At 40.1% G+C, this 72089-nt stretch overlaps 2 protein-coding genes across 2 annotated transcripts; both read right to left on the bottom strand.

Moving 5' to 3' along the window:
- Positions 1 to 11905: 11905 nt before the first annotated feature.
- pid1 (phosphotyrosine interaction domain containing 1) lies at positions 11906 to 32716 on the bottom strand. Its single transcript, XM_072695518.1, has 3 exons — positions 32467 to 32716; positions 20419 to 20565; positions 11906 to 16676 (listed from the first exon to the last, which is right to left on the bottom strand). The coding sequence occupies exons 1-3, from the start codon at positions 32494 to 32496 to the stop codon at positions 16188 to 16190; spliced, it is 666 nt and encodes a 221-aa protein (XP_072551619.1). The 5' UTR covers positions 32497 to 32716; the 3' UTR covers positions 11906 to 16187.
- A 3191-nt stretch (positions 32717 to 35907) lies between these two features.
- Positions 35908 to 69542, bottom strand: dner (delta/notch-like EGF repeat containing). The gene is made up of 13 exons (XM_072695030.1): positions 69130 to 69542; positions 49509 to 49835; positions 49318 to 49412; positions 48279 to 48442; positions 45816 to 45964; positions 44170 to 44323; positions 43380 to 43493; positions 40973 to 41203; positions 40195 to 40317; positions 39923 to 40036; positions 39657 to 39788; positions 39269 to 39515; positions 35908 to 38649 (listed from the first exon to the last, which is right to left on the bottom strand). The coding sequence occupies exons 1-13, from the start codon at positions 69355 to 69357 to the stop codon at positions 38538 to 38540; spliced, it is 2190 nt and encodes a 729-aa protein (XP_072551131.1). The 5' UTR covers positions 69358 to 69542; the 3' UTR covers positions 35908 to 38537.
- Between the last annotated feature and the right edge of the window lie 2547 nt (positions 69543 to 72089).

Below are 72089 nucleotides of genomic sequence, written 5' to 3'. Positions count from 1 at the left end.
ACATTCCTGCTGAGGTTCAATAAAAGAACAGATATGAAAGGATACTTTCCAGGATCCAGTGCGCAAAAGTGTTTTCAAGCGCAGGTGTTTACAGATGTGGTTCTTAATATGTCCTCTCTGCAGATTTCCACACATGGGAGAGATCATGGTCCTGTCCTCCTGTAAATACAACAAACTCTCAACCTCACCAACAGAAATTAGCATTAATAATTCCCCTAGTCTCAGTTTATCTATACTGAGGGAAAAGCCACTGAATTAAATTTGTACTTTAGCTCTGCGTGTTTTGTTGTTCAGGCCGATTGCGCAGCGTTTTTACTTCCATGCACCTTTCCCGGTGTGAAGGCGCCATCTGCAGGCGACAGAGTATAACTGCAGCGCCATTTAAGGCGGCACGGGGAATCTGATAAAGACGCCGGTGTCTTCTCATCTTATCATAGACTTCTTATAGACCTGTAGCGGCATCATCATCTTTTTGCTGAATACAAGGACAAAAGAAAGCATATAACTCAAAACAAGTATTCTGTTCAGCTGAGCTTTGTTTAGAATAATTTGATAAGAAAATATATAAAAATATTTAAATACAGTAGTTTTCCTTTGTTTCTTTCCTTTTGTCCCTTGCTGAAACTCAACTCTAGTGCAGCACATACTTTACGTGCATTTTGCTGCCAGAGTATACATTTAACTATTACTTATGTGAAGAACACACTATGTATGCTAATGAATAATGCATTTAGTTAATCAAACAAAACACTGCTGTTAGTTTTTTATCATACTAAATATGCTTTACTGTCAATTCCGTCCGCCAAAAAGTAGTCCCACAACAAATGAGACATTGCTCTTCAATGATAATAATAACCAGGACCAACTAAGTGGAGGTTCGTTAAGGCAGCTAGCTAGCTATCCAACATAACTGCCGATACTGTAAGGCTCACCAATTGTGGTGCAAATAGAGCCATATTACTGTCCACGTATCAAGTTCAGGAGACCAGTGGTTGAAATATGAATATAAGCTAGCTACCATAATACTCAACATGGCTTCTGTTCAGATAAAGTCCTGCCCCTCAAAGAGAAGAGCTGTTTGCACCTCCAGCGGAGGAGGGTCGACATGCTACTGTGGAAAACACCCGTCGATGTGGAGATCTGTTCCAAAGTAAATAATGAAAAACAATAAACGGATGATCCTAAGCCCAACTATTTTAAATCAACCAATCAATCAAGCACTCAGAAGGGTGACAAACGATCAATGGTTCGTATGGCACTTTTCTGTGTGAAAGCAAAGCAGTGACAGTGAACCCCATCTCACAAATCCTTACCATTTAAACGTAGAATTGAGCCGTGACGTAGTTCCAATTTCCATTTCCTGTGAACTGAGTAGGCTAGCTCATGTTTGTTTTAAACAATTAAGATGTGTCTGGTAAAACCTGAAAGCTATGCTTTAAGAAAGGTTTTCTCTGTGTGTAGTTTCAGCTAGTTAGCACATGGCTATGTCGAAGGACCTCTGCAGTCTCTCAGTGCAACTCCTGCGAGCTCTCAGGCTGGAGTGTGTGAGCTTAACCGAGTAAATAACAGGCAGTCAGATAATTACAACGGTAAAGAAAAGGTGTTCCTGGAATTAAACGATTGAAATAAGCCTTAAGGCACTTTCACTCCAAGTCTGATTTTTACAGACGAAATAAGGAGCTCAGCAGTGAACGCGTTCAGCGTAGAAAGCAGCGTTCAGACGACGCAGAGTAGGAATTCGCCTGTGACGAGTTTTGCTCAACAGAAATTGAGCACAGCGTGTGTTTATGTTAACCTCACATCACATCTCTGAGTTAAAACTTTGGAGAACAGAAAATGACACTAAGACTGACAATTTTGCAAATACAAAAAAAAGTTTTAGTTTTTCTGCAGTTGTCCAAAATATGAAAAATGCAAAAAATTAACTAGTCTGACGTTTTATCAGATTATCTCAGTTGTGGTCTAGAAACAATCTGTGGAGTCCAAAAGTAAATCGTTATTAAAAATGTTGCATGTTAAGCACAGTATAGCTGCAGCACATGAAGTAGGACATGTCAGGTCATTCAGAACAATGTTCTGTAAGGTTATCAGAAATTGTAGAATTGTTACCAAATTTAAGAGTATATCTGCAAAATAGTACACTGATAAAGTGTGCCAAAGGAATGTCAAAGTTTAGAACTAGTTGTCCAAATGGCACCTGGTTCCTTTTTGACCCTACATTTATAATTTCTCAAGATTTACTGTGTTCCCATGTATCACTTGTTTCTCAGCCATAAAATGCTTGTGTGTGTGTGTGTGTGTGTGTGTTTGTGTTTGATCCCCACCTATGTTGCCATCTTGGGACATCTAGCTTGCTTGGTTGTTTGCTCTATTTCAGTCTATTTAAGTTTATCAGAGACTGTAGTATAGCTGTTACCAAATTTGGAGCATATCTGCAAAATAATATACTGATAAGGTAAGGTCAATACATTTGTGTAAAAAAAAAAAAAAAACGTAAAACCATAAAACACTTGCCTTCGGAAATGAGGCATAAGATATGAAGTGTGTGGGTTTGATCCCCACCTCTGCTGTCATGGTTACTGTGGGGCATCTCTGCAAAAGACTCCTATGTGTAAACCTTAGTTTACATTATTATTTTACATTATTAAGTGTCATTTTAATTTTAATTTCATTTGGATTTTTACATTTATTTTAATTTTATTTGGATTTTCATGGTCTGGTTCAGTTGCTTTCTGATTACTTGGGTGATAACGCATCAATTGCACGAACTGTGCTTGGTCCACTGTTTCCAAATGTTTTTTTGCACGTGAGCTCTTGTGGCCTTGTGGTAGAGTAGCTGTCTGTAACGTTAGAGGTTGGACGTTCAAATCCCAAGTGTCCCACACAAAACATTAAGGTTTTCTGCTCAAAAGTGGCTCATGTATTTCATAAGGTCTTTTTTTTTTAAATCACCACAGAGTTTACTATGATTCCTGATTTCACCCAGTTTTACCGAATTGCGTTTGAACCCTGTAAATCACTGCTTGTGGCTATATGTATTATTTGAGTTATTGGAGTAAAATCCAAATCCTAATAGCCGTGGGCAAAGAAAGTAAACTTTGTGACTGTTGTGTGAGAGGGTGCTGTGTTTATGGCATGTGTCAGTCAGCTGATGAGCAAAACGTTATATTACAGATGGTTTAGATTAAGATATAGATTTAGATTATGAAGACACTTTACAGCCATTGTACAGCAGTACAACACATTTCCGCGTTTAACCTGTCCATGTCAGTAAACACACATAGACACACACACACACACACACACACACACACAGATTAGTGAATAGGACAGTGAACATACACACAAACGCTCGTGCCTGCGGAGCGGTGAATAGCCACCTCTGCTGTAAGTGAGTCGGTTCGCTGTGTTCACAGAATCGGCACGTTAGCAGCCGCACCAACTGCTCAGCAAATCTGAAGTGGACCATTCAGAAAAGCTACACTGGACCAGCTGACCAACTGGCTAATCTGCATTCTTCAATGAGTTTTGACTGCAATCACTGCTCTGTCTCTGTTGGCAACTCTTGGAATGCTCCTCTTTTTGACCATCCTTGCTCACAGTAAAGCATAACTTAACAAGGGAGTCTGAGAGTCAACAGGGAAATGAATGGTGTCTCCCAGTGAAGTGGGAAAAGTAATTCCCAGTGGTACAAGGTGTAATTGTATAATCAGTAATAACGAACCTACAGCTTGAACCGCTCTCAGTCTCCTCTCTCCTTGATTTCCATGTTACAACAAAACACCCTGTAACACCCCTTTTTTCTGTTTGACTCTTTATTTGCTTTCTCTTTCAGAAAAAGAATGACCTCCTGTTCTTGTCCCTCTGCTGGTACCCACTGACCTACAGAGTTCTAATTGACTTCTCAAAAACATATAAAAAACCTCCACAAAAAGACTTCCAAACTGTTAAAATTGGGACACTGAATGTGAGAATATGATGTCCATAAGCTCCAGTACAAATGCACCCAAAAAAAGATCTTACCAGTGCTCAGAATGTGGAAAGTGTTTTACTAAACCGTGTATTCTTAGACACACCAGCGTATTTACACAGGGGAGAAACCGTATCAGTGCTCAAAGAGTGTGGGAAGAGTTTCAGAGGGCGTGGTGCCTTCAAAACACACCAGCGCATTCACACTGGAGAGAAACCATATCATTGCTCAGATTGTGGAGTGTGTTTTAGTCAACAGAGTATTCTTTAAAAACACCAGTGCATTCACACAGGACTTAAACCATATCAGTGCTCAGAGTGTAGGAGGAGTTTCAGTCAACGGTGTAATCTCCAAACATACCAGCGTGTTCACACACATGATTACTGTCTCAGTGGAACACTAAAAGGACACCAGCGTATTCACACAGGAGTGAAACCGTATCATTGTTTAAAGTGTGGAAAGACTTTTAGAGGGACTGGCGCCCTCAAAACACCCCAGCACATTCACACTGGAGAGAAACCGTATCACTGCTCAGAGTGTGGACAGAGTTTTAGAATTAGTGGCACACTCAAAATACACCAGCGCATTCACACAAAATAGAAGCCATACCAGTGTCCAGAGTGTGAGAAGAGTTTTAAAGATAGCAGTGACCTCAAAAGGCACTGGCGTATTCACACTGGAGAGAAACCATATCACTGCTTAGAGTGTGGAAAAAGTTTTACAGTCGTGAATTTAAAAAACATTAGCGCATTCACACTGGAGAGAAACCGTATTACTGCTCAGAATGTGGCAAGACTTTTAATAACAGCAGTAATGTCCGGACACACGCATTCACACAGGAGAGAAGCCATATCAGTGCTCAGACTGTAAGAATGGTTTAGAACGAGTGGTAACCTCAGAACACACCAGCGCATTCAGACTGGAGAGAAACCATATCAGTGTTCACAGTATGGGCAGAGTTTTAGTTGACAGGGTAATCTGCAAACACACCAGTGCATTCACAAAGGACTTAAACTGCATCAGTGTTCAACGTGCAGGATGAGTTTTAAACAAAGGAGTCATCTCCAAACACACCAGCGCGTTCACAAAAGACAAAAATAGAAACACCAGCCAGATTGAAATTCATTTTTAAGACAAATACATTTATTTAGCTTTTTTATTTTTAATTTCTTTATTTTTTTTGCTGAACATGTCATGTTCATCTGAGGCCAGATATTAAAATGATTTTTTTGTTGTTAAGAAATAGAATCAGTTTTGGCCATATTATGAGATACCAATCTTTATGATCTAAATGTTTGTTTTTCTCTGTGTAGAGAAGAGACCTTGTTGACATTTTAATATCTTTGAAAGAAGGGACTCTAAATAAATCAATTACTGTAGAAAACATGGATGACATGCCCCATGTTCCATTGCCCTTTGTTCTATAAAAATAAAGTCACAATCATCCGCCATGTTGTAAAATTTGAAACCAAATTTGCATTAGTGCATTGAATACAAGAGGCGTGACCAGACACGCCCATTGATTTGGTTAGACTCGCCCCATTATCTCATACCAAATGTCTGAGACTGCTATTGAGCTTGCAGTGCAGCCTAAAGGCTTCTGTATGGAGCGCATTTCTTTGAACAGTGAAATACTCCACAGCACATCCAGCTGTTAGTCCCTGACCATGTTGTTTTGATTGGAAACGATCTCACTGTTTACACTGTAAGTCATAGCAAAAGCCATCATTGCTTTGAATCTAACAGTACATTAAAATGAACTACTCAGTAATGCAGTATGATTCAGAATGAATTTGAATGTGTGTGCTAGATTCTCTTTAAATGACAGATGAAAATGTTTCCTCTGTATCAATTGCATTTTAATCATATATTATGAAAAAACTATTTTGTTTATTGGATGTATTATTTGCAATGAATTGTGGATACACTTGAAAGACAATAGATTAATGGATATTTCCAATATTGCTGTCACACTGCTGGCATGAACAAACCATTGTTTTTCATGAGGATCATGATTTTTAAACCCTAATATAAGCTCACAGTTAGCTCTACTGGGTCTCCGTTCCAGTGATGTAGTACAGTGGCAGAAATTATTAGATGAATATGGTCACATTTTTTTAAATCTCCTTATTACAACTTCAGTCCAGAGCTTAAATAGTTTCTGCTGGAAATCTTCATTGTAATATCATTCATACTTTTATCTCAGATTATCTCCGAATTGAATGAATATCAGCACATTATCTAGTCTCCGTGTTGAGACAATAAAAACATACATGTACAGCAAGACAAACACAACATTAGACAAGCACTGCCCAATGAGTTTGCCCCCCCCAAAAGAAATTAAACTAAACAATGTTTCTGTACACCTGGTGAGTGAGCTAGTACCTTTGGCAGCCATACATAACATTCCTACCACCATGTTTAACAGATGTGGTTTGCTTTGGATCAAGTGTTTAACTTGGCAGCTCTTTTAAGCACTTTTTAACAAACTGTAACCTGGCCATCCTGTGTTTTGTATTGTTTGTCTGACTAGTGGTTTGAATCTCGTAATGCAGCCTTTGTATAAAAACTGCTGCACTTTCCAGATGGTTAAATTCAAATATATAAAAACCCTTTTTTCTGACAATGTGTGCTTTAACCACATGTGAATTGTTTAGTTACAGAGAGTTCATGAGCTTTTAGTGCTGGTGTATTCAGTGTCTGTCTAAGAGACAACCCTGACAGACATCTAAATCCATTTAAACATTTGTGACATTTGTGGTGTACTTTGCATAAGCACGCCATTAATTGGTATCTGTTGTTTTTTCAGATGCTCACTGTGGGCTGTGTGTGAATCTACAGCCTGACTAGTTCTCTTTATTTTCTTACATTGATTGTCACCCAGGAAAAAAGGAGAGAAACAAAAGGTTATTAGGTGTAAGTGCTAGAAACCTCTCCCCAGTAGCCTCTATGGCCTCTTTTCTAGTGCAGGGCCAAATTGCTACTACGGCATGCCATACCAATCCCCGTTTGTCCTGTCTGTTGTGTTGTTAATTCAGGACCTGGAAGTGTGTGGCTCATAATAATTATGCCATTGTTCCATTTTTTTACACTACAACTTCTAGGCTGTAATTCATCTGTTAGCAAAATGTAATCTGCATGCATTAACCACAATTGTCTCAAACCACGACAAGGAAGCCCCTTTTATAGATGTAGTATGCCAAGTAATGTTGGAATCCACTTAAACAAGTATGCTAAACTTTATTATGCTACAGTGCACTAAAATGTGCTTGTCATCACACTAAAGATCAATGGAACAACTATTCTTGTACTTATTACAGTCTCCGCCATTTTCTGTACTGGAAATATAAAGAACCACAGTGGCACAAAGGTTACACAAATATGGAGCCAATCAGCTGGTCCCGGTGCCATTAAGTGTTCCCACTTTATTGCCAAAGCAATAAGTAAGCTGTTATAACAGATCAGATAAGAATACTTTAAAGGTTGATTTGCTGTGATTGATCATTTGTTCTTAAAAGTTCATTTAAACTCAATTAGACTTAAAAAAGGTTGCTATTGGTAAAAGTAGTTTGCAGTAAGTAGGTTTAGGAAATTGTGTAACTGCTCTGCTTACAGATCTTTTGTGTGGTCCAAGCATGAACTCCACCTGTTTAAAGGCTAGGAAATTCCTAGGCTGAGCTCGGGCTGGTTGTCTCCTGTATCTGTCTGGGGAAACTCCACTGCCCTCTCCCAGGCCACAGCTGTGCTTGTTTTATTTTATTCATATAAACTGTTGGGCCCTTGAACAAGGCCCTGAACCCTCTCTGCCCCCTGGGCGCTGTGTGTGGAGGTCAAATTCCGTCTGTGTCTAACATATATTGTGATTGTCTTTGTCTTTGTCTTTGGAGTGGCATGGTGAAGTTAATTTATAATTTGAGTGGAAATGTTTTAATAGTCATTAAGCTCGACACTAAATGGCATCTGATTGACCGAGATGAGGCTCCGCTGAGGCTCAGGCAGGGAACTGTAATCATAGGCAAAGCCTAACTTTAAGCATCACAGTATCTACCCCTACAATGACAGTAACACCTTGCTTTATATGCAACAACAATGTCAAAAGAAATTTGATATATCTTGATGTACTCTAGTACATTACATCATTGTGACTGTGCTGGAGTGGGCTGTTAGTTAGTGCTAGTGGGTTGCAAACTTTAGTGTTAAACAACACAGTTACATTAAAGGTCATAATTAATAGAATCCTTATTCTCTACATTTTTTTTGTTTTTACTAGTTTTCACAGCTTTTTACATTTGAATCTTGTAATAACAAATCCCATGAATACCTGAATTTTGTCACAACTTTGTTGCATTTGACCTGATTTACTTAATAGTTTTGATTTACTTTCCCAAACACATCAAGAAACTCTACCAAGGAGACAGACTGTTAAAGTTAAAAGATTAAATGTGAGAATATAATGTCAATAAGCTCCAGTACTCAGAAAACATCCCCTGCTACCCAATACATCAATGCCCTTCTCTGACAAGCAAAAACCATACAATACAGGGAAAAGGATCTAACCAGTGCGTTGAGTGTGGAAAGAGGTTTACTAGTCAGTGTAGTCTCCAAGTACACCAGCACATTCACACTGGAGAGAAACCACATCACTGCTCAGAGTGTGAGAAGAGTTAAGGTTAACAAAATCTCTCCAAATACACCAGTGCATTCACACCGGAGAGAAACTGTATCACAGTTGATGAGAGTGTGAGAACAATTTTAGTTAACAACGCCATCTCAAAACACACCAGCACATTGGAGAGAAATCGTATTTGATAAAGTTGCTTTGCTGTCATCTGGACCCTAAAATGAAATGTGAATCTACTTCTTCTTGATCAGACTTGTGGTGGGTCCAGAGGTTACCCAGAATCATAAGGTGCAAGGCAGGAGTACCCCCTGGACAAGGCACCAGTCCATCAAAGGGAGAAATGAGAATTTGTATTGTTTTCGTTCTTCACAGGTTAATAAATATTTATGCATAATTTAATTTTCATAAGTTCTTTGTGTGGTAGTTCTTTGTGTTACAGGGCTCTACTGCCACACTGTGGCTGACAATAAAATGACCTTTTACTTGTTTCTTTTATGCAGTTAAGTGTGGAATTGTACTGGCAGATAATTCAGTTGTACCTGAATTAGTGTGTTTTTATTCCATAAGCTTTTTAACTTTTATTGTTGTTTTTTTCTCTGTTTCTCATTTGTTTTTCTGTTTCAGTTTTATTGAAACTTTCTTCCCACTTCTTTTATTTTAATATTTTCCTTGTAAACTATGTAAAGGAAGTGATTTGAATACTAAAATGTTCTGTGGTAAAGGTAAACAAAGAAAACTCACTGGCTGTCAGTGTGTTGTGGTAATGATATAAAATTGCAGAATACTACATTCATGTAAGTATTCATGTACATGTAAAGATTTACAATTTTGAGCAATGTATGAACAACTGAATAAAATATTCTAATATGTTTAATATGCAACTTTACAGAATTCAAATACTTAGTAGGTGAATAAAAATCTAGAAACATTAGATGTCCTGACCATAACAATCTAACCCGTCGAAGTGGCTCAGGTCTTCACTCTGCCCATTTCTTCACATTCAACACGTCAACTACGAGTTCAGTTCTGTTCAGTTACCATCTAACAGAGAACCTAGAACATCATATGCACTGCTGTCTGAGTCCTGAAAGCAAGTGAGTATCAGTAAGGTGAGATTTTGATGTTGGATGATTAGTTCTGCCACTCCAACTCATCCCAAAGGTATTGGATGGAGCTCCATTGTCAGTCCAGAGAACCCAGTCCTGCTGCGTGAAATGTGTTTTACATTTTAATGTGAGTGCAGTGTTTGAGCTGAACAGGAAATGACATCAAACATTGCCAACATTCCTCTACAGCATCTGTGGACAATATGGCTGACATATCACCGTGATCAATGGAACAGACTGCAGAGGAATCTCTGGGTCTGGACGAGTCACAGACTCACTCAGCTCCTTTCCTCTAAAGTCAAGCCTGTACTGTATCATTTTACACATCTAATTATTTGGTGGTAACTCACAGTGCATGACTGACTTGGCCATCGTTTACAGACAAAGCCAACAATACAAGTCTTTTTAAAGTAATTTTTCTATTATTCATCATAAAGTTGTGACACAACATACACGCCATGAAATTAATACACTGGTGAAGTAAAAAAAAAGATCTTAATATACAGTGGCATTGGTTGAGTGGTGGAAATATTAGGCAGCAAGTCAACAGTCAGTTCTTAAAGGTGATGTTTGTGTTAAAAGAAGGTAAATAGGCAAGTGTAAGAATCGGAGCCCCGTTTGACAAGAACTAAACTGTGATGGCTAGACAACTGGGTCAGAATATCTCCAAAACATCAGGTAGGTCTTGTGGGTGTTCCCAGTAGGCAGTGGTCAATACCTAGCAAAGGTGCTCCAAGAAAGGATAACCTGTGAACCGGCGTCAGGTTCTTGGGCACCTAAGGCTTATTGATGCGATCCATGAAGGCCCCACCTCACAACTTACAGGACGTAAAAAATCGAATGTAATTTCGTGGTGTTCCAGATACCACTGGACACCATCAGCAAAGGTGTCAAAAGTATTTACATTCATTCCTCAGGTAGATACTAGGGGTTAAAAAGACTTCTATAGAAGTTGAAGTATCAACTTAACCTTTTTTTTAAAGGTGCAAAAGTACTGGTTTCAAAACTACTTAAAGTATAAAAGTAAAAGTAATGTAAGGAAAACAAATGCCTAAAGCATTAACGTATTTCATGGAGCAGAAAATGTAACTATGGGGCTTAGTTGGTTACTCGAGTTCTCTTGAGTCTCTGCCACAGATGGTCAGATCTGTTGTGATGGCACAAGTGGAACCTACTCAATATTTGGCAGGTGCAAAGTTCAAATTATATGAACTAAAAATACATATATTTCTACATCTCATAATTCCATTCAGTTAAGCAGAGGACATTATAGGACTTTTTTATTGGCCTCTGGCTCACCCAAAAGAGGCTCAAACTCAGTTTGCTGTAAAGGTAAATGCTATGGGGGCACTGTTCCTCAGAGTTGAGTGGACTCTGAACTTTACATCACCTGCTGCAGCTCAACTAAGACTTCAAACCTTTATGAACAGGACACAGTCCACGGATTTGCCCCATGGCCAAAGGTGGCAAATTGAGGTATAGATAGTAAAAATCCCAAAATTTTGTTCCAACTGCCAGGAAAGCTCTGCCCCTGGTCTGGATTTCACAAATCACAGTGGAGCTGCTCCACAGAACAGTGACATCAAACATCAGCAACATTCCTCTATAGCATCTGTGGCCAATATGGCTGACACAACAGCGTGATGCTGGAACAGCAGACTACAGAGGAATCTCTCAGTCTGGACGAGTCCCAGATCTCCTACTCAGCTCCTCTCCAAGTTCAAAGTGAACCAGACCAACAAGAAGAGAACAAAGAAAACAAAGGAGGTGAGAAGAGAAGGGGAGAAGGGGAGGAGAATACGAAAGGGAGGGTAAACCAGAAGGGAGAAGTAAAGAAAGAAGATGAGAAATTGTTCAAAGAATATTTTACCAAAGCTTTCCTGCCTTTGCAAAAAGGGATCTTTGACTTGTAACAATGGTGAATCCCTTACTGGTGCAGTTTAGATATATAGATTCATTTTTAAAGATTCTGACAGATGCTCCAGTCCAGGCTTTCCATTCAGCTGCCGCAGTAGCTGCAGTCCTTCTGAAGATGAGACTGCTTTTCAAGAACAATGTTGTAGAGTATTAACCAGGGTTTGGGTGTCTAGCTCTGAATCCACTGGGCTGTTGGAAGTCTGGATCTCCAGGAGTCTTTCTTTACTGCTGAGGAACAAAACCACCAAAAGAGTTCACCAAAACGTTTTTGAAAAAGTACACTTGCACGTCTTCCATTGGTAGATAGTTTATATGTGATTGATGTAACTTATCTTGGCAAGTACAGGATAGAAAACACAAACAATAACAACGTCCAAACATTAAACCTTTAGGACAAGTGAGAACGTTCACCAGGATTTTACAAAAAAAAAGAACGAAAAACTTAAATTGTCTTAAATCTTAAATTGCCCTCCACTCCACAGCCAGGTTTGGACACAATACTGATTCTGTAACCATGGTAACTGATTTAATCAAAAATATCTATTAACACTTGTCTGTAATATCTGAGATGATGAGAATTGGTAAACTTGTATTTACAAAGGCTTAACGAATGAGTTTCAAATACAATGAATATATCTTTTTTAATATATATATATATATATTTATATTTATATAGATTTCTTTCTCTCTATAGACGGCCAGGGCCTTCCACTAGTGTTCAGTCATCTAGTCCAGTTTTTGATCAATTTCATCCTGAGCCAGAATTCAGTCCATTTGAACAGAATCAAACTTGGTCTGTTCTCGTGTTAATCCTGTTCCACAGTTCTGTTTCAAAATTCACGGGTGTTCTGGAGGGACCGGTGTGATGTGTGTGGCACAGAGGCTAACACTGATACAAAAACACATACACACACACATACACACTGTTCCACAGTGAACTGTACAAAAGGTGACTCGAAGAGTGTTTTCACATCAACTTCTGTTTCCTGGAGCCTTTGAACAATTTTACAAAAGTACCTACATTTAAACACACGCTAATAAGAGGACAGGTTGTGTGTGGTGGTGGGCAGCAAGATTCATTGGATTGCTTTTAACATTATCTTGATATGGAGTCTCTGCGATGAACACATTGTTAAGGGATATGATGACAGAATGGATGTAATTAGATTAAGTAGAGTAGTGGCATGTACAAATAGGAGGCGGGTCTAATGTTGGAGCGCTAGTGCCAAGCTAAAACCCCAGTCTTCTGTGCAAAGTGAGTATATCAGTGTACACACACACACAATACACACATTGAGGCCCCGTTCACACCTTGCATTAATATGCATCCTGGGTGACTCGATCATAAGTGGCCAGCACAAAGTACATGTGTGAACAGGGTACTGATATACATAATATATTGCTAATAATAAAGCAAGTTAATCAACATTATCAGTAATACTGCTAATAAAAAACCTGAATCTTGTTATGAACTATTCAGCTTGACCACGTTTGTGCCCCATTTCCATCACATGACCGAAAATTAGTGAAAATACAGACAACAGAGCTGGTTCTTTTCCACCCAAACAGTCAGAAATATAGAAGCACCTCACTTTAACGGCACTGTACAAGGTTTGGTGTGTAAAACTGTTGTGTATGAGCATTTAGAGAACATCCACTGCAGAACCATGAGGAACCCTCAGCCTAATTAAGTAGAAACTCCTGTTAAACTGTGACACTGGGATATTCCTGTCAAACCAAGCTACACTTGTGAAATCTCAAAAAGACGCTTAAATGCAGATGCAGAATTTAGCACTATTGCAATGCGTAATGTTCGGCTATTTCTCTGCAGTGACGGTTTAGTCATTCAACAATGGAATGAGATGTTCACAATTACAAGAAAGCCTAATAAATGTTTGGGAATGCCAAAGGATAATACTTTTTTTAACTAAGACAAGGGGTCAAGGGGTTGTCATCTGATTCTGCTGTTCAGAACCGTCCCAAATGCTCCAGGAAACAGATCACATCATTACACGTGAAAGCACAGAAAAGAGCAGCACAGTTTCCAAATGACCTGTGAGTACAAATGTATAGGGAAAAAAAAGCAGAATTATAAATCAACAAAAAATAACAAACAAGACTTTCAGTACCTACAGGGTTACAGAGCTTAAAGCACGGCGTCCTACATTCAGCACTGCAGGAGAGATAGGCACTCTCACGGACCACTTAAGTCTCCGGGGGTCCTGCAAACCTCTGGCACTGATATAATCACACGACGAGCAGCTTCTGGAATGACCGTTGACCTCTCATGGCAAGGTAAAGCAGGGCTGGCACCATCCACCCACTGCCCCCCGGTAATACAAAAGCAGCAAAAATGATAAAAACAAAAAGAGCCAACATGTCCAGACCCTGCAGCTGCAGCACACTCTAGAAAATACAGGTACAAAGAAGGTCAGGGGACCTTTCAGTGGATGCTTATTGTTTTGATACAGTCTTGAGAACCTCCATTTAAGCGAAATAATCAGTCCTCAGCCCACCCCCCTAGAATTGTTTAGGATTTGATTAAAAACAGTAACAAATTTAAAAAGATCTGTTTTTGATATATGTAAATGAGCACAGTTCTGGTTGCCTGTTGATACTACTATAACTTTAGCGTGAGTGGGCAGGGCTAAATTTGCTGTCAGCTAATTGCAAATATGCTGTTTTTTTGCCTATATGCAAATTTGCTGTATCATCACAAGAACAGCTTAGTTTCCGTATATGAACTAAGTTTTAGAACTTTGACAACATTTGCATACTCCATCAAAGTATTTAATTAAAAAAGGAAAGTGAACGTTCTGTTTTTCATGATACAGGTTCTGTAAGTTCTTTGACATAATATTTTTTGCCATATCACCAACATACTGATAACCCCTGGTGATAGCCCTACATATGAATCTTCATTTTTAAGAATGTGCCTGCAGGTTCTGGACACATTCATCTAGTTGGGTTGAAAGATAATACGCACCCACCCACACACACACACACACACACACAAAGGCACACACATTTCCCCCAAACTTGGTTTCACTGAGTCTGCCTCAAACATGCACTCACACACACACAAGACTGGATAATACTGAAGAGAACCCGTTCCATGGAGATATGAAAAGGCTCATGGTCGGCAGACACCTGGGGTTCTAAAAACACTCACAATCTCTCTAAGATGATCATTCAGTACAGGAGGCTTGTCTATGGCCTAGTAAAAGCTGAGGGAACGCTTGAGGAAAGGCTGCCTTTTACACACAACCAAATAAACTTAATTTAATTCAGTTTTTCACTCAGAGGCACTAAACTTCCCCATCACTACAAAGACATCATCTCACTTTGAGTTCTATTCAAACCTCCTAATCCCACAACACTGTGACTGGCTAAGGAGAATGAAAGGGGGCAGAGCGAAGGGTCCCACCCCCTTAAAGAATGGCCACAACTCTCAGCAGCATCCGAACAATGCAACCATAACAATGTTCTGGAATAATCATTAGCGATCGTCTCATTTTGAAAAACCATTAACGATAAACAAGATGTCCTAGAACAAGGTCCCATTGTGATCCTCCAGAACAAAATTCTAGAAAAAAGTCGTGTCACGATTACCTAGAATACAGCTTGATCAGGGTGAACACAGTTCCATCACGATATCCTAGAGCAATGGTCAATCACAATTTCCTAGAATTCCATAACAATGCTCTAGAACAATGTCCCATTACGATCCTGCAGAACAGCGTTCCACAATGATGTTCCATTACAATACTCTTCCAGAACAAAGATCCGTCAGGCATCCAAGAGTAACAAATTTCTAAAATTCCAAGACAATGTTATAGAATTCCAATGTTCTAGAACAATATTCCACATCAGTGTTCAAGAGGAACATTCCACATCAGTGTTCTAGAACAACAGTGTATAGTGATGTTCTAGAGCAAATATCCTGAAACAATGTTCTGTTAAGATCTTTCAGAGCACTGTTACATGATAATGTTCTGAGACAATAGCCTAGAACACAATTCCATAATGATCTTCCAGACCAGTGTTCCACAGTGACGTTCTGGAGCCAATGACTGGGTCGAAGTTCCAAAATGATCTTCTAGAGCAGTATTTAAAAAATGACAATGTTCTATAATAGTGACAAACCTTCCATTATGATCTTCTAAAACAACGTTCCATAGTGATATTCCAAAACAAAGTTCCGTCATAATGATCTAGAACAATGTTCAGTAAAAATGTGCTGTACCTCATTTGAGTTAAACAATGACTCTTTAGGTGCTTGAGCAAGGTGGCCACAATGCAGCTGTCAGCTGTGATCTCAAAAAAGGCAGAGAGAACTTCTAGATGTTGCTTCTGATGGAATTTCAGAGACTGTGTTCTAGACTACAATACCCTCGTTCTAGTTTCAAAATCTTAATGTACTGTTTTAGAATTGTTTTAATTTTTTTAATGCTTCATCTGAAAGACAGAAAGAAAGGGCAAAGACAGAGAAAAAGGTGGGGTCACCACTAATCCCCACCGGTTCTCCCAGTCACACCCCTTCTAATTAGGCCACGCCTCCCCCGTCTCCACCTCAGCCGTCATCGGGAGTGGAGGAATCCTCCGGGAACTCGTCCGAGGACCCGCTCTTGTGAATGCGGCCGTCGCTCCTCATGCTGTGGAAGGTTTTCTTGAAGGCCTCCATCATGGAGTGAGCTATTTTTTTAGCCACCAGCTTGCTCTCACACTCCACGGCATGGCAGTCCATCTGGAACGTCAGGTCATCGTTAATCTGTCGGTAAATCCACGCAAACACGTTGGGGCTGATTTCGTGGTCCGCCGTGCAGTACGCAATTCGGGCCACCTGGAAGGTGTCCATAGCAACCATAGCCTCACGTCGCCCATCCAGGTGATGCAGACGCACCTGGAAAGGGCGGATCTCCAGGACGGCATTGCTAGGTGTGATAGAATCGTCTGGGGTAATGGAGGAACGCTTCGTATCCCATAATCCCACCACAGCAGACTCCGTACAGCCTGACAGGAACTGGGTGCCAGAGATTGTCACCTTTCCCAGGTACGTCACCTGTGAAACACACACACACACACACACACTCAGTTAAGTCCAGCTGTAAAACAACACATTTAAACTAATAATAAGAAGAAGAAAAGACGAATAGAAGCTGAGAGAGTGATGATCTCCTTCTGGTAATGAGACTCTCTCTCTCTTTCTTTCTCCCGGATCACTCCCCTTTCTCGTTCTCTGTGTGTATCTACCCACTCTCTCACTCTCTTTCTCTCTTCCTCACAGTTCTGAGTAAATGTATTGCATGTGTTGTAAAATGTGTGCGTAATTACAGTGGCGAGACTGTTGGAGATTCTCTGTTGTTTTCTTCAAAACATTCTTTCACACACACACACAATCCACGTTCCTCACTAATCTGGGTAAAACACGAAGACAAAACACAGAACACACAGTTCCACAAAATACATTCTTTTAGTGTGCGTGTGTGGATATGTGTGTGTGCTTGTGCTACAAGTGCAGTAACAGTGTATATCTGGACTGTTTGATCAGACTTTCCTCTAAATGTCTGATTCTGGTGTTTTTCTGCACAAAGCAGCAGCACTCACCTGCAGCACAAGAGGGCAGTGTGGACAGCAGCGGTGGCTGTGCGTGTGTATGCGTGTATCACAAAGAATTTTCCACGAGCTAGACATTCCTAAGAAACTTGTTAACATTCCCTCTGGAGTGAAGCTCAAATGGCTTCAAACGCAAGCATGTGTGTGTCTGTGTGCGTATGAACAGACTGTGTTAACTGCAGTGAATACAGAATGGGTCTTTCACCTCTGAGTTCATAATGACGCCTTTCACAACCAAACACACACACACACACACACACACACACACAAAAACACAAACACGCAAACAAACACACACACACACACACACACACAGCTGGATCATTTTTCATGTCAGAGAAAACCAACCCTCTCTTTCTTTCTCTGGTCAGTGTGAGAGTGTGGGCAGTAACTGCACTGAACAGAGTATTACAACAACAACAAAACAACCTCACAGAGTAACACAATAACTATACCAATAATCATAATAATAATCTCTATAATCGTCAACATAACAATAAGACATCTTCATTTTTCTACTGTTCAGGGTCAGTGGTGTATCAGTTTTGAGAGTGCTATTGGTCAGTGGTGTAACAGTCCGGAGAGTGCTATGGGTCAGTGGTATAACAGTGTAAAGAGTACTATGGGTCAGTGGTGTAACAGTCTGGAGTGTACTATAGGTCAGTGGTGTAACAGTCTGGAGAGTACTATAGGTTAGTGGTGTAAGAGTGTGGAGAGTTTTATTGGTCAGTGATATAACTGTGTAGATTATGTTATTGTCAGTGGTGTAACAGTGAGGAGTATGTTACGGGTCAGTGGTGTAACAGTGTGGAGTGTGCTATGGGTCAATGGTGTAACAGTATGGAGAGTATTGTGGGTCAGTGGTGTAACAGTATGAATAGTGCTATGGGTCAGTGGTGTAACAGTATGGAGAGTGCTGTGGGTCAGTGGTGTAACAGTGTGAAAAGTGCTATGGGTCAGTGGTGTCACAGTGTAGAGAGTACTATGGGTCAGTGGTGTAACAGTATGGAGAGTATTGTGGGTCAGTGGTGTAACAGTATGAATAGTGCTATGGGTCAGTGGTGTAACAGTGTGAAAAGTGCTATGGGTCAGTGGTGTCACAGTGTAGAGAGTACTATGGGTCAGTGGTGTAACAGTGGGGAGTGTGTTACAGATCAGTGGTGTAACTGTTTTGTGTATGCTATTGGTGGGGAGTGTGTTATTGGTCAGTGGTGTAACAAGGTGGAGTGTATTAGTCCCCAACACTTTTTTTCAAAATATGGTGTTTAAGGATTGTGTTTTCACTCTCCTCCTTTTTTGTTCTGTTTCCCTCCATCACTCTCTTTCTGGCTTGCTCTTTCTCTCTATCCTGCCTTCTAGCTTGCTTCCATTCTCTCGCTCACTTTCTCTTTCTCTTTTAAAATATTGTTACTCTTTTCTTTCTGTGGTTTTTGTTTATTGTTCATTCTTCTGATAATAGCATAACATTTAGAGCAATAAAAAACAGAAAGAGAGAGACTGGCAGTGATAAAAAGAGACAAAGAGAGAGAGAGAGAGAGAGAGAGAGACAGAGAGAGAGACAGAGAGACTGAGTGAGCATGAGAGAGAGAGTTGTGGTTCTGACCCAAACTAAAGTCTATCCCAGATCAAAGGAAAGCCAATTCCACACATTTATGGATAAATTAACAAACACACACACACACACAGCTGAAGAGCGAAGGGAGACAGACACACAGATATGGGACGTCCAGATGGTTTCACCATCAATACCAGAAGTTCCCAACACAATCTGAAAACAGTGTGTGTGTGTGTGTGTGTGTGTGCACATATTCCTGTCTAGCTCTGGCTAAAATATCTTGTTTTTGTTCTTCTTTTGCCATTTTTATTCCTTCCTCTCTCGTTGCTGTTTTTGTGTTTTAGAAATTCCCTGGTAGTACACACACACACACACACACACACACACACTCACAGTGCATGATATCAATAAGGATGTGGAATGCACTGTTAACACTGCTGTGTTGTCCTGAGAATTATAATCTCTTCTAAACAAATACTATTAAACAGTTCTGCACTGTTCCCCATCTTTTAGTACTGTTAACCTTTGTAAACCTCCATATGACCCCATCCCAGTGTCGAATTATATATATATATAATTTTATAGAATAATATAAACTCACAGTACTTAAAAAAGCATGGTGAAACATGCACCCCTCTCTCTCTCTCACACACACACACACACACACTATATAGTCAGTCTCCATGGAAACAGCATGCAGGTTGGTTTTGTTGAATAGTTACATGATGAAGCTAAATAGATGAGTCACTCTCTCGCTCTGTCTCTTTCTCTCTCTCTCTCTCTCTCTCTCTCTCTCCTTTTTCTCTTTCTGAATTCTTGATTTCTCTTTATTTTTTATTTCGCAATCTGTGATCCACTCTGCCCCTTTCATTTCTTTTATTTCTATTTCTCTCACTCTCTCTGTTCTTCATTTGTTATGTTCCTCTGTCTCTTCAGATCGACCACACACACACTTACACACACACTAACACAGTACTCCTACTGTTAAGCTGCCAATCTGTATTAAGATGATTCTGGTGGTGTGACTGGGCACACACTCGATACACACCCCTGACCCAGAGCTGATTTCAGTAATAACTAATCAGGGAAGAAAAGAATCGCTTTAACTGAATCACCTGATCTGAGTCTAAACCCAAACCTAAATCTAAATCCTGTGCCAGGCAGCGCCAACCCCACGCACATTCACCCTCCACACACACACATAACCAGAACACCAACAACACACACTGTGGGCTAAACATGTGTGTGTGTGTTTAAAGCAAAGTAAGTCCTTGAAGTTTTTAGGTCACAATAATAAATCCAAGAATGTGACCTGATAAGATGGTCACCATGACAACACAAAAATAATGTCTACTGCGTTTTATATGGAGTGTTGCTGATTTGAACAAATACAATAAACCTTTTCTTTAGGGAATGCCCTGCATGTATCCTTTCACCATTTTAATATATAAAAACATGTTTTAGACCCAAATTCTTCTGATGTCTCTGGCATCAGGCAGTGTATTCATTATCATTTAGAATAATAACTTTTAGTGAGAGAACTTTTAGAGGTTCAGACGTCTGGTTCTATTCACCACAACTGTAAAAAATCTGACTGGGTTTTACAGCCAGTGTGTGTGTGTGTATTCTGTACCTTGTAGCCGGTGTGTGTTCGGGTTTTGGTGATTGGCGTGGTGGAGCAGAGCTCGATGGCTTCTGGTTCGTGGAAGATCACAGTCGGCAATGGATCCTTCCGGAGAGTCAAAACATTCAGTTTGGTCTTCAGCATGTTCTGGAAATGCTGAGAGAGAGAGAGAGAGAGAGAGAGAGAGAGAGAGAGAGAGAGAGAGAAGAATTAAGAGAGAGAATTAAATCACAAATTCACCTCAAATGAATTAATTATCTAATTAAATCAAGACCCCTGCACTCTAAACCATGTGTAGATAAATGGTTTACTCATCCTAAATGATGTATGGCTTTGGGTCAGAAGTAAAAATTTTTCACTGTAAACTCAGTTCAGCTTTGAAGCTCATGAATAACCCACTATGGTCCAATATACCAGGGCTTTCCCAACCTTCTCCTGACTAGACCCTCATGTAGAGGCAGAGTTTGTCTTGCAACCCACTGAGGTAAAATTAGACATAACCTCAGCTTCAGATATTCAGCTTTCAGTCCACCTTTAATTCAGCACTGCTCTCCCAGGAATGAAGCCTGCACTGATACCACAGCCCTGTTCATGTACACAAAATAGGGGTTTCTAATTAAGTGGCCAGTGAATGGAAGCACTCACACATTTCACTTAAACACACAGGCACACACACACACAGAAAATGTGTTGAGTATGTAAGGTGTATTACAGAACCCTGTTTATGTGTTTATCACAGTAAGGATAATGTTTAATGGGCGATATGACCACCACTAACATAAGGTTTCATTCCATTCAAATACATTTCATTAGGTTCTACTTTGTTCCATTCCATTCTAATACACTTCAATAGGTTCTACTCCATTCCATTCAAATACATTTCATTAGGTTCTACTTTGTTCCATTCCATTCTAATACATGTCAATAGGTTCTACTTCATTCCATTCTAATACATTTCATTAGGTTCTACTCCATTCCATTCTAATACATTTCATTAGGTTCTACTTCATTCCATTCTAATACATTTCAGTAGGTTCTACTCCATTCCATTAGAATACATTTCATTAGGTTCCACTTTGTTCCATTCATATACTTTTCATTAGAATCCATTCCATATAATTCCATTTGGTTTTATTCTATTCCACTCCATTTCATTCCATTCCATCTCCATTCATTGAGTAGGCATTACAGTGCTTTCACACTGCAGTGAAGCGACTCGCTTTCTTCGACATCTGTCTGTCCCAAGCAAGTTTCTGTTGCCTTCAAACATGTTTTTATCTTCTGCTGAATGTCTGTACATAATCTTCTCATCTAATCTATGTACTTCCCATGTTGTACTATTGAATAATTAAAAAAAATTAAAGTAATGTGAGCTCTCCCTTGTTGTTCTGAGAGTTTTGAGGGTAAACAGCGGTATAAAAATTGCTTTCCAATTATTGTGCTTCTGTTTTCATGGATCAGCTTTAGGAGATTTTTTATCTGAAAAAGCTGTTATTAGCCTCTACTCCCCTCTCTCATACTAAGTTGAGCTTGTGGCTTGCAGAGGTGGCAGAAATACACAAGTCCCATAAATGCACAGATATTAGAAATACTTTATACAGTTAGAAAATTAAATTTTTCACTCAAGTAACAGTATAGAAGTATGCACTCCTAAATGTACTTAACACATATCTTTAAAAAGGGCCTTTACTTTTGAAGACATTTTTACACTGAGTTACACAATCATGACACTGAGTGTAAATAATACTTTATGTTAAAAATGCAGCATCATCTGCAAAATCACACACTATACTGTAATCCATGCTTAGTGTAATAATGGATAGAAAGAGTTTTTAAGATTCATATTCAGTTCACAGATACATTTTTAAACAAACTCTGACACCACCCATCTGAAATCAACATGTTCACCTCTGTCAATGCTGTCTATTTACATTTGGAAATCTGTTTTTCAGACTACTAAAAAGCCCAGCATTTCAACCTCACAGGCCTAACTGATTCAAGTCTTTTAAACTGGTGAAACTGATTGCCAATATTAATTAGAGATGCACCGATTGCTTAGTCGGAGACCGGAATGATCAGCCATAACTAGAGCTCAGAAGATCAGCCTCATATAACCGATTCTGTGCCGGTCACATTTACACTTGTACCAGCGACACAAACACAGGCACACACACCACTGCTGTGAACGAAACCTTTGCATAAAATGTTTAACAGAGTGTTTGCCGATCTTCAACCCTCAAAATCATCATTGGACCTCAAGCACAGCCAACAGGCAGACATGTCTGAAAGTCCCTCCAAAATGGACTAAAGGCTAGACTGTCTTGGCTGAAGTTTATCGAGCAGAAGTAAAAAACATTTGAACTCTGTGTGACCCTGCCGTCTGCCGTAGTGCAATGTTTACTGCTCAGTGGCGGAGAGTATTGGTCTGATCCATGAAAAATCAGGTGACTTGCAAAGCAGAGCATTTATGTTCAACACCACTGAATCAGACGTTTGAATGGACAGGCCTAAGAAACTAGCACTTACTATGCTTCATTTAAATCCGATGGTAGGATAGATATGAGTAAATCTGTCCCACAACTCAGCCCTGCAGTTTACTGGTCGCATTGTTAAAAATAACATATGATGAACAGAGCATTTCAACTGAAGCTAAACAAGTTTAATCGTGCTGGAGTGGAAAATCTGTCTGTTTGAAATATCAATGTATTTAAATCTAAGACTGCGTCTTGTATGCACTGTCTATGTTGCACCATGGTCCTGGAGGAACGTTGTTTCGTTTCACTGTGTACTCTGTATGTAGTTGAAATGACAATAAACCCACTTGCCTTGACTTGACTTGACTTAAGACTTAGCAAACTTATTTAGGCGGAACAGAACTTCTATTAAAATCATTGTTTGATTCAGCTCCTTAATGTATCTGACAGAGCAGCCTTCACACCACTGACACTTTAACTTCGGATGGAACGAAGAGATATGGACAGTAATCTAGACTAGACAAAGGTAGAGGCTGCAGAACACGACTAGATATTTTGTTAAACATTATAATACAGCAGAAAGTGTTAGATACAGACTCACAGAACTCATTCACAGAACGCATGGTGCCTAAAGAATGGATGAGCGAGTGTGTCAGTTAGAGGTTATCTGTCTATACGGTTCATCACATTACATAGTTCAATTGTTAAAGATAATAAATGAATAAATAAATAATAAAATAAACATTTAAAGAAACAAGCTTATTTAACGAAACAAATGTACAGTACTGATTTTTCTTGCTGAAAAACTATTACTTGCCAGCTCTGGTGGCTTGTGTCATGGCAAAGCCGTTTCCTATACAGCACTGATTGGCCACCACCCAGCAAAACTCACTTATCAATTGCATAAAGAGTTACACAACACGGTTACGCCACTGACCAAAAACACTCTCCACAGCATTACACCACTGACCTGTAACAAACTCACCCTGTTACACCACTGACCTGCAACACACTCCACACGTTACACTACTCACTAATACAACACCCATGTTACACCACTGACCAAAAACACTCTCCACACGGTTGCACCACTGACCAATAACACACTCCACACCGTTACACCACTGACCTGTAACAAATCCACATTGTTACACCACTGACCTGTAACAAACTCACACTGTTACACCACTGACCTGTAACACTCCACACCATTACACCACTGACCTGTAACAAACCCACACTGTTGCACCACTGACCTGTAACACACTCCACACTGTTACACCCCTGACCTGTAACAAACCCACACTGTTGCACCACTGACCTGTAACACACTCCACACCGTTACACTACTGACCTGTAACAAACCTATACTGTTACACCACTTACCTGTTACACTACTGACAATAACACACCCTTACTTTACACCACTATTATTAGAGTTCTAAAACACAGTTTTAGAACTGCCCATTAAGTTTTCTTAAACTAAACTGAGAATGAGGGAGTGAGAGAGAGAGAGAGAGAGAGAGGGAGTGTGTGTGTGTGTGTGTGTGTGTTTATACAGTGCTCTGTGGGAGGGGGAATGGAATTCTATTCATAAGTCATATTTTCACTCAGATTCATTTTTATTCGCTTCCAGGATGTTTAAAAAAACACTGCTATTTCCAACTTATTCAACAGAACAGGCTGGGGGCGGGTGGGGTGGTTGGTTTTTGCGCTACAGGGAACATGCCTGTCTGGCCCCCTTGTGTGTGTATATATATATATATATATATATATATATATATATATATATATATATATATATATATGTGTGTGTGTGTGTGTGTGTGTGTTTAGTTTACTTCTTATGAACGAAACACAACCTGACTGGTTGAAAAGTGCTTTAGACATGTTGATGGATCTAGCACAGGACGTATCGTTCTGCTAACCCTTGGTTACTAAGCAACAACACCTGACACTTTGCTCTAAGCTGATGGAATTATTTTGTTTGGCAGAAGAAACTACAGATAAAAAAATGTGTAAAATTGTAGAATCACCACAACACACCTCCTCCAGTGTTCTGCACACACACACATATGGCAAGTGGTATGACAGCGTGTGTGGGTGACAGAGTTAATTTATACGTGTGTGTTTCTCTCTCACTGTGATGGGTTTTACAGGTCAGAAAGAGTGGAATTTAAACGCGTGCCAGGAAGAAATATTTTAGATGTGCCACAGGCTCCAGACACACACACACAGACAAAATGTGTTGGGTATATGTGTATCATAGTAAGGATAACATTTAATGTTTTGAATAGCCATTCCTACTTCCATTTCACTCTGTTCTCAGATATTGCCTTCTGTTCTCTAAAGTTCCATTCTATTCTAATACATTTCATGAGGTTTCACTCCATTCCATTTCATTGCATTCCAATACTTTACACCATGTTCCATTTAAGGCCGTTCCAATTCATTTTTATTAGACTCTATTCAATTCCGTTCCAAAAGGTTCCATTCTAGTCCATTCAATTTCATAAGTTTCATTAGGTTCAGTTTCATAAGTTCCATTCTATTAAATTCTAATACACAATACATCTGTGTATTATTTCATGTGTGTTACTGTGTGATTGTAAATTGTAGCCATTTCTGATTAAAATCATTTTATTATAATATCAGAATCATAGTAGTGCTCCCATGACTCTGCTCTGGTCTTCAGTCAAGTTTTAATTCAGTTCTAATTCCATTAATATTTTTTTTTCATTCCATTCCATTATGTTTTATTTTATTCCATTCAAATACGTTCTATTGAATTATGGTTATTAAGTTTCCATTCTATTCCATTCCATTAGGTTCCATAATATTCCATTCCATTAGATTCCATTCAATTCTATTAGGCTCAATTCTATCCCATTCCATTTAATTAGGTTCTATTAGCTTTCATTCCATTCCATTTCATTAGGTCTCATTCCATTCCAATCAATACCAATAGGTTCCATTCAACTCCATTCCATTAGGTTCCATTGCATTATATACCATTAGTTTCTATTCTGTTCTATTCCATTAGGCTCCATTTTATTCCATTCCATTAGGTTCCATTGCATTCTATTCCATTCCATTAGGTTCCATTCTATTCCATTCCATTAGGTTCAACTGTAGCCTATTCCATTCCGATTTATTTCATTGGTTCAATTTCATTTTATTAAGTTCCATTCTATTCTGTCCCAATACATTTCATGATTGCGACTCATGTGAGAGTGTGTGTTTATACAGTGCTCTGTGGGAGGGGGAATGACACATAGCCATTGCTGATTGAAAACAACATAATGTCAGTCTTAGAATTGTTGGGATGCTCCTCTGGGAGAATAGCACTGCTATTGTTGCTACTCTGGGATCTGGGCTTCAGCCAACTCTAATTCTAATTCTATTCAAGTTTCATTCCATTAATTTCCATTTTATTACATTAATTTCCATTCTGTTCAAATCCACTGCATTTGGTTGCAACATAGGCTACTCCATTCCACTCTACGTCAGGGGTGGTGAATTCTGGACCTGAAATGTCAGATTCCATTAGCTTCCATTCCATTCAATTCCATTATTTAATTAGGACCCAGCATATTTTATAAGGTAAATTCCAAAAAGTTTTATTTTATTCCATTCCATTCTAATATATTTAATTAGGTTCCACTACATTAGCTTATATTCTTTTACATACCACTCCACTAAATTCCATTAGGTTCAATTCCATTCCATTCTATTCTACTTAAGTACATTTCATTGTGCATTCTTTCATGTGTGTGTTATTGTGTGACTGTGACATGTAGGCAATGTTGATTACAAACAAAATTATGTAGCTTTAGAATCATTGTGATGCTCCTCTGACTGTAACAGGGAAAACATTGTAACTCTGGGCTTCATTCAACTTAGTTCTTATTCCATCCAATTCTATTGAATTGTAACAGTGTATGTTACTCCACTCCACTCTAGGCACAGGGGTGGTGAAATCTGGACCAGGACTGTCAGATTCCTGCACAGTTTTCCTTTTCTGCACAAGCACACACACTTGATTTAGCTAACTAGACTTTTCCATTCCTATTCACTTCTCTTTCGAGTTCTGAAGAGTTCATTTGTCTTTTGTATGGATCAGGTCGTGTTTATCCCAGCAGCGAGATTTTCACCAGGTCCACAAGTCCACACGGCTACTTTTCACACTGACTAAGGCTGGAGTACTTGGTGTGTGTGTGTGTGTGTGTGTTTGCGTGTGTACATGTAATTTTGTGAGCATCCGTGTTGTATTTCACAAAGCCTGTGTGGGCTGCTGTGATCTCATTGGAGGAGCTGTGCGGAAGCAAAGGCTGTGATTGATGGAGGTGGCGACTTTTCCAGCAACAACAAAAACCTCAAAATGAGGCAGCACTTCAGGACCCGAAAACACAGAACACTCCTGAGAAAAGTTAAACCAGTCTGCTACTAAAATACACACACACACACACACACACACACACACAGAGTCTTTGCTTTGCATTTTTTTGTGTAATAAAAGCTGCAGTTTTTAGAGAGAAAAAAAACTTTCTCCTCATGGAGAGCAGCCACACACTGTTTTCTTCTGCATTTGACAACCACAACCACACACTGGATTCAACACAACTTACACTTCTGTGACACACAATGATTGTGACCGCTGTTGTATTACATAGTAACTCCCACAGGAAAATTATTTATACACTAAATCCACAGAAACAAACTACAGCCAGACTTGTGACATAGCTGTGAATATACAGTCCTACAGGCCAAAATCCCTACAATCATACCCTATAGCCCCACAGGTCTAAAGCCCTACAGCCCAAAGGCCCCAGCCATGCAGTCCTACAATTTTTAAACCAAACATTAATACCAGCCAGCCCTATATCCCCAAAGCCAAGATATGCCTTACATTACCCTAGCTAAACACATACAGCACTACAGTCCTAAAACCTACCACCATAAAACCAATAAAGAAATGCCATACTGTCCTAAAAACCTTCAACTATTTAGTCCTAATGCCAAGAAATGTTATACGGTCCTAAAGCTATTCAGCCATGAAGCTTTGCTGGCCTCCAGACACCTTTACAGAAATCTCTTAATTTATGATGTCTTAGATTTGTGAAGTTTAGTTGTCACTGCCTGAAATGGAACAGTCTTCTCCAGCACAGAAGCAGAACATGCAAAGCCACGCTGACCCCAACTTCATTTAGACCTACGTCTGCATTTTGCAACCTGAGGTCAGCAGATTTAACTGGAAAAGAACAGCCAAAAAAGGGGATGTGGTCAAGTGGTAGAAGATCGAAAGGAACCAAACTGATTCCACCCACATCCCCAACAACTGTCCACACCAACACGTGAGTAAATAAATAGACACACTGGTTAGAGTGCAGTGGGCACTAAGCAGCAAAAACATACACCATTTTTCCACATTCAGAAGCATTTACTCATCACCTTTGAATACATGCATACACGCGCACACACACACACACACACACACACACAATACATAAAACACAACTGAATCAATTGGGACAGTGGTGGACGTAAACAATAAACCCACCAGGGTCAGTCTGACATCCCATAATAGCGAACAAAAGAGAGCGAGAGGATGATGGAGAAAAGGAAGAACGAGAGGAGAACAGGACAAGCGAGAGGGAGAAAGACTCGACAGCCCCGACATCACCGCTGGCCGTCGCCATGGCAACACACTACTGAGCGTGCAAGAGAGAGAGAGGGAGGCAGAGGGAGAGACAGATGCTGCTGCTGCTAGTTGTCATGGTAACCCCGTAGCGGACAAAGCGAGCATGTATTCAAAGATATGGTATGTGTGTGTGTGTGTGCGTGCCCTTTCCTGTACCTCAGAGAGTGTGTGTTTATGGAAATGTGTAGGAGACAAGAAAGGTGTTTCTAATAAAGTGGTCAGTAAGTGGCAGCATAATATAGGCGTTTCTAATAAAGTGGCCAGTGAGTGGTTTGCCTTCTTATTACGGGAAAAGGTTTACTAAGGTCTCACAGTGTGTGTGTGTGTGCGTGTCTGTGTGTGTCCTTTCTCGTGTCTCAGGGAGAGTGTTAATGGAAATGTTTAAGGGACAAGGTAGGGGTTTCTAATAAAGTGGCCAGTGAGTGGTTTGCCTCCTTGTTACAGGAAAGGGTATACTAAGGTCTCAAAGGCCAGTGTTTGTGTGTGTGTGTACATATTTGTATTGAGTCACAGTAACCAAAATCCAGTAAAGGTCAGTGTCACGATCTTTCCTCCTAATCACACAATCAAACTGACCAACAAATTTCCCCAAAATTCCAGACCAAATTCCACTCTGACTGTAAACACAGGAGGACACTGAATGTTGATGCTGGGATGGCTTCAAGTAAATGTAAGTTGCAATGCAATAATAACATTAAAAGAAGTCCCACCCATTCAGATTTTAGCAGTTTAGCCCCACCCATCCAGTTTTCAGCAGTTTAGCTCCACCCATTCAGATTTCAGCAGTTTAGCCCCACCCATTCAGCTTTCAGCAGGTTAGCTCTACCCATTCAGCTTTCAGCAGTTTAGCTCTGCCCATTCAGCTTTCAGCAGTTTAGCTCTACCCATTCAGCTTTCAGCAGTTTAGCTCTGCCCATTCAGCCTACAGCAGTTTAGACACCCATTTGACGTACAGAAATTTAGTTCCATCCATTCAGTCTACAGCAGTTTAGCCCCAGTTTAGAAGACATGGTCATGGGTCCTTTAATAAGCTTAGTATTTAAACATTAAAAGTTGTTAAACCATTGCTTTAAGAGTTATTACAATAATATGTTTATAAAGTCAGCTTTAACAAATAAAATGTTTCCAATAACAAATATTACCCCAATACCCTAATAATTACCCAACAAGTTTAAAAATTAAAACTTTTTTATTAAGTTAGCTTTAATAACTGTAATATCTTACCATGAATGGACCTTATAAACCAATGATTTAATAAAATGACGAAGTCAGCACTGATATAGCGCTGATCTGTCCTCCAGCTGAACCCACAGATCTCAGAGAGAGATATCATTCACTCAGCACCACTCACAACCATGTCACCAGAGAAAGGGGAAACAAAAACACAGCCAACTGCGTTTATCACACACATACACACACACGTTCAGAGCATAGGTTGTTTTACTGCAGAAAGACAAAGTAAATTCCATATGAAGATAAAACAGTGAAGGCCGATCTCTCGGCTGGGGGACAGAACGACTGCATCACACAACAGCACATGATACACACTTAACACTAACGTTCATCTGAGTGTTACTTTGACATGAGCCAAAATAACAAGTGGTTGTTTCAAACGGTTTAGATAGTGTTGCTACGCAGGTTCTATAGTATCCCATGTTGTTGCTATGGGGCTGCATATGTTATGTTTCTGTGGTGTCCAGGGTGTTTTGTGTGCTTCACAGTGACCAAAAACTTTAAATGACCGCACTGCTGCTCGGCTTTACTGCTGAGAGACAGGGGATACCCGTACTCCTGACATCATTAGCACCTCCTACTGGGTCTAGCAAGTGAACAAAAGCCTAAGTCACTGTTACAGTTTAGGTTCAGTCTGTTTCATTCATATTTTATCTACACAGACTACTCTACTATCTACTTTTTTTTTCAAAGAGTGGGTTTCTAATTGTTTACTTTGAGGGTCTTGGTTACTGTAACACAGTGTGAAACTACCTCCACCATGTTTGAAGGGTGTTCTTTAGCCTAGCTAACTCTCATTGTTAGTGAAAACGATGCTCTATTACAACACCAAGAGGAGATTCAAAGAATACAGGAGTGAATCACACAGAGACTCACACAACTACACACAACGCAGTCATCCAACACACTTACCATGAACACACACACTGTTATAGTACAGAAAAGGGGAAATATAGAGAAATATCTGTTTGATTGGTGGGAAAACTGTTTGATGGCATGTCTATGGGGACTGCTGTTATTCTGCTACTAGAATAAGTTTAAATAATCAAAGTATTTGTGTTAGTTTACCATGTGTCCTAATCTCTGGTATTTGATCACTGTGGGCTCATATGGCACATATTCAGTGCTGTTTAACTGGATTTAGTGCAGCTCAGGGTGGAAAATGTTACATTAAAATAACTGTATATCGTCGATGTAGGACAACAACCTTCTATCTTCACAATGGCAACATCACAAGAGAAGGAAAAAACCTTCTTAACTTTCAATGGAAGATAATGTAAAAAATATTGTATTCCAAGTCATTATGAAGCATTTCTATTGGTTCTTTCATCACAAAATTCCGAAACAATGCAAAGAACAGATTGTGAAAATGTCGGCAAGCATCGTGTGGTCATATTCCTTCTATATTACCCGCATAGCACTGTTTTTTTCTTCGTCACAGTAACAGTGTGTGAAACTACATCTACCATGTTTGGAAGCTGAACTTTAGACTGGCTAACTCTCACTGTGAGTTGTTGAACTGCTACAAAACTGTTCTCTATTACAACACCAAGTCAAATATAGCCGATATCACCCAGCCCTAAAAAAAAAAAAACTAAAATAGTGTGCTTTACAATTCAAAGTAAGTCAAAACAAAGTAAGTCATTTCTTTTTTTACAGAAGTGTGTTTTCACTGACATATGGTCACCATACCACACACAGACACACACAGCGAGAACTTTCACACTTTATAGGGTCAAACCTCTTTGCATATAAAGTCTTTGAAGCTTTAAAACAATGTGACTGTAAACACTCAGGGTAACATTACAATAAACACAAATAAACATCACTGTACACCGTTGCTGTCCAACGAAATCTATGCATCTAATTTTTTTTGTCTCTGTACATTGTGTAATTAATTCTTGATGAATAGACCAATGAAAATGCTTTAAATCATAAATTAAGTCAAGAACAATTTTGCCTTCTCATTTAAAGTCACCATTTTAGAGATTCATGTTTTTCCACTGAACAGCGAAGATATAGTGAACAGTAAAGTTTAGGTTATTTGCACTCCGTTTGCACAAGTCTTTGAAAACATAAAGAAAGGCTTTGTGTCATTCATTAAAATGTATTACATAACATAGTTATCATTATTATGATTATTACACATATAATATAATATAATTATTCTATAATATTATAACTTACAAAAATAACAGCTTAAAAAAATGTTTTTTTTTTTGCAAAAATGCATAAGGCTAAAATCAGTTTCCCCAGCCCTGCTGCCCCTCTAAGCAAAGCTAGAAAAGAAGCCATGGCCTTGCTGGAGAGAGAAGGGGGGGTGCAAGTCTTCTCTGGCCGCAGTGCTGGACATCTGGAGCAAATTAGCAACAGTAAACCTTTTCCAAAAAGCCCTCCAAAGCCATCCAGAAGCAGCAGGTAGGAGGAAAGCTTGAGCTTTAAGGTTCAGAAGAGGTTTTGACAAGGACCTGTGTGTGACCAGGCTGGAATTGGCTACTTATTCCCAGCACTTGAATGTAACTGCTGCACTATAAGGTGGAACGGAAAATGTGAATAGAGTCTGGGGGAATAAGAAGCTTTATAGTACTGTAAAGCTCCAGAACCCACCAGAAGCTTCCCTAGAACCCACCCAAGAACTACGCTCCTCACCTGCAATCTCTCGCTCGCGGGTTGCCACATCTCAGCGCGGTACGGGGCGGATCTCGCGGCCTGCTGAAGCTGCTCCTGACGCTGCTGATGGTCCTCCTGATCAACATCTGCCGCTGGCCGAACTCCTTCTCCTTCTTATGTTCTCGCGTCTCCACTCCTCCAGCAAAGCCGAGCAGAAAACACAGCGCGACGGGGGCGCGAGGAGCTCCGCCTGCAGGAGAGACACGCGCCTCCTTCTTTCTCCTTTTTGTTTGTTTTCATGCAGTTCTCATAGCGACCAGCAGAGGCCACTGTAAACGCCTCATCACAGCTGTGCAGGACATTAGATGGTTTACAATGTTTTGGGGAAAAACAAGAAGCTGCACATGAGATGCTGTACCAGCCACGTTTAACAGCAAGGCAACCAGCTAGCAGCCTCACAACAGCAACCACCTGGGATGCCATAGCCATCACTTGAAATAGCAAAGTAACTGGCTGGCAAGTCAATATGAACAACCTGCAATACCATAACAACTGCTTAGCAACAGCATAGCAAATGCCAAGCTCCCTCCACCATGTTTGGAAGACTGCGCTATTACACAGCAGGAGGAGTTTCAAATAATACAGCCATATCGCCCTGAACTCAAAAAAAAAAACTAAAATAGCGTCCTTTGCCATACAGAGCGAGTCATTTCAAAGCCAATAGCAAGTAACTATATTGCAACAACCTGGAATACTATAGCAATCACTTATCAACTTTACAGAAACCACTTGGAACCGGCCAGCAACCAAAAACAACAACTTGGAATACCCTAACAACCACTTAGCAACAGCACAGCAACAATCTGGAATACCTCAGCAACTGCATAGCAACCTCACAGCAACCACTTCGAACAGCAAAGCACAGCTAGTAACAATTTGGAATACCACATCAACAGCATAGCAAATGCCTAGCAACCCCTTAGCAACAACTGCAAAGCAAACATAGCAGCTACTTTGTAACAGCATAGCAACTGCCCTGCAACCACTACATCAACCACTCGGAACAATCAAGGCCAATGGCAAGCAAACTACCATAGCCATAGTACCATAGTGAGAAATGTCAGAATCTGCTGAACTACAGGAACAGACCCCCCCCCCCCCCCCCCCCCCCAGCACTCACTGGAAGTGAGTGAGAGGGGCTTTAAACCCACCTCTGAGAACACTGAGGGCCTAACTTGGGGCAGAGGTCAAACACGCCACCTTTTAAACCCATTTCCTTAGTTTTACTGATATTCAGGTCAAATGGACACAGATAGCATACAACCTGTTTTTATCATTTTAAAAATGTGAATAGAAAATTGAATAGACAAAAAGAAAAATCATAAAATAAAATAAATATCATAAAAAATAGGAAAGGTTTAAACCCCTTCTTTTTTTAACCCCTTCATGTGTCACACAAAGCTCTGCGCTGTGTGGTGCGAGTGTATAACGCCACCTTCAGGAAATAGCTGATGGAAACACAGATGAACTATTATGTTCCTTTACAGACTTTTCAGAAATAAAAGGCTAAAATTTTGAATGTTTGAATAAAAACCCAGATTGTTTCAATATCAGATTGTTATGTAGATCTGTTATTTTTATATAATAAATTTACCATAAATATCACAAAAATAATAAAGATTTGAACAAAGGTTTTGAGCGTTTTAATAAAAAATAAAAAAACAGCTTGTGTTGATCTCTCTCTCTGTCTATCTATCTATCTATCTATCTATCTATCTATCTATCTATCTATCTATCTCTCTGCTTTGTTTACATCTGGAATCCACAGGTACCAAAGGTCAGGGGTCACATTTCTGATTTCTGATGGTCCCCTGGGAGGCATTCTCTGTGGATTACCTCAGCAGTCTGAGCAGTGTAAGTCTCCATAAAAACCATGGATATCAGACAGCGGTTTAGACCGGATCCATATTTCCAACTCATAACAGAGAGAGAGAGAGAGAGAGAGAGAGAGAGAGACCTCCAATCTCATTCAACTTTCGCTCCGCCTACCAAATCTGCATCTATTCGCATGTTCACGTGGAAGGCTTGTCACATTATGCCTTAAGTAATCAGTGTGGTCTATGCAACCTTCCAACAGCGAGTGAGCACCAGAGCACACTAAACCATAGAACTTGTAGAGAGGGAAATCACCACATAAGAAAGTCTTTGGGGTTTGCCAGACACTAGAGTGTGCTCCCGAGTGCAAAAAGCTTTTTAACTCGACTTCGTAGAAGGGCCCAATTTGTAATGATGACGTCAGTGAGCGTAAATCACTTTACAGCAGCTGCCATGAGCAGATGGGATTATTTCCAATTAGGAAGTTGTTCCATACACCCCACCAGTTAGCACTGGAGCTATAGTATGTAGCATTAAACATTAACATAGCATTATCTAGCCAGGACATTCACTTTCACTTTAAACCTATTAGCTATTTGTTGTGCAGGAAAAAGATGCAAACATGAGCTTTTTCAACACAAGTGTTTAGTTTATTTATTTATTTATTTAAGTACATTTAAGATTTTTTTATATTTTAAAAATAAACAGTCGCTTGTAGCCTGTGGACGACGGGAAATTATTTCAAAAATATTATTTCCAATTTCCATGTGTCTTTTCATCTAAAAACAATTCAAATCCTGACTAATTTAATTTGTTAATGTAGTTTAATTTATGAGTTTTTTATGCCTAAAGAAAAATAAAGAAGTGGCCAGGTTCTGCTGAAGACGCAATTTTCAATAACGTTTAAACTAAAAAAATAAATAGCTACAAAGATATGAATGAATAGTCAAATCTTCATATAGAATGGCAAAATCTGATTTGACAATAATCTGAGTCAGACAGCCCTATTGCTTATTCTTATTACGATGTGGGGCACATTTTCTTCAGTGTCTTTAAGCAAAGTTGCTCTTGTTTATTGTTAAAACTCTGGGAGATGACTGAAAAAAGGTTGTTCCAAGTGAACTAGGCGAAGACTGACCACATTTGTGGTCTAAAATGAAGGCCAATGGTCAACTCCAGTAGCTAAAAATGTTAAATGTTAAAACATGGATTATAAAAAACATGTATCTCCAAAACAGGAATTTACAAGAGAAGGCAAAACTGTTCTTAACTTTTAAATGGTCAATGTGAATTAAGCTTATTTTTTAAGTTATTTAGAGCATTTCTATTGGTCTATTCAACCAGAATTATTTCCACAGGAATGAGACAAGTGTTAAACTACAAATGGCCAAAAATAGAGATTTAGAGATAGAGATAGACATCATGTTTTTCATTGAGCAGCAGCACTGTGGCCTATAGCAGATTTGGTCTATAGTTTTTTTACGGCAGATCAGATACACATTGTTGACGTTTCCAGTGTAGACGTCCTTAAAGTGAGACTTTAAATTCTTACCATAATTGTGAATATTGTAAATGTTGTGAAAATAAATCAATGCAGGAAACAGATTTCAGTAAACAGGAGTTCACCTTTATTAATACATCATTTCACATATAGGACCACATGGGTTTTGTCTTTTATCTAACTGAAACAGTGCTCTGGCTAAAGACCTTTAGTGCTGACCTGGGACCAGCAGTACTGTCTGCAGCTGTAAAGCTGTGCCCATGTCCTGCTTTTTTCCTTCATTTTTTTGTTCAGAAGCTCCACTTATGACGCTTATGTGGATTCATGTAAATCGTCATAATTCAATTCCACAATTTCTTGTCTTTATCCCTTACAATAGAGGGATTTCTGTGAAACTTTATCACAGAGATGTGCGTGCAATCAGGGGGCAGAAAGCAACAAAAAGCAGCAGTCAACAGGAAACCCATCTATTTAACAGGCTGTGCCTTTAAAACGTTTAAATTCATGTATACATGTTAATGAGCTCTGTTCTGACTGGCTGCCCTCTATTGTGGGTCATTTAAAATGTAGTCTGTGTTTTGGAAGAAATCAAAACACTCTTAAACGTAAATAGGCAGGGTCAAATAGCTGTAAGCTGAATGGGTGGGCCTAAACAACTGTACGCTGAATGAGTAGTAATAAACCCCCCCTAGGCTGAATGAAATGGTCTAAACCGAAGTAGGCCAAAGGGGCCATTATTTAGAAATGCATTCCTGGTTGTGACATCACAACCACAAAGAATGCATGTTTGTTTGTGCAGGTCAGTTTTCATATATGGGCTGTATGGGCTTGAGAGTGAACTACTACATCATATGGCATGATGCGGGCCCTTTAATATGAATCGTAAAAGAAAGGCAGCAGTTAAGCCGTTCCCAGATCAGCTCTAAAAAGCTAACCAACACCAACATCAACAACAGCACAAGAATGAGCGAGAGACACTGGAGAACAGGGTAAAGAGAGAAAACAGAGAGTAAGAACAGCCAGAAAGAGAGAGAGTGAGGGAGAGATTGGAGTTCGGGTGGAGGACCCTAACAGGATCACTACAGCCAGAGAGAGAGAGAGTGAGAGTGAGAGTGAGTAAGTAAGATAGAATGGAACCGGATAAACACTCTGTATTAACCATACGACACTGTTAAACTAGGCCTTGTCTACATTAGTACTTATAATGCATAAACTGAGTCAAATCAAACAACCAAATTATTACTTTTTAAAAGCAGAGATTTTAAATATGCTGTCTCCACAAAACAGTGGCATTTTAAGACTCTTCTACCACCAATATTTTTGGAACAAGACTCAGGAAAAGAGAATAACACCAAATAAACAGATAAACAACATTGTACAAAAGGTTTCAGACATTAACGGAGTACTTCAGAGTTTTTCATTCTGATCTCTATCTACTGTATCTGTAGGGGACAGTCGATCACCACAGACCATATTTTCTGCAAGTTTCTCTGAACTCTGCTGTGAAGTTCTGCCGTGTTTAGACTCGTGACCAGCTATCTAGACATCACCAATCAGTGAGCTCCCACAGTGCCCCCACCCTGTGGATCTTTGAAAAATGCACAATTAGCTTTTTTGGACATGTACTACATAGACACAGAGCAGACAATAGACACACCATTACATGGTAATTTTGAAATAGCTTCAATATTTTAAAATACTGCATATACCGTTATACCGCCCCAACCCTGGCTGATTTCCCTGAATAAACTTTGTTTAGTCTATATAGAGTAAAAATTATATTTACAATGTCAGATAATGAAATCCAATCCAGAATGAACACTGATAGTTTGGGGAGAGATGGTTCTGCAGCTCTGTCAGGATTTCATAGAAGAATTAAAGTCAAAGAGCAAACATGCTGTGTACATAAAGTACTGTATATCTCACTAATTTAATTCTCTATTGTCTTTTAAAGTGGATGGAAGTTATTGTTACATTTCTTTTTGACCTGATGTAGTTTGATTTCTTTGTTTATTTGTTGTTTCTGCTACTTTTATTAAAATCTATGGTTTTGATTTTGATGAGCATTGTTAATTACTATGCATGAGCTCGAAGACACTTCATTTTTGATTGGCTGTTACTGAGGTTAAGAGTTAAAATTCTGCAGTGTTAAAGAGAGGGCATCAGCATTGTCTGTGGTGATCAACTATACCCTGCAGATACAGCTGATAGAGATCTGGATAGAACACTACTGGAGTTTTCCTTTAACGCAGAAACCATAGAGTCTACCCATGCAGTGCATAAGGCATCCTACAGCTTCTTTATAACAGCCTATCATCACTGTGCTGTACTGCAGGTTCTACATCTACTGCAAGTTCTGCTCAGGCTACTGGCGCTCCTGCTCTCCGATTCAAAGCCTCCGCTACAGTCAGAACCAGTGAAATATTAATCATCTAACTTTCCACACAAACAGCCGTGTCTGCAAACAAGGATAAATTAGCCTGCTGCTAATCCAGAACAACACTAATTTACTGTGACGCTCTACTGTCTGATATGAACTCAAAGCTTCAGTGGTAAAATAGATCTATACCAAACTTCATCTAAATGACTTTTATATTACCTGTTTTTACAGCATCTTTTTTTAGCCTTTATTTAGGTAAATAAATATTTTAATGGTTAGCGTCAGCTAATTTGAACTAGAGATATGTGTGTGTGTGTGTGTTGCTAGTGTGTGTTTGTGTGTGTATCGAGTGGTTTACAAATCTTTTGTTTTGATAAGTGTGACGAGTGGCTTGTCATCTGGGCTGTAGTCTTCATAAGAGATGGGAGCAGCATCATACATGGCCGGCCGGGATTTCTTTCCAAACCTGAAAAATAAAGAACATTCTAGAAGCTGAAGAACCAAGAGAACAGTTTAAAGAATGATGAATAAATATGTTAAAGTACCCCTATCCTATGTTGTTCATGTATTATAATCCCCCCTAAAACCCTCCTCTTACAGTATAACAGTCATAATTCATTTTTACACCAACCTCTCTTTATCCCTTACAGTTACACAGGCTGTCAGTGTACCTTTAACACTGATATATGGAAATGACCTCTGTAGATGCATGTAGATGTAGAAGTAGATGCACCTCATTCAAAATGCTTAGAGCTGAAATACTCCTGCAAGTTGTAGTATGAGTGGGTGACACTTTACTGTAGGCTGAATAAAAAAAATGAATTTTCTCTGACATCACAAAAACTGGGGGACTGGGGGGGTAGGGGACCGGGGCAATGGGTGAGTAAACAGTGTTTACACAATACTTTAATCTGCATCTAAGATGAAACCAAATTTAGAGACAAAAATACAGTTTACAAACACAGACAGACAGACAGCCTAACTAATAGGCAGACAGACAGATACATGTGCAGACAGATAGACAACCACACATGCAGACTGAATGACTGATAGACAGACTGGAAGACACGTGTTGCTATAGTTACCTGGCGTGGCGTATGGAGGCAATGGCGTTACTGAAGTCGCTGTCGATGCTACGACAGTTGTAGAACTCCTGGTAGGCATGCCGGGATGAGGCCTGGTACTCGATCCGGCTGATCCGACAAATTCCTACAATGAGGATGATGAGCATGAGGACAAAGGCCACACACAGTGCTCCAATGATGATGTAGAGCGAGTGACGAGGCATATTAGTGAGAGAGTCCACCGGGTGAGCCATCTTCCACTGCAGATCTGAGAGAGAGAGAGAGAGAGAGAGAGAGAGAGAGAGAGATTGATAAATAGACAGACCGAACATTGCTCAGCCAATCAGATTTAAAACCATAATTATTTATTATTTAATGAAAATTACAAAGAGGTTAAAGGTGAACTCACGGATCTCACAGTTCCCGCCTACCCATCCAGGTGGGCAGTGACAGGTAAAGCCATTTGATTGGTCGACACAGGTGCCGCCATGGTGACATGGGTTGCTCTCACATTCATTGATATCCACCTCACAGTTTAGCCCTGGAAAAAACAAAACATATGCAACCATATATGTTAGTATCTATATGTATTTACAATATGTCTCTGTATGTAATATATGTACAGTGTATGCATAACTAAGTATGTATATGCAGTGTGTTGTACTGAGTGTATACCTGTATATCCTGGGGGACACACACAGCTAGCATTGCTCCCTCTGTTCTCACAGTGACCTCCATTCACACACTGCAGCTTCACACATGGGTCCTTATAGATCTCACAGTGCCTCCCTAACACACACACATACACATAAACTGAATAATCAATTAATGATTACACAATGATGTGTAAATAAATCAAATCAGTGTAGGTTTGGGTACAGACCACTGTAGTCAGTGGCCCTCTCTCTCCCCTTCTAGTACATCTGTGTACACATGGTCACACATACCTGTGTACTGGGGGGTGCAGACGCACTCGTAGGCATTGATGAGGTCCCTGCAAGTGGCATAGTTCTGACATGGAGCCGATAAACACTCGTTATACTCCTCCTCACAGTACAGACCATGATAACCTGCAGAGAGACAGAAAGAGAGAGAGAGCGAGAGAGAGAGATTATTACAGTATGAGTATGTAGTTCTCGTGTTCCAGCAGAAGGTGGCAGTGCTGCTGTTTACTGTATTTCTCTCTCTGTCACTGAGAGACTGAAGGACTGAATGACACACACACACACACACACACAGGACCCAGATGCCCGTATACACACAGGTAATGTTTGTTTCAAAGGAGCCAGACATTTTAAATATTTTAAAATGTTTTCCTATTGGACAGCAGCAAAGAATCCCCTCCCCTACATTAATTAATGTTATTTTGCAGGGTTTCTTTAACAAAGGGTGGCTATTGGAGAAAATCAGTCTAAGTGAACAGCTAGACAGTGTTCATTTAAACGAAGTGATCCCATTGGTGCTTTTACAATTTGCAGACAAAGATGTATGAATAGGCAAGTGGCGGTTGCCATGACAACTAGAAGGAGGAGGACAGAAGTGGGTGCAAAGGAGACAGAAATACACACAAACACATACACACACACCAACACAATTATGTACACACACACACACACACACACACACACACACACAAACCAACACAATTATGCACACACACACACTCACAGCTAGAAACAGACTCAAAAGAGAACCTCCCTAGGAACACTGTGTGTGTTTTTTTACCTGGCACACACAGACACCTGTAGCTGGTTCCGGCACTGCGGCAGATGCCGTGAGCACACGGGTTTAAAGCACAGAAGTCCACGAGCTGACCGCAGGTGGGTCCGGTGAAGCCTGTTGGACAGGTGCAGCTGAAGCCACGCCCACCAACTTGTGGGTAACAGGTACCGTTATTGTGGCATGGATTGGACAAGCATGGGTCCACTCTTACCTCACATGCACTGCCCTGATAACCTGCGGAGAGAGAGAGAGAGAGAGAGAGAGAGAGAGAGAGAGAGAGAGAGAGAGAGAGAATGAGAAAGAGAGAGACCAAATTGTTTGAGTTGTCCTGGTTTTAAATAGCACCATTATTATTACTAACTACTAACTACTTACTAATTACATTGTTATTATTAAGAGCTCTTTATTCCTTTGTTAAGAGTGCAGAGCAAATTACTACCTTACTGAGCCACCAGAGGGCGTACACATCTTTCACAGTGTCTAGACTTTCCTTTTTCCAGTCTCACCTCCACTGAGACCTACTCTACTTTACACTCCAGCTCTCCTGCAGTCCAGCACCCAGCCTGTTTTACTCTGTTCTTTAAAATGCTCTGAAACCTGGAGCATGCTTCAGAGAAACCATCAGAACAAGGGGCAGCAGCTTCAGCTCAGAACCAGACTCAGCCAAGCCCTCTCTAGACCTCCCTCAGGACTCAAACGTCCAAAGACTGGTCATAAACTACTGTATGCAGATCAGGCTGGTTCCAGTGGCAGGATCCCAGAGTAAACCATACTAAACTGGGAGAACCTGTGTTTAGCTCTAAAGCTCACTGGAATTTAAACTTCTAACCTTGAGACCAGAGACCTCTAAAGAACCAGAGATGGTCCTTTAAGCTGTCAAGGTTCTATGTAGAACCACTGACTTTACCAAAGAGCCCTTTAAGATTTCTTGTGGGAACAGAAGTGTGTGGAGAAAAGAAGTGGGAGTGAGAGAGTTCCCTCCGGGGGAAGGAGCCGGACGGTTCCAGGTTTCAGGATTAATTGGAGTCGAGGAGGCAAGGTGTAAAATTAGAACCATGTTGACACAGTTAAGGAGCGGAGAACAGAAAGTAAATCAGGACAAACTGAGCGAACCTCAAACCCGCTCACTCACCGGAAACCACGCAGAATAGACACTAGAGCGTCTGAAAACTAACAGTTCCTGAACTCAAGGTTCTGACTGCAACTGAGTCAGCGGATTAGCTGAGCTGGTCTGAGAAAACTGGAACAGTGTGAAACTGAAGGGGTTCTGACTCAGCACCTCAGTGTCAACTGGTTCAGAAGAGCTAATGGATATAAATATGTATTAGCTGAAGAAGCTTTGCTGCATTTGTGCGTGACTGAGTGTTACCTCCTCTCCATCTGCCTCCAAACATTCATTCTTGGTCCCTCCAGGAGTGTTTGATCTTATTCACACCAATTCAACTGATTCTTGCAGTGTTTATTCAAACAATGCATCAATTCCTCATTAAACTCTACACCACAGCTTTGATGGTCCCATGGTTTGGAACCCTCCCATGTCGGCCATCGGTGTGATGCTACATTTTGGCTTGGATGGTTCCACAGCTCTTTGGCGGAGTGACTCCACATCATGGTTTGAATGGCTCCATGGCCCATTGGTGAAGGAACTCCACATTGCAGCTCAGATGGTTTCACTGCCCGCTGTTAGAGCTACTCTACATTATGGTTTTGGAATTCTTCCATGCCAGCCATCAGAGTGACGTTACTTTGTAGATTGGATGGTTCCACTTACCACTGCCAGAGTGACCCTACAGCACAGCTCGGATAGTTCCATTCTGCATCATGGTTTGAATTGTACCGCAGCCTGTTGGAGAAGTGTTTCTACATTGTGGCTCAAATGGTTCTATGTACTGCTGGCATGGCGACTCTGCAGACCAACTGGGCCATTTCCAGGGTGGTAATATGAGCATAGTGGTCAACAAAACGGCCTTGCCTGTGCCAGACTAGGGATCAATTCCCAAGCCAGGGAATTACACAACACTTACACCAGTAGGAGATTTTGAGTAAGACTCTTAAAACTACATTCTTCTATCTGTGCAACATAATGCACCTATAAGAGCATCAAATACATACTGTAAATGTGCTTTCCTTCACTCTGTATGTGTGCCAGTGACTTTACACCTTGACCTGGGGGTGCCATCATAATTGATTATATTACTATGTGCAGAAGAAACAAGGGCGCTTCCATCTGTGGTCTGTAGTCTCAGAACTTTCAGTGCTGTGACCTGTTTTGACTTTTGAGTTTATTACTGAAATACAGTTTAAAGCTCATAATATTTATGTTGCTGTTGCTTTGTTAATTCAATTTTTACAGTCTAATTGTTCTTGTAAATGGCCTGTATCTGTCCTTCATGAGTCTTTGTGTATTTACCCTCTGCACAGTAGCAGTGTGGTCCATCCAGGGTGCTGGTGCATGTGGCTCTGTTCTTGCAGGGGCCTGAAGCACAGTGATCCACCAGAGCCTGACACCTGTCCCCCTCGTATCCTGCAACACACACACACACACAAATAATCAGCTAACACCCTGTATTAAAGCCCACTTGCTGTAAACAAAGTTGCTGATAAATATCCCCTGAATTCTTAAAACCCAATTAGTGTGAGCACTCGTTAAGCCAGCTGTCCTCCTTCCTCCTTAACAAACCAATTAGCATCAATCTAGAAACACTTCAGTCTGTTCATATAATCCTGTTTCTGACAGGCCTGACAGGCGATGCTTGAGTCTGGAGCGGTGTGTATGTGTGTGTGTATGCATGTTAATAATCAACACATCTGATGTAACCTTTAGCCATGAGTTCTCACTTCCTCTGGGCAGCTCAAAATACACCTCACTGACACCATCACATCACCTCTTCCCCTCTCTCTCTCTCTCTCTCTCTCATCACACACACACCCATAATTTATTTGCTTCAAAAATCTGTCAAAAAGTAATAATAATTTACCAAAACAGCATGGACAGACCTTACATATACATATGCACTGTGGGGTTCAGAGTGGGAATGGTCTCTGAGTGGCTCTGTCATCAGAAGGTTGAAATAAGAGGATTTCTTCACATCATCTCTAATTAACACCACTAACCCTCTGCAGGAGTATGTATAGCTTGAATGTCAATATAAGGCAAAGTGTTCCCAGATATCTGATGGGAGCAATATGTGCACACACACCTGGTGGGCAGGTACAGGTGTAGTTGCGTCCCTCGTCTCCTTGTCTCAGGTCAGTGCAGGTGCTGTTGTTCTCACACGGCTTTGTATGACACGCATTAAATTCCTCACAGAAAATACCAGAATATCCGTCCTCACACTGGCAGTAAAATGTACTCTGAAACACACATCACACACCACAGGCTTTTAACACACCCACATAAACACACACAGCTTTTTATATGGTATGAATACTCAGCACAGTGCAATATAAATAGCAATGGACATGTTCTGCAGTAAATACTCTGCAGTATAATATTAGTGTCAATACTTAACAGTATGAATACTGTCCAGTATAAATATTAATTTCTACTCTTCAGTATAAATGTGCTGAGGTATAAGTATTTGTTTCTACTCTTCAGTATAAATGTTCTGCAGTATAAATATTAGTTTTTACTCTTCAGTATAAATGTTCTGAAGTATAAATATTAGTTTCTATTCTTCAGTATAGATGTTCTGCAGTATAAGTATTAGTTTCTACTCTTCAGTATAAATGTTTTGCAGTATAAATATTAGTTTCTACTCTTCAGTATAAATGTTCTGCAGTATAAATAGTAGGTTCTACTCTGCAGTATAAATGTTCTTTATTATAAATGTTCTGCAATATAGTGATTATTTTGGATGTCAGCCTTGTATCCCCAGTGCACTGAAATGAAGAAGCCAAATTTAGACACCAAACACGTTCTGGCTGATCGACTACATCTGGGGTAAGAGAGGAAAACAATACATTTTATTTTGAACCATTCCTTTAATGTCAGTTATTGTAACAGTATTTTTAGTGGAGTAAATACAACAAAATTATGATGTTATTTATGAGTTATTTCTAATCTATTTCTTAAGTGTCTGAATGTTGATTCCCATAGGGTAAAAAAAGCTGTGTAGTGGTGTTATGCTGCTGCATAAGGAGCTTGTCTGAGAACCTGAACTGCAGAACCGCGCCTGATTAATGAGCTCTCTCTATCTATTCTTAGACTAGCGCTTCTTTTTTCTCTCTCCATCCTCTGCTCTTGTCCTCCATACATCACACACACTGTACTTTTACAGTCCCACCTGTCCCTTAAGAAGATTTCAGCAAAAATATTACCCAGCCCTGCCCCCGCTCTTTCACCTCCCCCATCTTACCCATATTTTGTAAACCAGCAAAGACATGGTTGATGATTCTTTAGTTTTAGCATTGAAGCTATGAAAATAATGTAGCTACCAAGTAATATAAGCTTCTACCTAGCCAATTAACACTGGATCTATATGGTTAATGTAGCTAACAAGTAACGGAAGCTTATATCCCACAAATTAGCACTGGATATATGACTCTAATGTAGCTAACACGTAATGGAAGCTTCTACCCCACCAATTAGCACTGGAGCTATGAGGATAATGTAGCTAGCACGTAATGGACACTTAAGAACCACAAATTAGCACTGGAGCTATGAGGATAATGTAGCTAACAAGTGATAGAAGATTATACACCACCAATTAACACTGGACCTATGAGGCTAATGTAGCTAACAAGGAATGGAAGATTATACACCACCAATTAGCACTGGAGCTATGAGGTCAGTGTATGTGCATGATTGTTTTTTTGTAGGAAAACCGGTGTTTATTACTCTTACCACTGATGGCTGTGTGATGCAAGTTCCTCTTCCGGAGCACTGTGGGTCGTTAAAGCCGCTGCCTGGCTCGGTGCAGCTACTGGCCTTCACCATCAGCTGCAGCCGCACTGTCACCTCCGGACCAGACAGACTGCCAACACGCAGCAGAGCTACACCCAACACACACAGAAGCAGGGTTAAGCCTGGTTCCAAATAGCACACTCACAGGACTTTACTCCTCATGTGCACATGACTGCAAGGACCACAAGACTGTAGGGTGTCCCGTTTCTTATTCTGATGATCCAAAGGGTGTTCATAAACGCCCTCTATGCGCCCTTATTAAGCCCCTGGGTGAGGGCCACTATAAAGAGAATTCAGCAGTACCCTATTACATACAATTCCTGTTTAACAGCAGCTGTGACCTGTGATCTGAGTAAATGGCTTCTTTTGGGCTGTGTGAACCACTAGGGTGTCTCATTTGAACATTTTTTAATATGGCACTCTCAAGGACTTGCATGCTTTAGGTGCATATGTTGCAAACGACATCTGAGCGCTCCCATTTGAGACTAGATTGTAGAGAAGCCCTGTTCCACTGCAGGATGTCCCAGTTTTCATTTTGCAGGTCAAAGGGGACCTCTATATGCCCTCAATTCAGCCTTGACTCACTAGTACAAATACACATCAGTATAAATACAGAGGTATAAATATGTGGACACCAGTGTTTCTTCTGAAATCAGGGGTATTATTCTGAAGATTGTCCCATTTTGCTGTTTATAAGTAACGTTAAAGCATGTGAGTCTAGCTAACCCCTGCTGGACATCGTAGGTTGCTGAGAAGTGCTCTGTGTAGCCGGACAGGAATGGAGGAGGGGAAGAAACATTCTGAGCTTCAGTTTTACCTACTGCATCTTTAAAACAGAGCAACAAGACCGCAGTGAGCTGCACTGCTGGGGTTTAACTCTCTCTCTCACAAACACACACTCAAACATACATAATGCACAAACACACACAACCTCAGACACTGCAAGGTCATTCTGTCACCAGATGAATTCAATTTAAAAATGAGACACACTCCAACCAGACAAGGTCAACTTAACCAAACTCAACCAACACACACACACACAGCTGTTTAAAACGCTCACGCAGCAGTTTGTGAGACCCAGTTCAGAATAATACACTTCAAAATTGTGACATTAATAATGAAGCAATTAAACCTGATGACCTTTCAACTAATTTCTTCACCTATTAGTACTGCAGAACCATGAGGGCATTCTAGATGTTCAGAGAAGGCGTAGTGATATGTGAAAATAAAAAAACTCCAAATGCTATTTAGTAGAATGAAGCTGGTGTTTCAACTCTGCAGTATAACAGTATTATTACAGTATGTAGTTCTGCTGGCAAATAAAGGGTTACACTAAACAGAAAATCACCCAATCAGGATCACTCTCTCAGTGGTATCTGGGCAGATACAGCTAAACCAGCTCTCCCATTGATCGGGACTATGCTGGTAGAACAGAAGGGTGCCAAATTAACCACCAACACAATTAGGACTCAACCAGTCATGTAGCCTGAGGTTCTAGATAGGCTGTGAGTGTGAGTGGTACTGTGAGCAAAATACATGACACTCCAGCTTTACTTTTTCTGGAGGCTTTAGATCAGCTGTGAGTGTGTGCAGAAGTGTGAGCAGAATCAAATCAAATCAAATTTATTTAAATAGCGCTTTTCCCAACAGGCGTTGTCACAAAGCAGCTTTACAGAATCAGTAACAAATCAACAGCAATAAACGGCATGAAAATTTAAGACCCCCAGTGAGCAAGCCAAAGGCAACAGTGGCAAGGAAAAACACCCTCAGAGCTGGAGGAAGAAACCTTGCAAGGAACCAAGACTCACAAGAAGGACCCATCCTCCTCTGGTCAGAAGTATTTATAAATTATGGATAAAAGTCACTAAACCACCAAGACTTTTTGCTGCTCAGGTGTGTGTAACATGATCATAATATCATAATATAATATAGTATAACTAATATAATCATAGTAGTGATGGTAAGAATAATGAGAGTAATGAAAGTTAATGGTGGGAATATTAGTAGTAGCAGATATTTAAGAGTCCATGTTAATTGTAACATGGTCATTAGGCAGGTAGCAGTGACAGGAGGGTGGGCAGCTGGTCTGACACAGGTGGTCAGGCAGAATACCTGTCACTCTAGTTCTTTTGGAAGTTTTAGATAGGCTGTGAGTGTGAGTGGTAGTGGTAGTATGAGCAGGGTTCAGTCAGTTCTCAGAAATGGAGAACAGTCCCAGAAATCCTGCAGTGTGGTTTTAATTAACTCACGTTTAAACATTCAGTTCTATTGTAAGCCTGTAAGTGTGGTAATAATGCTGCTTTAAGTCCAGCTGTTTAATACTGTGGGCCTCTGCAGATGTGTATTAGTCCAGTGTAATTTATCTGACTGGAGTGCCACACAAACATACACACACACACTTACTAATGAAGTAGTTGTGTCCAAGTGGAAGAGACTGGTCAGGAATAACCAGGCCATCAGCCGCCTGTTGGAACCAAACGATGGTGCCGTCATCTACAGAACAGCGTGAATATCCACCCTCCCTCACACGCCACAACACAGCAGCACTGCTAATATTAACCACCAGCCTAGAGGGAGATAGGGAGAGAGACGGAGAGAGATTATACTATACTATGTATGTTTTTTCTTGGTTGGGAAGGGTGTGCACGAGGGTTCAAGAAAAATAAAATAAAAAATGCTTGCTATGTTGCCTCTTCTTGCAATAAATTGTAAACATGGACCTGGAAACCTGATAGTGTATCTTAATAAGTGCCCTTATGTGGGTGCCCTACTTGACAGTGTCCCAAAAAGTGCCTGGGTGCAAGAAATGTTTGGCTGAATGGGTGGAGCTTAACTGCTGTATGCTGAATGGGTGGAGCTTAACTGCTGTAAGCTGAATGGGTAGGGCTAAGATGCTGTAGGCTGAATGGGTGGGGCTTAACTGCTGTATGCTGAATGGTTAGGCCTAAACTGCTGTAGGCTGAAAGGCTAGGCTTAACTGCTGTAGACTGAATGGGTGGGGCTAAACTGCACTAGGCTGAATGGTTAGGGCAAAACTGCTGTGGGTTGAATTGTTAAGCCTAAACTGCTGTGGGCTGAATGGGTGGAGCTAAACTGCTGTAGACTGAATGGCTAGGGATAAACTGTTGTAGGCTGAATGGGTTGGGCTACACTGCTGTAGGCTGAATGGGTGGAGCTAAACTGCTGTAGTCAGAATGTGTGGAGCTAAACTGCTGTGGTCAGAATGGGTGCATAATTGGAATATATATATTATACATTAAACATGCGTATATTTAATGGTGACAAATACTTCCTGGAGCTTCCTGTTACCTAGCGTCAATGAGTGGAATGGCAGAAGTATGGTGAAAAGATTGTGCTGTTATCAGATCATCACAACAACACATGTGGAGTTTTTAACCAGTCAGACTGGGTGGGTGGAGCTGGATAAAAAATAGTGTCTTACTTTACAGCAGTTTCCTCTGCAACCTCCAAGGAAACTGTCATCAGTCCAGCAGAGTCAGAACCCGCAATGCTTTCACACTCTGACCTGTCAGTGATCTGTAACACACACACACGCTGTCTGATTGGTACAACATTAGAACAACATGACACACTTTTGAAACTCCATGCAAACACACACATACACACACAGACCTGCTGCCCATCCCACTGGATCTCCATCACTCTCTGTCCAGGTTTGGGTTGCCATGGTTGCAGGGTGGAAAGGACCTCAGTGGTTGAGTGGACTGTGATTGGCTGGGATGGCTGAGTGGCGGTCGCCGGAGTGGCCGGGGTAACGCTCTCAGGTGCGGGGCTCTCGGCCAGGTCCCAGGATTCTGTGAGGTCAAAGGTCAGTGTGGGCTGGTCACACCTGACACCCCCGTAGCCATCGCTGCACTCGCACACAAACCCGGCGCTGTCTGTCTCCCGGCTACAGTTACCATGGAGACAGGGGCCGCTGGCACAGGGGTCGGCAAAAAACTGAGAAGCAGAAAAAAAGATTTACACAGAGACAGAGAGAGAGAGAGAGAAAGAGAGTCTAATCGGCTATAGGCTAAATGGGTGTGGCTAAATGTATGTAGGCAGAATAGGCTAGGGGGTAAACCACTGTAGGCTGAATTGGTGAGGCTAATCTGCTGTAGGTTGAAAGGGCAGGCTAAAGTGCTGAATGGGCACAATGCATAAAGACAGTAAATCTGAAGCTGCAGTACTGTAAGAGAGTAATATGTTGCTATTTATATTGCTAAAGTCATTATACATGCTTTATACCACATCTCTCTCTCACACACACACGTACACACTTACACACACTGCTGTTTCTGCTGCTAAAGTTATTAGCTGTGCTTTACAATTGATTGCATGAGTCCATGTCGCTAAACTCATTATTTTAAATGATGAAGTGTTATCTATGTGTAGCTAATTAAATTAGATTGTTCCCTTTAGCACAAAGACGGATTCTCACCCAAAAGATAATATTGCACACACATACACACACAGTGTTTTCTGTACTGTTATCTCTGCAATGCTCCTGTGAGGCTATAATATAACATGGCATTTTTGTGAATAATAATATACATATTATGAAGGAATATGAATAATTGAAACCTCAATTAAAGTGGCCTCCCCAATGAGGTATGATCTCAGTGTTTTAAACAGCTTCATCAATCTGAAGAAATGCAGTAAAATGTTGAAAATATTTTATAAATTCAGTGAAACAGAATTCAACCTTGTTCTTAGTCTAAAATAGTTTATTATACCTCAAGTTTACCATGTTACAGTCACATTAAGTCTGTTCTAATATCACTAGTAGGTTTAGTATTTAGTGTTTAATATCAGGGACAATCAGCAAAGAAAGGTTTGGAGAAAAAAAGGGAACAGCATTTCATGAAAAGAACACCTTTCCAACTGTAAAGCATCAGAGTGGGCCTATCATGCTTTGAAGTTGTGTTTCCGACAGTGGCATTTCCAACACTGCATGGATGAAGAGAAATTCCAACATCATAGAACATCTGTGGACAGACCTTAAACAAGCTGTGCAGTAAGATGACCCAATAACCTAGTTATATATTAGAAAGAAGAAATCCACTCTGTCCAGTGTCTGCACTGACACTGACCAAACAGCACAAATAGGGAGACAATCAAACTCCACCTCAGAACCATTCAGATTCCCTATTTCAGCTGGGGTGGGACAAAAGACAGTCAAACCCAGAGACAGGACCAATCAGAATCTTCATTTTGGAAAGTTATGATTTGGTGAGAATACTGCTCTAGCTCATGAATCTGGAAAACATACTTTTTGATAGTGCTACCTCACTAAAATACAATCTCATGTTCTCCAGTAATGTTGGCTAGCACAGTTCAAACACTAAACACTGACACTGTTCATGAATGGATTTATTAGGACATGTTATTATATTTGCAGAGGTTTTGTGCTGAGAGTCAGTGATAGTCAATCAGTCAGTGGCCCCGGTGTCTTTTATCAGTCAGAGAAAGATCAGTTATTGTTTCACTAGCAGCACGCTTCAGCCAAAGTGTGTGTATATTGGTATGGATATATACAGTGGGGGAAAAAGTATTTAGTCAGTCACCAATTGTGCAAGTTCTCCCACTTAAAAAGACGAGAGAGGCCTGTAATTGACATCATAGGTAGACCTCAACTATGAGAGACAAAATGAGAACATCACATTTTCAGATTTTTAAAGAATTTATTTGCAAATAATGGTGGAAAATAAGTATTTGGTCAATAACAAAAGTTAATCTCAGTACTTTGTTATATATCCTTTGTTGGCAATGACAGAGGTCAAACGTTTTCTGTAAGTCTTCACAAGGTTGGCACACACCGTTGCTGGTATGTTGGCCCATTCCTCCATGCAGATCTCCTCTAGAGCAGTGATGTTTTGGAGCTGTCGGCGGGCAACACAGACTTTCAACTCCCTCCAAAGGTTTTCTATGGGGTTGAGATCTGGAGACTGGAGTGGCCTAATGCTTCTTACGAAGCTTCTTACGAAGCCACTCCTTTGTTGCACTCAAAATCCCACAATACATGGCCCCATTCATTCTTTCATGTACACGGACCAGTCATCCTAGTCCCTTTGCAGAGAAACAGCCCCAAAGCATGATGTTGCCACCCCCATGCTTCACAGTTGGTATGGTGTTCTTTGGATGCAACTCAGCATTCACTCTCCTCCAAATACATCGAGTTGTGTTTGTACCAAACAGTTCTACTTTGGTTTCATCTGACCATAAGACATTCTTCCAATACTCTTCCGGAACATCCAAATGCTCTCTAGCAAACTTCAGACGCGCCCGGATATGTACCGGCTTAAGCAGGGGAACACGTCTGGCACTGCAAGATCTGAGTCCCTGGCAGCGTAGTGTGTTACTGACGGTAGCCTTTGTAACGTTGGTCACAGCTTTCTGCAGGTCATTCACTTGGTCCCCCCGTGTGGTTCTAGGATTTTTGCTCACCGTTCTTGTGATCATTTTGACCCCACGGGCTGAGATCTTGCATGGAGCCCCTGATCGAGGGAGATTAGCAGTGGTCTTGTAGGTCTCCCATTTTCTGATTATTTCTCCCACAGTAGATTTCTTCACACCAAGCTGCTTGCCTATTGCAGATTCAGTCTTCCCAGCCTGGTGCAGGTCTACAATTTTGTTTCTGGTGTCCTTCGACAGCTCTTTGGTCTTCGCCATAGTGGAGTTTGGAGTGTGACTGTTTGAGGTTGTGGGCAGGTGTCTTTTATACTGTTAACGAGTTCAAACAGGTGCCATTACTACAGAGGACTGAGAAGGCTCTTAAAGAAGAAGTTACAGGTCTGTGACAGCCAGAAATCTTGCTTGTTTGTAGGTGACCAAATACTTATTTTCCACCATTATTTGCAAATAAATTCTTTAAAAATCAGACAATGTGATTTTCTGAATTTCTTTTTCTCATTTTGTCTCTCATAGTTGAGGTCTACCTATGATGTCAATTACAGGCCTCTCTCATTTTTTTAAGTGGGAGAACTTGCACAATTGGTGACTGACTAAATACTTTTTCCCCCACTGTATATGTATGTATGTGTGTATATAAAGCACTGCATATTAATAGAGGTGCTACATAGCGTTCTTCGAATGATGCCATAGAATAACCATTTTTGTAAATAAGCTGTGAGTGTGAAGAACCTTTGAATTGGTATAGACATTGACTTCTTCAAGTCTTTAAAAGGTTCTTCACACACATATCTCTTTTACAAAAACGGTTCCTTTATTGAATAAATTTTTATTTGTTTAATAAAGATGTTTATTTAGTGGCTCTTCTATGGCATCACTCAAAGATTTTTGAGTGAGTTTTGTAGCACCTTTATTTTTAAGAATGTGTTTGTTTTATGAGGACACAAGATAGTTTCATGTGGACATGGGCTGATCGGATGCAGACACACGACTGTTTGAGCTGACCATAAATGTTAAATTTGTCATTTGAATTTGAATGCATGGCTTTAAAAGGACAAGTAAGCTAAAGGTAATGAGAAAAGTAATCAGATTATGTCATTTTAATATAGTAATCCTTTGGATTACGTTGCAATTACATCTAATAACAAACCTTTTAAAGTAACCCTCCCAACTCTGATTATTTTTGTGTGCAGTACTGCAAAATGAGCTACTAATGCTGATGTTAAACAGCTTGGTAAAGAATAGAGCAGAAACGGCTTCACTACTGAGCTTAAATTAGAAAATCAATCAAACAAGCTCATCAGAGAGCGAAAGAGAGGGGCTTTGATGTTCAGACACTAGAGGGAGAGTGATGTTCCTCTGTAGAGAGACTTTAATATCAGTGATTCAGTGTTTATTTTTAAAGCTGTCCCTAAAAGCGCACCAATACTAATGATGCTGTTTTTATGAGTATAATAACGACTCACTCTCACCCTTGTCCTCCTTACAAACCAACAGCTTCACAGTGTTTAGCTTACTTAGCTCTAAGGAATCTGAATCAGGGCTGCTGTCAGACGCTTCACTCCAACAGTTCTGCTCAAACACTTCAGTCCTATCCTCTGAGGAGCTATTCTGCAGATAGTCATACATTAAACTCATACCTTACCCTTCATCATCCACCCATCATCTTACCATCATCCTGCTGCAATACTTCATCATCCTCCCATTATCCTCCTACTTCAACATTCACTTTAGAGAAGCACCTGAAAATACTTTTGAAAAAAGTAAACAACACACTACCTTACCCGCATTAGATTTAAGGTTGAATTTAGGTTTAGTAGGATTAAGTTTAGGTTTAGTAAGATTAGGTTCAGAGTACATTTTAGGTTTAGTAAGATTAGGTTCAGAGTACATTTTAGGTTAAGTAAGATTAGGTTCAGAGTACATTTTAGGTTTAGTAAGATTAGGTTCAGTTTAAGGTTTAAGGTTACTGGTGTCAAGTGTAAGATTATTAAATTTGGTGTAATATTGCTTAGCTACAATAATCAAAAAATGAATGACAGTTCACAATAAATATAATACAATAAACCTGCGTATGTGTGTGTGAGTGTGTGTGTGTGTGTCTTGAATATAACGGAGAGAAAGAGACTAGGTCGTGTGGTTGCTAAGAAACGACCACTCCATGATAAGTGGAGAGTAAAGGAGCAGATGAACACACACACACACACACACACACACACACACACACAGCTGACCATCTTAAATCTCATACACAAACTGTCGCCTGAAACACAAATACAAATATGTAATGATGCCTGTTTCTAAAAACAATAAATAAATAAATAATTTATCAATCTGGTGCACACACACTCTCTCTCTCTCTCTCACACACACACACACACTGCTGCTAAGTCGGAGACAGCCTGTGTCCTCCTGGTGCACCTTCAGCCCAAACTATACCAACAACAACTAGAATTGTTTTGTGTTTCATCCAGAGTCAATTCATCAGAAATAAAATAAGAAACTTGCTGCATTTCTTCAGGTAACTGCCATACAGACAGCAAAACCTGTCAGCAGGAACGTAGGTCAGATCTTACCAGCCTCAGCCTTACCAGACCAGCTAGCACCATAATTCTCCACCAATCACAATTATTCTCCTCTTAACATCATCATTCTCCATTGTCCACTCCATTATTCACCATTCTCCACAAAACAGCATCATTTTCCAGCGATAACTATTATTCTCCACTAAACACCATCATTCTCCACTAAACACCATCATTCTACAACAATCACCAAAATTCTCCAACAATCACCATAATTTTCCACCAAACACCATTTATATCCTCCTAACATTATCAATCTCCATCAAACACCATAATTCCCCAATAATGAAAATTTTTACTCCAATAATCACCATTATTCCCCTCTCAACATCACCATTCTCTACCAAACACCACCGTTTTCCACCAAACACCATCATTCTCCACCAAACACCATCATTCTCCACCAAACACCATCATTCTCCACAATCTTCAATTTTCTACTCCCAATGGGGTGGGCAATATGACTATAGTTTATAGTGCCTGAGGAACACTGATCACCTGCATGTTTCCTTACAAACAGTGTAGTCATTTTTAAGACTCTGGCTACTGATGCATTTTGTCTGTGATCATGTATATATTGCAGTTAATATTATGCATCGTCTTTAACTCCTGGCATCATTCATCACCAAACACCATCATTCTCCACCAAACACCTTAATTTTCCATACAAACGTTGACAACCTATTTTTCACAGCAAAAATGAGACTGAATGATAATTATCTCACAGAGATAAGGAGCATGTTGGTGTTTGTTAGAAAGAGGGACGAATATTAGCTGAATATCCAATATCAATGTGCAATAAAAAAAACACACAACATACCCAGTACACACCACCTAGACATTTAAAAAAAGCTAAGCCTTCAGATTTATAGAGGCAGGTTGTGCTGCAAAGTACATTAACAATGTTTTTTGACTTAGTTTCATGTTTAGGGTTTAGCTTTATCAGTATGTCGATAAAAGATTGGCCTGTGTGTAATCCGTCATTATTAGCTTAGCTTAGAGACAGCAAATCCTACAGCCCAAATACTGCTAAGTATTAATATAACAAAACTAAGGGGCAACAAGGGGCTGCATGTGAACCATTTATCTTTGCAAAGTACACCCTCAGTCATAGTGTTGCTCCTGTACCTCTTTCCGGAAGGCAGGGGTGTCACTGAATAGGAAGAGGGAGTGGCCGTAGCGGGGGGTCAGAGGAAATGTTGATGGCTATTCTCTGAATTCTCTTGCTGTACACCATGGTTTGCCTCAGGTAGATAAAAATTAAGGTGAATCAAATCACAGCTGTTTGTAAATTCTAAAGCTGAAGATGTGTCTCCTCCAACTTTTAAACCAGACTAATATTGTTCGTAAGCTCTGTGGCGGGTGACAGGAATCAAAGTTATCCTCCTAAATCTGTTAATAAGTTTATATCCCTCTAGAAATCTTTAGAGACAATTAATGTGTCATTTGATCACATAGACCCACGATTTTCTGTGTGGAGTAAAGAAGCATCACCAAACACAGCGGCAGATGATCAGACTGCTGGTGATTATTATGGATTTATGCCCTGTTACATCAGAGAACTCTTTTTCTCTCTCTGTCTCTCTCACTCACACACACACACACCTACATACTCATATTCAGAGGACATGAAAGGCCAGAATCAGAGTGATTTGTAAATGAATGGTGTGAACTGGCTCCCAGCAGATTACATCCTAAGAAGCAAAACTGAGTGTCTCACTAACCTACACAGCCAAAACCATAAACCACGTCCTACAGATCACACTCAACATTCATGATTCTAATGCTGTACACACTCAGTGCAGGTCCTGATTTTGATATATATGGTTCCTTCACACAAAATACATAGCTTCTTAGTGCAAATATAAAACAGTGATGCAGAATAGAGTGCAAACTTAATAATAGTGCAAATATAGAACAGTGATACTGAATAGTGTGCAAACCTAATAATAGTGCAAATATAGAACAGTGATACTGAATAGTGTGCAAACTTAATAGTAGTGCAAATATAAAACAGTGATACTGAATAGTGTGCAAACGTAATAATAGTGCAAATATAGAACAGTGATACTGAAGTGTGCAAACTTAATAATAGTGCAAATATAAAAGTGATACTGAATAGTGTGCAAACGTAATAATAGTGCAAATATAGAACAATGATACTGAATAGAGTGCAAACTTAATAATAGTGCAAATATAGAACAGTGATACTGAATATTGTGCAAACTTAATAATAGTGCAAATATAGAATAGTGTGCAAACGCAATAATAGTGCAAATATAGAACAGTGATACTGAATAGTGTGCAAACGCAATAATAGTGCAAATATAGAACAGTGATACTGAATAGTGTGCAAATAATAATAATATTGCAAATATAGAACAGTGATACTGAATAGTGTACAAACTTAATAATAGTGTAAATATAGAACAATGATACTGAATAGAGTGCAAACTTAATAATAGTGTAAATATAGAACAATAATACTGAATAGAGTGCAAACTTAATAATAGTGCAAATATGGAACAGTGATACTGAATAGTGTGCAAACTTAATAAAAGTGCAAATATAAAACAGTGATGCAGTATAGTGTGCACAAGCACATAGAATAGGGTGGGGACACTAGTAGTGACTACTGAATTGTTCCTTGCCAATTGTGAGCAAAAATTGAAATACAGCAATTTATTCCAGCCATTGTATTTGGTTCTTGTTAATAGATCTAGTCCTGCCTCCCTTACCTTCTTAACGTGTGAGAGGCTGTGGTTGTAAGGAGCGCCAAAGCTCTGTCAACTAGATGTGCTTACACTGATTCAATAAGGGACAGTGTGTTTTATTTTTAAACAAGGAATGATTTTGTAGCCTACTATACAGAACTGGTGGCAACCTTAAATGTTTATGTGTGTGTGTGTGTGTGTGTGTGTGTGTGTGTGTGTGTGTGTGTTATTAGTCTAATGTGGTGATATGTTCAGTCAGGATGGCAGCCAGAAAAAGAAAGATGGATTTTAGGAGCCATTTCACATTAAGTCAAAGTGTAAGTCCAAATCCCAGTTGCTAATGTGTAGAGTCAACAGTAATGGTAGTAACACTCAACAGAGCCATTAATGTTATTGCTTATGTTAATATGGCAGCATTAATGTGTTATTTTGTCAGGTGACATAAACAATCCGACGTGTAGCTCAGCTAGATGAGGAGTCAGATGTGAAGTCGAATAATGACTTGGTGATATGCTGGTAGTGAGATTCAGTATTGTGACAGATGTTAGGTTGATGATGTACAATGACTCATCAATGTGTCTCTGAATTAAGAGCTTTGAAAAGAGCTGTTCATGTGGCATGCATCAGTGTGTTATTTTATAAGATGACAGAAGCAATCCTAACATGTATCCAAATTCAAATTTATTTTACTACTGCCCTTGTCACAAAGCAGTTTTATAGAAATCAGTAATAGGACAAGAGATCAACAAATCAATAAAACATAGACATAAAACCCTGGGTGAGCAAGCCAAAGACAACAGTGGCAAGAAAAAACTCCATCAGGGCTGGAGAAAGAACCAAGACTTACACGGGGGACCCATCCTCCTCTGGTCATCCAGCCAGGTATTAATTAAGACAGAGGAGGAGAGGCAGGGTCTTTAGTGAGGCTTAGGCCTGTAACAACGTTGATTAAAGAGATCTATTAAGCACTCAATCATACATAATAATAATATAACATAATAATAATAATATAATAATGGTGAAAATATAGCAGAAAGAATGTAATACAGTATGTAAACATTTCTAATCTTCACAGTGATTAAAAGTGAGCGTGAGGAAAAAACTGAACGTTAGGATCCACACAGTGTGGAAGAAGAACATTATGTTTTAAATTAGATCAGGAGCCTGTGGACACGAAGCAGTGTCTGAGTTAGACTAGCAGCTTTGGGCTCAAAGTGAAGAGATTACAATGAACACAATATTTCACTGATGAATTATTAAAGAGCCCATTTCACAACTCTCTTCATTCTGTATAATGTAGCACTTAAATATTGTTCAAGTTTTAAAACACACCCCTCACACCTCAGGCATACAGGTTAGTGTGGAAATGAAGGTGTCCACCCCCTTTGGATATAAAGGTCAGTATAATAACTTACATATAATAATTTACATCAACTATACATGTTTGTTTTAGTTTATTTAATGTGTACTTTGTAGAAATCTTTTTGTAAATTGTAAAAAAAATCATAATAAAGCAATAAAAAGGGGAGAACATTCAAGGGGTAAATACTTTTTTGTAGGCATTGTATATATACATGTCAAAAAAAGGAACGAGTAAGAAAAGAAACAGAGAGAGAGATAAAGAAAAAGAAAGGAGAGACAGCAGAAAGGGGGAGAAAAAAGAGATTGAGTGTGGAAAAATGGAGAGAAATGAAGAGAGGGAAGTTTAAGGTCCCTCTTTATCCCTCTCTCTCTCTCTCTCTCTCTCTCTCCACGGTCTCTGTAGATTTGTTCTAGAACATTCTGTTCAGTTCTTTTTGAAGGAGAAACCGAGTGATGGACAGCTTCAGGCTCCCCATGGACGAGCCGAACCAGCACATCTCTTAGAGTCTTGTCCCCATCACCAACAATGACTGACACACACACACACAGAGTCAGAAGGGAGAAGCATAGTAGTGTAGTACTGAAGGCTGCGGGAGTGATGTTTTAGAGTGGAGTGCTTTAGAGTTCAGATCTTTACTTTAGTTAGTGAGACCTCATCTCTGATTACACTGTGTTTATTCCCCCTGAGCTCCACTTACAGCAGAGTGAGCTAAATGGGTGAAGCTAAACTGCTATAGGCTGAATGGGTGGGGCTAAACTGCTGTAGGCTGAAGAATGTGTGGGGCTAAACTGTTTTAGGCCAAATGGGTGGGGCTAAACTGCTGTAGGCTGAAGAATGTGTGGGACTAAACTGCTGTAGACTGAATATCAGCCCCATCAAACTCAACTTGATTAACATCACATCTATAGTACGTTTCTGATCCACCTGTGTCCAAGACACTAGCTGGGACTGTCTTTTCAGTGTTTACTTTAGGAGTCTTAGTTATGGTTTCAGTGTATAAACTACACCATGTTTGGAAGCTATATTTTAGCCTGGCTAGCTCTCATTGTGAGTTGTTGATCTGCTTGAACAGTGCTCTATTACACCACCAAGAGGAGATTCAAATAATACAGGAGTGAATTCTGGGACTTCTACACACAACTCAATCATCAAACACTCAAAACAGAAAACAGAAACAGTCTTTAGAGGGAATTTGGAGAAATATCTGATTGGTGGGGAAGCTTGGTAGACACTGTTGCTATGGGAAATTTAGAAGATGACCAAAAGTATGTTCTACTAGAACCAGTTTCAAAAATATCTATGTAACATTTTATTTAGGATGAGACTTGAGCCACACTGTCCCTTATATTTCAGTTGGAGCTGTGGATCACCACTCGTCCAGATCTCTAAGACCCATTGTTTGCTCTGTGTGTAATTAGCGCTTTGTAGGAGTGTAGATTAATCCCTGAAACATCCTGATGGAGCTGATCACACAGAGACAAGATCAGAGGAAATCTGCTGTTTAGCTGCAGGAGCTCCAAAACACATTCTGGCTGCATCTCAAATACAGCACTTCAGTAGAGGACTACCCAGCAGTGTAGTTTATATATTGTAGTGTAACAGTGGGAAGTGTGTTATTGGTCAGTGGTGTAACAGTAGGGAGTGTGTTACGGGTCACTGGTGTAACAGTGGGGAATGTGTAACTGGTCAGTGATGTAACTGTGTGGAATGTATTATTTGTCAGTGGTGTAACAGTGCAGGGTGTGTTAGTGGTCAGTGGTGTAACCGTGTGGAGTGTGTTAGTGGTCAGTGGTGTAACAGTGAGGAATGTGTTAGTGGTCAGTGGTGTAACCATGTGGAGTGTGTTCCTGGTCAGTGGTGTAACAGTGCAGGGTGTGTTAGTGGTCAGTGGTGTAACAGTGAGGAATGTGTTAGTGGTCAGTGATTTAACACTTAAGAGTATGTTATTGGACAGTGGTGTGTTTGTGTGGAGTGTAATATTTGTCAGTACCTGTTACTGGTCAGTGGTGTAACAGTGTGTACTGTGTTAATGGTCAGCGATGTAACTATGCAATGTATAATTTGTCGGTGGCGTAACAGTGTGAAGTATGTTATTGGTCAGTGGTGTGCAAATGGTATTGTGTGTGTGTGTGTGGGGGGGGGGGTCGTAGAGTGTGTGGTGTGTATGTTCTATGAGAGGCCCTTTAGGCCAATATTCAAACTTTCCTCTCACATACACCTTCATACTCTCTCACACTCACTATCAAACCTCTCACACACACCCTGATTTATGACCACCATTGACCATCATTACTTTCATTATTCTTACTATCTCTACTAGGATTATATTAGTTATATTATATTATGATTATATGTGATTATATTCCTAACAAATGGAACCAAGAGCTGAGACCCAGATTAATTAGGCCATCATCCTCTGAACAAACATTTAATTCACCTAATGACGTCAACGCTATGGCAAATGCGTTGCACAGCAGCCAAAACCAGCAGGATGTGCAACAGCTGAATATTGGCCTAAAGGGCCTCTTATGTGTGTGTGTGTGCTGTGCTGTGTTCTTCATACACTGTTTAATGAGCTGGAATATCAAAGCAGGGAACCGCAGAGCAGAGCTAATTAGACAAGTTTACATGCGCTGCCTAACTGAAGCATCCCGAGAGATACACGCACTGACCAACATCAGCCCACACACACACAGCCTTGTTTGATCCCTCCACTTGGACGCATTTCTTCCTTTCTACTTTCTTGTGTGTAAGATCTGTAAGATCGAGGGCACTCAAGCTCATGGTCCTGCTAAAGGGTAAATTATATAAAGCTGCAGTGTGGTTTTAAAAAGCTGCTGGGTTTTGTGTGTGTGTTGTGATTTATGCAAGTTAGTTGGATTGTGAACTGTAAAATTTAATTGTTGTGTAAATTGTTGTTACTGTTTTTTACACTACTAATTACTTTAATGATTTATCCTTCTACACTGACACACTGATATATATATATATATATATATATATATATATATACAGTGTATGTATATATATATATATATATATATATATATATAGAGAGAGAGAGAGAGAGAGGGAGAGACTATTTGCTGCCATCTTGTTCTCTAATTCATTTTATAGCTTATTAAAAATTCTCCTATAATAATACTAACTCCTCAGTAGCAATATTCAAATCAGAAGTGGACAGAAGTGAACTTAACCACTTAATCATTGATGGTTTATTACTGGGGTAGAATTTAACTCAATTGCAAGAAATAATCAGGTCCCTACAAAAAGCTATATACAGTGGGGAAAAAAAGTATTTAGTCTGTCACCAATTGTGCAAGTTCTCCCACTTATAAAGATGGGAGAGGCCTGTAATTGACATCATAGACCTCAACTATGAGAGACAAAATGAGAATCAGAAAATCACATTGTCTGAAATAATGGTGGAAAAAGTATTTGGTCAATAACAAAAGTTCATTTCAATACTTTGTTATATATCCTTTGTTGGTAATGACAGAGGTCAAACGTTTTCTGTAAGTCTTCACAAGGTTGGCACACACCGTTGCTGGTATGTTGGCCCATTCCTCCATGCAGATCTCCTCTAGAGCAGTGATGTTTTGGGGCTGTCGGTGGGCAACACAGACTTTCAACTCCCTCCAAAGGTTTTCTATGGGGTTGAGATCTGGAGACTGGCCAGGCCACTCCAGGACCTTGAAATGCTTCCTACGAAGCCACTCCTTTGTTGCCCTGGCAGTGTGCTTGGGATCATTGTCATGCTTAAAGATCCAGCCATGTTTCATCTTCAATGCCCTTGCTGATGGAAGGAGGTTTGCACTCAAAATCTCACAATACATGGCCCCATTCATTCTTTCATGAACACGGACCAGTCGTCCTAGTCCCTTTGCAGAGAAACAGCCCCAAAGCATGATGTTGCCACCCCCATGCTTCACAGTTGGTATGGTGTTCTTTGGATGCAACTCAGCATTCACTCTCCTCCAAACAGTTCTACTTTGGTTTCATCTGACCATAAGACATTCTCCCAATACTCTTACGGAACATCCAAATGCTCTCTAGCAAACTTCAGACACGCCCGGATATGTACTGGCTTAAGAAGGGGAAAACGTCTGGCACTGCAAAATCTGAGTCCCTGGTGGCGTAGTGTGTCACTGACTGTGGCCTTTGTAACGTTGGTCACAGCTTTCTGCAGGTCATTCGAAGGATGATCGAGGGAGATTAGCAGTGGTCTTGTAGGTCTCCCATTTTCTGATTATTCCGAAGATTTTAGAGCTTAAATAAGAATCTCTGAGCTGTACCAAATAAAGGAAGATTGGGATCTTATTGACACCTTGCCAGCACCAACACAAGCGTTTACTACCGGGTTGGATGGCAGTGTCCCTGAGTAGCTGCTGTGACAGATAGGGTTGAGAATAGGGTTGAGAATTGGCCTCTGCTACGGGCAAAACCCAAAGCTAGAAAGGACTTCTGCTCCACACCACGGCTGGCCAAGCCATGTTCTGCTGCTGGTGGGGAGTATACACGTTGGTAGGCACACTGCCGATAGCACCCAGTATCCCAAATAATCCAACTAAGTAATTTTCAGTGCTGGAAGAGCTGGATGATAGCACCACTAATTGCTCTCCTAGACATTCAATAGACAAACCAAAGACATCACTGTTAAGTGAGCGAGCTGTTCACTTTAGGCCAAATCCATCCTGGAACCTCACTAGGTAGCAGATCCGTCACTTCACCTTAAGGCTGCCCTACCAAGGAAAGCTGCTTTCCCCCATAGGCCTCTTGCAGAGCACCCTTGCTGGTCCTTATCAGACAGCCTGAGCTACTTTACATATTGGATGATACTAGAGCTCAAAGCACAGAACATAGGGGCAAGTATATCAGCAAGGTTGTGCTGGGTTGCAATGCTGCACCAAGTTTATTTATTACAACTCTTGACAGGACAGATCCACAAATGGTAATATTTCCCTAGATATATAGGACCAGCTTTTTATGTAAGCGTGAAAGAAATGTCAGTGAAGCAGACATATCTATAGGTTTTATAAACAAAAGTAACCCAACCTACATTGAGCCTTTACCTCTGTACACCTTTGTACTCCCACCCAAAGCTTTCTGAACACGATTTTATACTATTCAGCTAAATCTAATCATGCAGCAATAGAAATATTAAAGTGTTAATTTAAAGCTTTACAGACTGTTTTGTACAAGCACGAATTTGTTAAAAAAATTATGCAAACTGTATGCTGTTCTCCAGATCCTCAAATACTGGCGTTAATACTATGACTATTACTATCCTCACAGGATCCAGAATGGTGCGAGTCACAGAGCATAAGTATCTTAGCATTTGGCTGATGACATTTTATTGAAATCTCATATTAATAATTTAGTCAGTAAGTGAAGACAGAGACCTGGATTCCTTTGTTGGAATAAATCTTGTCTGGCCTACAGCCACTATGCCTATTTACTACAGGAGTCTGTAAAGCTCATTGATGTCACTTAATTATTTCAACATTTATCTACTATGCCAGACAGTTAACTAACTGTTTTAGTTATATTTTTCAGTTACTTATTTATTATTGTTATTATTATTATTTGTATTTGTATTTGTATTCTTTTTTCTTTTTTATTATATTTTTATTTGAATGTTTTATTATACTGTTACTTTGTCATTTACACTGGCTGATTATACCTTTAGTTTGTTTATGTACTGATTCAACTCTATTTTAGCTTCTTTTTCAATACATTTAAGTTGTAAAAGCTCAGCTGCATTGACAATTAGGGTTACCTTCAATGTAATGAAAATAAATGTTGATTGATTAATCGATTGATATTTGGGCAGTAAATGCACACACTTATAATCCATTGAGCCCAGTGGGGACAATGGGAGTGATTTATAAGCATCCTTTACAATGTCTTATCTCACTTGCCTGGGTAGCAGACATATTGATAAATGCTTTTAAGTGACTTTTTGAGGGAGTCATGGTTAAAATCGCAGTAGAAAATTGTGCATCAGGTGAGATTGCGACTGCAATTTCTACACTAAAGCATGTGTCTATCCATCCATCTCCAGTCTGTCTATGTGCTTCGATCCATCTGTTTGTCTTTCTGTCTATCAGTGTCTGTCTGTCTGTCTATCTGTCTGTCTATCCATCTGGCTGGCTATCTCTCTTTATCTGTCTGTCTATAACGCTCAGAAAGAGTTTTCTCAGATTTGTTACTCTGCCTCTGTCCACTGACACTGCCCCACATACTAACCAACCAATCAGGGTCTGTGTTTTTGATCCCACAAATTCTCAGGACAGGCCAGCAGTTTAGAGTCTCCCTCTGAGCTCCCTCTGACTGACTGAAACTCCTTTTCCCGATACATAAATAAACACAGTCGGAGCATCTGCACCTCCCTGGGGGAGTGATGGTAACGTCCTTGTCTCCTTCAGACCAAGCAAGGTTATTGAGACGACTCATTAATGAATATGCTAATGAGGGTCTCGTTACAGGATGATTAAGGATCATTAGCTCAAAGCTCAGAAGAATGACATCAGGGTAACTACAGTGCATCTTCTGGCCAATCACAGTACAGTCTCTCGGTCTGGCCCTGCCTCCTTTGGGTGGTGTGTGTGTGATGTCAGCAGGGTTTTGGCTTAGCACCAAACAGAGCAGAGAGAGAAAGAGAGAGAGAGAGTCTCTAACACAGAACCTAAAAACAGAACTAGTGCTGACAACACTGACCGCCAACAAAGTTACCTCTACAGGAGGTTCAGGAGATTGTGACGAGAGAACAACACACAGGCCTCATTAGAACTCTAAAGAGACAGATGCATACACTGCAGACCATCTAAATGAGACCCTCATGTCCTGTGGTCCCTCCGGAGTGTACTCTTAATAATGAAGATGCAGAAATGCCATGCTAACATTGCTAACAAACACTGGACTTATACTGTAACAAATCTCATATGTTGTATTTCCAAAACAGCAACTTTACAGGAGAAGGAAAAACCTGCTTACGTAAATGTATGTCATTTTGGAGCATTTCTGATGGTTGATATGTCATCAAATTTCATTACAATCTAAAAAACTACTGCCAGATTCAATTGTTTGTGTTACAATGACCATAAATATTAAATCAACAATTAAAAAGCAAGCTAGACTAGATATTTAGTTCATAATCATATCAGATCATAATTGGTGGGTTATAACATTTCATTACTTGTTAGATACTGTTAGATACTAGTCTTGTAGCACCAGTGATCATTGGTGGAGTCTTTCATTACTTGTTAATACATTAGCCTTGCGGCTCAAGTGTTAAGTAGTGTGGGGTATACTCTTCTATTAATGTTAGCTATACTAGCCTTGTAGCTTCAGTGCTAATTGATGCGATATGATATTTTAGTACTTGTTAGTTACATTAGTGCTGTAGCTCCAGTGCTAATCGGTAGAGTTTAATCTTACATTATTGTTAGCTATATTAGCCTTGTATTTCAGATTTTTTACAGACTATCACTTTAATAATGTAATAACAGTCATGGCAGATGGGTAATGTGCTGAAGGGAATAATGTTTAAACACATCTCCCCAACATATCACAACAGCTCAGACGTTATTACTAATTTAACTTTACACCATTATCTACAGGTCTCCTTTAAAGAGCCCATATCAAACATTTTTCTTGTACTAAACCTTTACACTCCTAATTAATATTTGACATAACAATTTTGCAACCTCTCTTTTTGGCTAATGTGCCTGATTGATAGACTGATTTATGTAAATCATTGGTTGCTCTGTATTTTGCTCCATTCATAAAGCAGTCAAGTCTGAAACACTGCTTATAACTTCAGTGTGAATGGAGCTAAACTGTAAACATATATACTGTATATTAATAAAAGTTTTTTGTGGCTTTTGGCTTTTGTGACATCAAGGTAAAGGTTAAATTTTGTAGCATAATGTACATATATGGATTTTATAGACTGGGGAGTAAAAGGTATACCTTTTAAACTGAAAGGTTTTTTCCCTGTGATATGGACTATATAAATAGTTAGGCCACACCCACTCCTTTAAACCTCTGTACTTCACAGATAAAGACCCCCAGTTTAAGTCTGTCTGATTGCCAGGCTAACATAATTCTCAGGAAACATAATACAAGTCAGTCTGGGGGGGGGGGGGGTTCATTAGCATTATGCAAATGAGCTCATGCTAAGAGGTGACTGATGTTTTCATGCAGTAGGGTGGGAGGAGCTTCACACCATATGAGGAGGAAGGAAAAATCAATGGTTTTATAACAGCCTCCCTCTTCACAAGCTGTAAATGGGTCGATGGTTAAAGTGGCACGCACACACACACACACACACACCACTCTGCTCTATTTCTGAGCGTGTAAAACTAGGACACGGTGCAGAAACACACTCACATCCTCACTCTGGATGATTTGTTAAACTGCTGACCACACACACACAGTTGTATATGACTTGCAGTATTGACCACTGTGTTCAGAGCTGATCACACAGACAATCACAATCACACACACACACACACACACACACACGTCTCTGTTCTGTTGCCACGGCAACGCAACACTCTTCCTCAAGTCATGCAGACTGCACTTAAGCACTTATACACACACGCACATAGCACATAGACACTGACTGGACGCAGCTGGTCCGCATCATTAACACTCCCAGCATGAACAGCTCTCTCTCTTTCTCTCTCTCTCTCTTTCTCTCTCTCTCTCTCTCTCTCTCTCTCTCTCTCTCTCTCTCTTTATCTCTCGTCTTTCTTTATCTCTCTCGCCTTCTTCTATCTTTATCTCCCACCTTCTCTCTCTCTCTCTCTCTCTATCTCTCTCTCTCTAACTCACTCTCTCCTTCTCTCTTTTCTCTGTCTATCTTTATCTCTCTTTTTCTTTGTCCTCTCTGTCTTTATCTCTCTCTTCTGTCTCTCTCTCCTCTCTCTTTAGCTATTTTCTCACCCTTTATTGATCTTTATCTCTTTATCTCTCTATCTCTCTTTATCTTCCTCTCTCTCTTTCTCTCTTTTTAGCTCTGTTTTTCATTCTTTTATCTTTCTCTCTCTCGCTCTCTTGTCTGTCTTTCTCTCTTTTCCACTCTCCTGTCCATCTTTCTCTCGCTCATTATCTCTCTCCTGTCTTTTTCGCTTTCTCTTCTGTCTTTCTCTCGCTCTCTCCTTTTCTCTCTTTGTCTACTTGCTGTCTTTCTTTATCTCTCTCTATCTATTCTGCCTATCTTTATTTGTCTCTCTCTCTCTCTCTCTCTCTTTCTTAATCACTCTCTTTTTTTATCTCTGTATCTCTCCTGCCTGTCTTAATCTCTTCTCTCTATCTTTATCTATCTTTCTCTCTCACTCTATCCTCATCTCTTGTCTATCTTTATCTCTCTCTTCTGACATTATTTATAGATCTCTCCTCCTATCTTTATTAATCTCTCTGTCTCCTGTCTCTCTCTCCTCTCCTTAACTCTCTTTTTCTTGCTCTCCTGTCTATTCTCACTCACTCACAGACACACACATACAGTTCCCATTTGACTCCACCTACACACCTTACCCTTTTTCCTGTAGGTGAAAGTCTGTGCAGTGTTTGTGTGTGTGTGTGTGTGTGTGTGTGTTTGTGTGTTTAAGCGTTTGCGTTTAGCTCATGATCAAACAGCAGTTATTGCATGTATATGCCTACAGTTATTGCAGTTCTTACTGCTGTCAAATCATTTTTCCAAACTCTTGTCATCCCTGTCTATATCTGTTAATTTACATTTATGGATATATGTAAATGAGCTTTGTTCGGATTGTCTGCTCCATCTTGGTTTAAAAGCAGTCTGGCTGAAATACTAATAATCTTCAGCTGAATGGGTGGGGCTAAACTGCTGTAAGCTAAATTAGTGGGGCTAACCTGCTAAAAGCTAAATGGGTGGAGTTATGTGCTATAGGCTGAATGGGTGAAGGAGCTACACCTCTGTAAGCTGACTGGGTGCAGCTAAACTGCTGAAGGCTGAATTTATGTAAATGTGTATATTTTTGTGACCTCGCAAAAACAATTAATTTAAATGGACTGTATATGGACTCTAGAACTGGAGAGGAAAATCCGTTTTCAGTTTTCCAGGGTTGGGGCCCTTTAATCTATGAGAACATGCCTTAACTGTCCCCCACAACGTCATCTGCACAGCTACACACACACACACACAAACTCACCTCACAGTTGTGTCCTGTGAAGGCCAGGCTACAGGTGCAGGTGTAAGTCCAGTGTGTGAGTGTGTCCTGGAGAGGAGCACACACCCCTCCGTTCAGACACGGCCGTCCCTCACACGGGTCGGGGGGGTCAGTGGGAGAGGATGTCGCCTCAGGGGTCACCAGGGTCAGAAGCACCCCACTTACACCTAGAAAGAGGAGCAGGGGTGATAACATCTTCATCTTCATCATCCTCAAGATGATCAAAAAGAAATAACAGTGACTATGTTTTCCTCTTTGTTCTTCTCTTCCTGCCAGGTAAGTCTCTTCTGCACCTAGAGTGTGTGAGTATGTGTGTGTGTGTGAAAGAGAGCGAGAGAGAGGCTGGTAGGATGCTACAGCGAGGCAGAGCGCTGTTAGACTGAGAGGGAGAGAGAGAGAAAGACAGAGAGAGAGGAGGGAGGGAAGGACGGTGCTGAATCACAGTGACTATGAATGACGACACAGTAACGCACACACACACGCAGCATCTGATTTAAAGTCTCGTCACTCATAACCTGTCCTTGTGGACTGTGTGTGAGTGAGATTAGCTGCATTACAGCATTCACACATGTATACATTAAAATACTATTCTGTATCAGTTGCACCTTGAAACAGCAGCTTCAGGGTCATGTTGATGATACAATGACTGTAGAGTCATTCCCACTATGGCCTTGGCCATAATGCTATTACTGCACTATGGAACTCGGGTGTAGCTACATGACACTTCTTTCCAGAAATGTGTAATGCTGCATAACCCAAGTCATATTTGTGTAAAGTCCTGTAATATCATTCTACTGCCTTAGTCCACATGCTTCTTTACCTTCATACTGTCAACAAATGCACAGCTGTCCATGATTACTGCAGTGGCGTAAATTCTGCTCCCAAACTGTATGGGGAGCCCAAGAGCAGAAAATACCAATTCTCATGTATTGCTGTTTCTTTGATGCTACACTTCACATGAGAAACTGATTAGTTACTGTGTGTGTGTGTTTGAGGTCAATAGGGGTAAGCTTATAAGACCACATGCTTCTTTTTACCTTCATACCGTCAACAAATACACATGTACAGCTGTCCATTAGTGGGTGCTTAAAGCATGACATATGTTATATGGTATATGTATATACACTGTGTGCAGAACTATTAGGCAAATGAGTATTTTGATCACATCATCCTTTTTATACATGTTGTCCTACTCCAAGCTCTATAGGCTTGAAAGCCAACAACCAATCAAGTAAATCAGTTGATGTGCATCTCTGTAATGAGAAGGGGTGTGGTCTAATGACATCAACACCCTATATAAGGTGTGCTTAATTATTAGGCAACTTCATTTCCTTTGGCAAAATGGGTCAGAAGAGAGATTTGACGGACTCTGAAAAGTCAAAAATTGTGAGATGTCTTGCAGAGGGATGCAGCAGTCTTGAAATTGCCAAACGTTTGAAGCGTGATCACCGAACAATCAAGCGTATAATGGCAAATAGTCAACAGGGTCGCAAGAAACGTGTTGAACAAAAAAAAAGGCTCAAAATAACTGCCCATGAATTGAGGAAAATGAAGCGTGAAGCTGCCAAGATGCCATTTGCCACCAGTTTTGCCATATTTTAGAGCTGCAACGTTACTGGAGTATCAAAAAGCACAAGGTGTGTGATACTCAGGGACATGGCCAAGGTAAGGAAGGCTGAAAAATGACCACCTTTGAACAAGAAACATAATATAAAACGTCAAGACTGGGCCAAGAAATATCTTAAGACTGATTTTTCTAAGGTTTTATGGACTGATGAAATGCGAGTGACTCTTGATGGGCCAGATGGATGGGCCCGAGGCTGGATCAGTATAGGGCAGAGAGCTCCACTCCGACTCAGACGCCAGCAAGGTGGAGGTGGGGTACTGGTATGGGCTGGTATCATCAAAGTTGAACTTGTGGGACCTTTTCGGGTTGAGGATGGAGTGAAGCTCAACTCCCAGACCTACTGCCAGTTTCTGGAAGACACCTTCTTCAAGCAGTGGTACAGAAAGAAGTCGGTATCGTTCAAGAAAAACATGATTTTCATGCAGGACAATGCTCCATCACATGCATCCAAATACTCCACAGTGTGGCTGGCCAGTAAGGGTCTAAAAAGAAGAAAAAATGATGACATGGCCCCCTTGTTCACCTGATCTGAACCCCATAGAGAACCTGTGGTCCCTCATAAAATGTGAGATCTACAGTGAGGGAAAACAGTGCACCTCTCTGAACAGTGTCTGACAGAATCTATGGATGGAAGGCTTTTGAGTGTCATGGTAAAGAAAGGTGGCTATATTGGTCACTGATTTTTTTGTGGTTTTGTTTTTGAATGTCAGAAATGTTTATTTCTAAATTTTGTTATATTGGTTTACCTGGTGAAAATAAACAAGTGACATGGGTATATATTTGTTTTTTATTAAGTTGCCTAATAATTCTGCACAGTAATAGTTACCTGCACAAACAGATATCCTTCTAAGATAGCCAAATAAAAAAAAAAACCACTCCAACTTCCAAAAAGATTAAGCTTTGATATTTATGAGTCTTTTGGGTTGATTGAGAACATAGTTGTTCAATAATAAAAAGAATCCTCTCAAATACAACTTGCCTAATAATTCTGCACAGACTGTACAGCAGTGGAGTGAAAATTAATTACAGCCCCCAACTGCAGGGGGAGCCAAGGAGCAAAAAATACTCATTCTGATGCTACTTTAAAGTTGATCTGATAATAATAATGATTTAATAAACCTTTAACTGGGAATTAAAAATTATAGAACCAAAGAGAAAGGCCACACAGGCCTCCAAATATGTTTTAAATGCTATGATAAAATAAAAGCAAACCACACTGTTCCTGAGTGTCCATGCCCTCTGCTTCGTTGGTCTCAGTGTACATCAATCCTATTTTTGCATCAGTGTCAGTACTTGTTTTAGTTCTGCAGGTTCA

This window comes from Salminus brasiliensis, chromosome 13, assembly GCF_030463535.1.
Source record: "Salminus brasiliensis chromosome 13, fSalBra1.hap2, whole genome shotgun sequence".
NCBI classification, from domain to species: domain Eukaryota; kingdom Metazoa; phylum Chordata; class Actinopteri; order Characiformes; family Bryconidae; genus Salminus; species Salminus brasiliensis.
Note: the sequence above shows the minus strand (reverse complement) of the source record. Positions and strands in the feature narration are given on the sequence as shown.

What these genes read in the sequence shown, in the direction of transcription:
- pid1 (XM_072695518.1), bottom strand. Translation starts at nt 32,496, where the DNA reads ATGTGGCAACCCGCGAGCGAGAGATTGCAG. An exon ending in CCGCGAGCGAGAGATTGCAG is followed by an intron (nt 20,566 to 32,466) that starts GTGAGGAGCGTA and finishes TCTCTCTCTCAG; the next exon opens with CATTTCCAGAACATGCTGAA. An exon ending in GAACACACACCGGCTACAAG is followed by an intron (nt 16,677 to 20,418) that starts GTACAGAATACA and finishes TGTGTTTCACAG; the next exon opens with GTGACGTACCTGGGAAAGGT.
- dner (XM_072695030.1), bottom strand. Translation starts at nt 69,357, where the DNA reads ATGATGAAGATGAAGATGTTATCACCCCTGCTCCTCTTTCTAGGTGTA. An exon ending in CAGGTGTCTGTGTGTGCCAG is followed by an intron (nt 40,318 to 40,972) that starts GTAAAAAAACAC and finishes GTCTCTCTGCAG; the next exon opens with GTTATCATGGTCTGTACTGT. An exon ending in CTGCACCCCCCAGTACACAG is followed by an intron (nt 40,037 to 40,194) that starts GTATGTGTGACC and finishes TGTGTGTGTTAG; the next exon opens with GGAGGCACTGTGAGATCTAT.